General features: G+C 37.2%; 1 protein-coding gene across 1 annotated transcript; it reads left to right on the forward strand.

Moving 5' to 3' along the window:
* Window positions 1-5544: 5544 nt before the first annotated feature.
* On the forward strand, window positions 5545-49682 carry Fak (protein tyrosine kinase 2 Fak). The gene is made up of 25 exons (XM_088263871.1): window positions 5545-5830; window positions 14673-14806; window positions 15497-15681; window positions 17572-17736; window positions 19596-19675; window positions 21027-21186; window positions 21690-21834; window positions 23613-23806; window positions 24433-24514; window positions 26254-26361; window positions 27102-27182; window positions 29321-29512; window positions 31078-31210; window positions 31946-32078; window positions 35273-35414; window positions 37313-37384; window positions 38718-38850; window positions 39276-39403; window positions 39838-41744; window positions 43469-43603; window positions 44580-44736; window positions 45353-45426; window positions 46698-46903; window positions 47482-47592; window positions 48866-49682. The coding sequence occupies exons 1-25, from the start codon at window positions 5691-5693 to the stop codon at window positions 49536-49538; spliced, it is 5670 nt and encodes a 1889-aa protein (XP_088119997.1). The 5' UTR covers window positions 5545-5690; the 3' UTR covers window positions 49539-49682.
* Window positions 49683-51571: the final 1889 nt, after the last annotated feature.

Below are 51571 nucleotides of genomic sequence, written 5' to 3' on the forward strand. Positions count from 1 at the left end.
GCTCGCTCCTCGCCCAGTAGACCCGCGGTCTCCGTGCCAGCACGACGCGCGCTGATTGGCCCGCCGCGAGTGACGTCATCCGCCGTTCCCGCGCCCGTGATTTTCAAACGCGACGATCGAACGCGGTATTCTTTCTTGTCGACAATAACGGTTTGCGATGCGTTTATTCAAAATCAGCAATATCGACGATTTTCTAAGTGCGAACGTTATTGATTAACGATTATCGATTCCTTTTACTATTTTCTTATTCTTCTAACCCTCATCCGCACCCGATGGTGCATAGGGCACTGCACCGTATTGACGCTTGATCGTTACTTACAATGAAGCCAAGTTGATCACTCCTGCGCTTCAGGGACCAGTCCAGGGTCTCTCTTATTTTTTTTTTACTCTCGGTACTTTAGCCTTACGTTGATTTTTCTTTGAATTAATAATAATATTTAAGGTTTCTATTCGCGTCAGTAAACAGTATTTTTAAATGATTGTGAATTAATATAAGTGAAAAAAAGGTGGAAAAACAAAATGAAACTTTAGTGCAATTTTTTCGCCATCTCGTGAAAGCCATTTTTAAATTTTGCGGACTAAAAGCTGTTTTTTTTTTTAAATAAATCTACATTTTCTCAACAGAGACAAAGAACTTTTTGGGGAGGGAATACGCAAATCTATATATTAACGCGGCTCATGACCTATCATCGACTGAGTGATCATTAAGTGATCACTAACGTATCTGCACGGTTTTGTAAACTTGATAATATAAAACTTGGCCTTATAAATCAGTGCATAAAATTGACCACTGTATCTTAAGTTGCCTCTTTAAGCTCTGTAGTCGCAGATACGGTTGGTCTCGGTGGAGACTGGCCTCTTGTGAGCTCTCCCTCAACCTGTTGCTACATGCTCCTCGAACCTCTCCCCATTCTCTCTGGTTATTACTATCCACAAACAACGGAGTACCTTTGTGAAAAATGGCAAAACCATAATCAGTCTTTGTAGTTTGTTTACGTCATAATCGCACTGATGACACACCGATTACTTTATTTTGCTGCCGTCGCATAGCCTAACCTCTTCCGAGAACATAACTCCATATTCTTTGGTTGATAGGAAAAAAATGCATATCATGATATTCTTTTTTGCAGTAATGTAGGCGCTCTGCATTCTGGTCTATTCCTTTTTGTTAAGAGAAATATTTGTGTTTTTATTATTTACACAAATATAAAAATTTCAAACTATATCTGTGAGCCTAAGCGGCTCATTATTAGAAATGGGTATCAAATTGTGGTAGAGTGGGTTCGAACTGAGAAACTCTGACTTAAGAGTCCGCGAAGCTAACCACGGGACCACAACCCGACACAAACCCTTTGCAATTCAAAATTCCTCAGTTTGATTTTTGATCCACACACATTTTTATTGACAACCAACTAGTTTCGGCAAAAACCTGTTGCCCTCTTCAGGGTTTATTTAATGTCATAAATTAAACCCTGAAGAGGGCAACAGGTTGTTGCTGAAACTAGTTGGTTGTTAATAAAAATGCGAGTGGATAAAAAAAACCTTTTTATTTGCAAAATAATATATCACTATGATCCACAAAGATAATGCTTTCAATATTCAAAATATTCCTCAGTTCGTTTTCGCTGATACGGTTCTATTTGTTATGAATCAATTCAATGCACCATTCACTCTCCTTTCTTTATCGTTATCAATATTTCCATCCCTAGAAAACATACTCTCCAAAAGTACGAAATCATTCACCTGTTCCAAAATTTCCCCATTCACTACCATTTTACATCCAGATCTACATTAATCTCTTTCAAAAACCATGGTTTTGCTTTTGATTTCTTAACATTGATTTCAATGTATTTTAACAAATACCGGCCCGTGGGGCTTGCTCGCCTTAATAGTGGTTGTCAAACTTAAGTTTAACAAAGTTATTTTGATTCGATTCGAACGTATTTTGCAGTCCATGGGCTTTACTCGCCCGAATAATGATCGTTAAACTTAAGTTTAACAAAGTTATTTTGTAAGTTTTGAACTATTGATTCTTTCCTTATCATCCATTGTTTACTTTACGTAATACCACTTTTATTACACAAAATAAACAATGGATGATAAGGAGAGTGTTTTATTACCATACCACAAAGTTATCAATGCTTTTAATATAAAAAATATATATTGATTCTTTGATTTGAATGTATTTAGACAAATGCCAATCCATGGGTCTTGCTCGCCCGAATAGTGATTGTTAAACTTAAGTTTAACAAAGTTATTTTGTAAGTTTTGAATTATTGATTATTTCCTTATCATCCATTGTTTATTTTGTGTAATACCACTTTTATTACACAAAGTAAACAATGGATGATAAAGAGTGTTTTATTACCATACCACAAAGTTATCAATGCTTTTAATATAAACAAAATATATATTGATTCTTTGATTCGAATGTATTTTGACAAATACCAGTCTATGGGCTCTACTCGCCCGAATAATGATTGTTAAACTTAAGTGTAACAAAGTTATTTTGTTAGTTTTGAACTAATGATTCTTTGATTCGAATGTATTTTGACAAATGCCAGTCCATGGGCCTTGCTCGCCCGAAAAGTGATTGTCAAACTTAAGTTTAACCAAGTTATTTTGTAAGTTTTGAACTATTGGTTCTTTGATTCGAATGCATTTGCATAAATACTAGTCCATGGGTCTTGCTCGCCCGAATAGTGATAGTTAAACTTTACTTTGTTAAACAAAGTTATTTTGTAAGTCTGGAACTATTGATTCTTTGATTCGAACGTGTTTTGACAAATACCGGCGCAGGGCCTTGCTCGTCCGAATATTGCACATCGCGCGCTGTGCATGCAGTCGCTAAGCGTCGCACGTTGCGTAACGGGCGCGGTTCAACACCCCACTTCGGACGCGAAATAAACGCGTCAACAACATGTTTCATCTTAGCCAACCCGATACATTCCCAACACAACGTTTCTTTTTATCTAATATCTGACAGGCGCTGTAGCGTAGTTGTGTGAAATAGTATGAAATTATAGAATTTCTGTAATATTCTCAATATTATTAATTTTTAAAGCATTTACTTTGTGGTTAGTCATTTTTACTTATTTTTTTTAACAAAAATTTTAATAATATTAGTATATAACCACTCACCGAGATTTTTATGTCTACCGGTTTCGAGACGTACCCGTCTCTTCGTCAGGACAATCACTATTACAGCGTGCAAACAAAACCACCAAAAGTGAAGGGTGGTATTGTTTGCACGCTGTAATAGTGATTGTCCTGACGAAGAGACGGGTACGTCTCGAAACCGGTAGACATAAAAATCTCGGTGAGTGGTTATATACTTATATTATTAAAAAATTTGGAAATAATAAAACACTTATATTTACTATTATATAACGCAGAAATCCTTTAAGTAATTAATACGAAAAGCCTTAAACTACAACATTTTGAAACAATTTTTTTTACTTTTTTTATTTGTATACATTTATTTAAATCACAATTTATACATATTTAGAACTTTTTTGCAGAGACCCACCAAGCCACATTGTGTGTCTTGTCGGTGGAGTTCTTTTTTTTATTGTTTTTAACGATTTTAACCTAATATACACACAAAAAAGAGAAAAAATAAGAATATAAATAACAATAAACCCATAATTAACTATATGACAATGACTAAAGCATCCTCCATATTGTCTATGTTATCACTGATTAGAAATAAAAAATATTAAAATTAAATAAATAGATAAAAACAAGAAACAGCTCCTACCCCCTCTTCAACCTTCAACGTCCCAAGGACCCAACTCTAAAATTTAGAATTAGCCTCACATACGGTGTTTGAAAATGATGCGGAATGCATCGAAACACGTGTCACAGTAGATTTCAAGAAATAGTGATATTTACTAAGTAAATTTTTTAATTAAAAACAAATATTTACCTTTAAAAAAACATTAGCTTTAACTTTTTAAGGGTAGGACTGATTCCCTTGTCTTCATATATTTAACGATCGAGACAACACTTTGTCAGTACGCTGCAGTGCCCTACGCACCATGGGTGCATATAAGAGTTAGAAGAAGAAGAATGAAGTATCCTTGCCTTCATATATTTAACGATCAAGATAACACTTTGTCGATACGCTGCAGTACCCTACGCACCATGGGTGTAAATAAGAGTTAGAAGAAGAAGAATGAAGTATATCCCATGAGGAAAAACTTGAATCGGCGCTTAGTTTTTCCGCTTCAGAAGATCTTGTTCAGCGATCATTTTTTAGAATTATTGTGCTTCGGAAATAGACCACTCATGATTCACTGGGAATATCGGACTGGTCTCATATCGCATGACAACCCACTGCTATTCTGCTACCGTCACTCCGTCTCTCCGCAGGGGTAGGCAGAGAGCATGGAACGCCACATGCCCGTCCTAAACAGCCACAAGTCTACTCTCTAAACAATATAACCAATGTCTATTCAATATATCGCTCATTCCTTTCAAGAACGTCATAAATCGAAAAACTTGATTTTTCAGGAGAACGTTTTTAAAGTTTAAAAATATAATATGTACAATGTATTAAAAATAAATATCAAGCCACTTATTGAACTTTTTACTGTGCATCAGATCTTTTTAGGTTAAACCTGAAGGTTTTTTTCTCCATTCGAAAAATAACCAGTTTATTTTTAAAAAAATAATTAAAGAACACATTTTCTTCAAAATGCAAAAACAACACTTTCTGCCCTGTAGCGGGTAAATATTAAGTTAAAAATATGCCTCTTTTGCTGGGATATAGTACATTTTCTGGGCATTCCAAAAATATGCACAACTTAAAATTGACGATTTTTGATTTATGACGTTCTTGAAAGGAGTGAGCGATATGTTCCTCAGAGGTTGTCATAAGATCATCCAGTGTTTGAGTGCAATCGAATATTTTTGATCGTTTGCAAAAATCAGTTAGAAACGTCTGCCGATAGAAGTGAGATTAAAAATTGGAAGCGTCTGAAATACGTTTGAAATAATATTTTCTGAAAACAGTAATAGTTCATTCATAGTTCGATATTGAATCTTTTACTGACACCCTGTGCTCTTTCTAGTTTGAAACGTCTGCCGATAGTGTGATCGTTCCGAAATATAAGCGTCCATCGACTAACTGACGATCGTTACAATTTCGAGTCTTATTGTTCGATGTTTAAAAATTGAAACATTCCCCTGAAAACAGTGTGGCTACTCTAAGTTCGAAACGTCCGTCGATAGTAGTGTGGTTCGAAATTGAAAATTGAAACCTCCGCCGACAGAAGTGCGTTCATTTTGAATTTGGACCGTCCGCTGACAGCAGCTTGTTCGAAGTTTGAAACGGCCGTCGACAGTAGTTTGGCTGTTCCAAGTTTGAAACGTCCGTCGATAGCAGTATAATTCGAAATTTGAAAATTGAAACCTTCGCTGACCGTAGTGTGATTGTTCCAAGTTTGAAACGTCCGTCGATAGCAGTGGATCGAAATTTGAAAATTGAAACGTCCGCCGACAGTAGTTTGGCTGTTCGAAGCTTGAAACGTCCGCCGACAGTAGTTTGGCTGTTCGAAGTTTGAAACGTCCGCCGACAGTAGTTTGGCTGTTCGAAGCTTGGAACGTCCGCCGACAGCAGTGCGTTCGTTCGGACAGCAGGCGTCCGCAGATAGCAGGCCCGGCATGGTGGTCCTGCGGCCGGCGAGATGGTGATGCTGGCCTCGCCCGCAGGCCGGCAGCGGCGGCCGCGGCCGGCCAGCCTGCTGCTGTGCCCGCTGCGCGTGCGCGGGGAGCCGGCGCACCGGTGCAGCCACACGTGGCGCTTCCACCGCCCCAGATCCAGAAGGTCCTAACGCGCACTGAATCGTGCAAATATCACATAACCCTATTTCATAAAAAACTAAAACATCTCATAAAAATATGTATTTTTAATTTTGTACTGACATTTCTAAATGGAACTGCATTTTATATGATAAAATAACTATGTATTTATGTAGTTTTTTCCACTTTTATTTTAATTTGACCAGTGAACGGATTTCGTCGTTACCGACATCATCAGACTGCAGATGATACATCAGTCTGATGATGTCGGTAATGATGAAACCCAGTCACTGAGTAATTAAAATAAAAATGAAAAAAAAAACTATCAAGTTTTTTTAAAAATTATAATTATAATGATTTTGAATAATTTACATTGTATGCTTATCGTTTTTCTCATACTATAGAAATTGGAAGAAAACTCACAGGCCACGGGATAGTGTGTTTTTTTTTAATTACCTAACGTCCAAGTGACTCTGAAGTCTATCTACGGCTTATGCAATACCGTTTACCATGTCCCTACTCAGGCTTCAAGTTTATAAGTTTCATAGCCTATGCCTACTCGTGAGTGGATTTACTCTTTATGTTTAAAGTTACTATAATTTCATGTTATTCATGAGTGAAAATTCTAGGCGAAAACACTCGCTGTGATTTTCATCCTGGATAGTGTCGAGTTGTGGTACCGTGGGCATTGTCGCGGACTCTTAAGTCAGAGTTTCTCTGTTCGAACCCACTCTACCACAATTTGATACCTATTTCTAATAATGAGCCGCTCAGGCTAATAATATGAAATTAAAGTATTTTTGTAAATAACAAAAACACGATTGAATATTAAATAAATATTTTAATTAAATAAAAACATAAAACATAAAAATAAAATATTGAAACCGTGTTTTCCCGCGCATTTTGATTAAAACGCATTAGTGTTGCCACACCTCGAAATAATACTCGTACAAAAGGTAGGAACTACCGGTACGATCCCTGCCTAGCCAATGTGACCTAATGAACCGGTGTTTCTACATATCGCTCACTCCTTTCAAGAACGTCATAAATAAAAAAAAGATTTTTCAGGAGAACGTTTTTAAAGTTCAAACATAAAATACAATGTATTAAAAAATAAATATCAAGCCACTTATTTAACTTTTTACTGTGCAACAGATGTTTTTATGTAAAACCTGAATATTTTTTCTCCATTTGAAAAATATTTAGTATATTTAAAAAAATAATGAAACAATACCTTTTCTTCAAAATGCAAAAATAACACTTTCTGCCCTGTAGCGGGTAAATATTAAGTTAAAAATATGCCTCTTTTGCTGGGATATAGTAAATTTTCTGGGCATTACGAAAACATGCACATCTCAAAATTGACGATTTTTGATTTATGACGTTCTTGAAAGGAGTGAGCGATATGTATAATTTAGAAGTTACGACTCGTTAACATTGTGACGTATTGTATATAAACATAAGCTTAAACATTTGTACGAAATTCATAATAAACGAAGTCGGCCCAAAACGAAAAGGATGCATGTACATTTTTGAAAAGGAAATATAGGGTCCGCCATCTAAAGTTTTTTTTTTCAACTAGTGCTTATTTCGTGAATGGTAACACTTAGCTCATGTCTGATTTGACAAATAATTAGTTTTATCCTTCCGCTAAACGAATATGGTTGTGTATACGCTTGAACAACGCTGGGAAATATTGCGACATTCGACTTACAGAAGATGCCGATTTTGCCAAAAAAATCATCTTTTCGGATGAAGCTCATTTTGATCTTGGCGGGTATGTAAACAAGCAAAATTGTCGTATTTGGGGCACAGAAAACCCGCACGCATACATTGAAAAGCCGGTACACCCAAAACGAGTCACTGTTTGGTGCGGATTTTGGTCCAGAGGCATAATTGGGCCATTTTTCTTTGAAAATGAGCAAGGAGTGGCCGTTAGTCAATGGCGATCGTTATCGGGCCATGTTGAACGGATTTTTGTTCACAAAAATTGAAGAGGAGGATATTGGCAACATTTGGTTTCAACAGGACGGCGCTACGTGCCACACAGCCGAAGCTACACTCGATGTTTTGCGCCCCATTTTCAAAAAAAAAATGTTATTTGGCGGACCCTTTATAAGTACCTGAACTTTCAAAAAATAAATCCAGGTATCAATTTTTCATTTTTTCATTAATTGATTCGGCAGTCACATTGTGGTAAGAATCTATCCATTTTTAATTTAAGTTTTGCTTAGTAAATACCACTTATTTAGTACGGTATTTTTTTTTTTATAAAAAATAGAGAAATATTTGTTTTTTCTATTATTGACACAAATATTTCAATTTCATACTATTTCTGTGAGCCTAAGCGGCTCATTATTAGAAAAAGGTATCAAATTGTGGTAAAGTGGGTTCGAACCGAGAAACTCTGACCAAGATCAAGAGTCGGCGACAGTAACCACGGGACCACAACCCGACAACAAATTAAACTCTTTATTCCAAAAATGGTATCTAAATCGCCAACATTTTCACATTCGAAAATGCGAATTATCAAAAAATCTTTGTTTGATTTAAAAATTAATAAATAATTAAATTAAAACGGAGTTCTACAAATTAAACGCCAAATCAATAAATACTGATCATGTCACTGACGATTACTGACTGAATTTACCATATTGATCACAATACTGAATAAAATAATAATAATAATAATAAATCCCTTATCTGCACCCCAATGGTGCATAGGGCACTGCGTCATATAAACGCAGTGTTATCTTGATCATTAACCTCCTCCTTGATAAGCACTCCGCTTCAGGTACCAGTCCAGGGTAATATTGAATTAATATTAGAGTGAAAAAAATCACTTATATTTATTTTACCCACCCTGGGAATCGAACCCGGACCTCCAGAACGGTAACCGAGCGTGCTGACCATTACACTACGGAGGCGGATTAATACATAAATTAAAATGGAGTTCTATAAATTAAACGCTAAATCAATAAATATTGATCATATCACTGACGATTACTGACTATTAATTGACTGAATTTACCATATCGATCACAATACTGAATAAAATAGTGGTACAAAATATAGTCCTTTTTTATGATGAGTGTCGGGTTGTGGTCCCGTGGTTAGTGTCGCGGACTCTTACGTCAGAGTTTCTCGGTTCGCACCCACTCTACCACAATTTGATACCTATTTCTAATAATGAGCCGCTTAGGCTCTCCGAAAGAGTATGAAATTGAAATATTTGTGTAAATAATATAAACACATTTTTTTTATATATATAAAAAAAATACCGTAAAATACCTCCTTTAAAAAATAAAAATATTTTTTTAAATTGGAGTTGGGCGAATTGCGTCGTGGACTCGCGGTGGATTAATTAGCAGTACGGGCACTCCCATAATGGGAGACGTGTTCTTAATAATACATTATCCGGGTAATTATGATCATATTAATGTTTTTGCGTGATCGCCGCGAAACCGTTTCGACGATTGACTAATGCCTACTTTCCGAACGACACACCTTCCCGCTGATGTGGGCTTAATACCTTACAATTATAGTACCTACGTAAAGATGTTGACTCTTAAAAATCATCATTTTACACTTATGGCTTGTTTATTACTAGGTATAATAATATTATTTATTGATTAACTTTGTTGAATGACATGTTGATTTTTTTTAATTAAATACAGGGTGGGGCGCGGTCACTACCTTTTTGAAACTCTCGCTGCAAAATGACAGTTACTCCTAGAACGCGTTTTTATAGCGCGTTTGAAAGCACAGGATCTTATTTTTTTTAGGTTAGTTTAGTTGCAATCATGTTATGGACGAACGAGGAGCGCGCGTTTGCCGTGGAGGTCTACTTTTCCATTCAGAAAACAATTCAATATCGCGCCTGCAGGCCGTGTGCCTAATCCTAAATTGATTTTTACATCAGACATACATTACGATGTCGGTGGACACGTTCAGGGATACTGGCAATGTAAAGAAGAAACAAAATGGACCTTCCAGAACCATCAGGATGCCTGAAAACGTCGCCAGTCAAAAACGTCGTCGTCATATCCATTTCTTCGAGTTTTTTATACGCAAACTCGAAGAAAGGGATGTAGGGGATGTGTGGTTTCAGCTGGATGACACAACGGCCTTCCATTTTTTTGCGGGAACACCTTCCCGAACAGCGCATCTCTTTTAGGGGCGATCTTCAGTGGCCAGCGCGATCCCCAGATAATTTACTTTGTTTTATGTTTTGAATATTGAAAGCATTAACTTTGTGGATCATATTGATATATTATTTCGAGAAATAAAAATACTTTGTGTTCTGATCCACTCACATTTTTATTAACCAACTAGTTTCGGCGACAACCTGTTGCCCTCTTCAGGGTTTAATTAGGTTTAATTTAGTAATAAATTAAACCCTGAAGAGGGCAACAGGTTGTTGCCGAAACTAGTTGGTTAATAAAAATGTGAGTGGATCAAATCACAAAGTATTTTTTAATTTCTCGAAATAATATACTTTGTTTTAATTTACTTTGTTTATAAAAAAATGTATGTTTAATTTTTTTATTTATTATTTGTATTCATTTATTTAAATCACAATTTATACATATTTAGAACTTTTTTTTGCAGAAACCTTGTGTCTTGTCGGTGGAGTTCTTTTAAAATACATTTTTTATTGTTTTTAACGATTTTAACCTAATATAGACACAAAAAAGAGAAAAAATTAAGAATATAAACATTTTACAATTTTCATAAAATGAACTCTTGATCATTTACCCATTCCTTTATTTTGCCTTTGTTCTATATTTTATTTTGACCTCTAACATCCGTCGGCAACAAATTAAAAATGTTCGGAGCGATATATTGCAGTGTTGGACTCCCATATTTATTGTTAATTCTTGGGACTATTAAACCTTCGTTGTGTGTAAATCGTGTATCATGGTTGTGTACTAAAGGATTTCGATATTTTTGTCTAGTTTGTTGTTCAACGATGATACTCATCCATGAACTCCCTCTATAAACACAAGTATCTACTTTATTAGAGAGGTAGAAACGTTATATTTGAAACGTTTTGTATATTAACCAACTATTTAGTATGATTTAAATATGTATTTTGTAAAAAAACTCTTAAATGGATAAACGCAGATTTTTGTACTAGGATTCTTCTTCTTCTTCTTTTTAATGGCTTTTCACCCATCTTGGGTGTACAAGGATTCTGACACCAAAAAATATTTTTACAACATAAGTGAAAAAAATCAATTAAGCATTGCCAATACATAAATTAAAAACGATAAAATCTAAAACTAACTAACTAACTAACCATCATGCCGCTCTGCGCAGGGGTAGGCAAAGAGTATAGAACGCCACAACACTCTGTTTCTGCAAACATTCTTCGCCTCTCCCACGTTCATGCATCTCCTCATACATACCCGCTCATACATGATAAAATCTCAGTTGTCATAAATAATAACAATGTTAAAATTACATATTATTTTTGACATCTCATCAAAAATGAAGAAGAATATGGAAGTCTGGGCATTTACGGGGCTGACGACCGTCATAGGCTGGTTTAAGTGATCACTTTACACACGTGTAACATTCACCAATTCTACCCATCATTGACAACCACACTACTCAAATTCTTGGAAGTTCTGTATATATGAACCAATTTAGAAATCTTGTTCTTGAACCAATAGAACTTCACTAGAGACATCTATTGGTGAGATGTAAAGAAGCTTTTTATTAAGCAGAAACTCTTATATTAGTACAAGGACACACACAATATTTTCCATACAATCACAATCGACCCGCGTTTTTTTTTAATTTAAATACTCTTAAATAAAATTCAAATAAACAATCTTTAAAATCCTAAAAATAAACTCATGAATGCTAAATTGAGACATTATCCATTTAGTGGTGTGTTGAATGCAATTTCTATGCATCTCGGTGATTATTTCCTCGTTCAAACTGCATCCCTATAAGGCCGTAATTTTGTTTTGTGCAATCAGGAAGTGCAGCCGTAACAAAAGTGCACGAAGTCCCCTCACGACTCATAATGTATGCACAGTTGAACCGTTAAAAAAACCTATCAGTAATCATTAATTATCGACGTGTGTTGTGTTGCATTTAATATGTGTGTACCTACCTGCAGTGTGGCTCAAAACTCGTAGTCCGTGTCTGAAAGAATTTTAAAATAAATGTTTTGTTTACTGTAAGGAAATGTATATATATATTTAAAACCCTTATCCGCATCCCAATGATGCATAGGGCACTGTGTCATATAAACGCAGTGTTATCTTGATCGTTTACACATGAAGGAAAGGTGATCAGGCCTCCGCTTCAGGTACCAGTCCATGGTAGTATTGAATAAATACTACAGTGAATAAATCACTTATATTTATTTTACCCCCCTTGGGAATCGAACCCGGGACCTCCAAAACGGTAGCCGACCGTGCTGACCATTACACTACAGAGGCGGACGTATATATATATATATATATATATATATATATATATATATATATATATATATATATATATATATATATATATATATATATACATATATATATATATATATATATATATATATATATATATATATATATATATATATATATATATATAATATATATATATATATATATATATATATATATATATATATATATATATATATATATATATATATATATATATATATATATAACGTGGTAATATTTTCCTTCGTAAATTGGGTGTAAATAATATGTAAAGTGGGTGTATAATAATAAAATAAACAATGTGTTGATTTGTTATTAAAGTTTATTCTTAATTTATCTTTATAATATTTTTCTATCTATCTATCTGATTCGGACAGTTAGAATATTATATTTTTTCTATCTGATGTCTTTAGTTTTATTCAGCGCGACGCATGCGACATCTGGCGGTAGAACTGTTTTATGTAGGTACTATTTGTAAGTACTTAATAAAATGTATAGGTAGGTACCTAGGTATTTTATTAAATATATATATATATATATATATATATATATATATATATATATATATATATATATATATATATATATATATATATATATATATATATATATATATATATATATATATATAGATGTAGTAAATTAGGTATAAATGATAGTTTATATTAGTAGTAATATTAGCTAACTTAAGAAATAATATTAAAAAAATGCTTTTTTATTCTTGAATTATAAAACTATAATTATAAAATACCATGAATTAAAAACAAAATACTATAAAGTGTTTTGTTTTTAATTTTTAATAAACAATAAATAAATTCCGAAACAATAAATAAGATGACTAGAATTTATGCTTTTTTCCTTTCATTTCGCTGAAAATTTTTGAAAAAAACAAACAATGTTTGGAGATCACTGGTATATACTGTGTTTATTTTTTTTAAACCCTTATCCGCACCCAATGGTGCATAGGGCACTGCATCGTATTGTAATAATTAATAAATTTGTCTACTTATATGTAACTTCTGTTTGTGCCAATTTATTTTCAAATAATACTCATTTGATACTCGTGATACAACTGAATAATTGATGTATTATAAACATAAACATAATAGGTACACGGTGTTTTTGCCACACCGTGTATTATGTTTCGATTTTTTGCCAAAATGACTCGTAGTTTGTCTAGACAATTTTTATTGTCAATCAATCGAGTATTGTAATGAGGAATCCATAAATATTTTCAAATACTATTATCTGCATAATATTTCAGACATGCCATAATTTGATTTAATTTATATTAAATATATATATATATATATATATATATATATATATATATATATATATATATATATATATATATATATATATATATATATATATATATATATATATATATATATATATATATATATATATATATATATATATATATATATATATATATATATATATATATATATATATATATATATATATATATATATATATATATATATATATATATATATATATATATATATATATATATATATATATATATATATATATATATAACATTTTGAGTGTGTCCAAATACTGGATTATCTCCAACTATAGGAGTTATCTTTTATATAATTTTTTTGACACGTGTGTAAAGTGATCACTTAAACTGCCTATGACGGTCGCAAGTCCCGTAAATGCACATACCTCCATATTCTTCTTCGTCAATGTTGAGATGTCAAAAAAATAAGATAAGAAATGTGTATACCTATATAATACACTGTAGCGCGAGTGGTATGTTTGCCACAGCACGCCTACCGCACTGGGATGGCCTGTTAAGGCACCGAGTGGCAGGCTTCCGGGAGAGGCTGATGAAGAGCTCCAACCTCATCATAAAGCGGCTTGTGGAGCACAGATGGGGGCTGGACATGTGGCGGCACTGGAGCGCAGTGATGCGTTTGCCAGCGAGCTAATGTTCATCCACATCTCTCCAAATTTATTATTATTATTATAATTTTTTATTTTTCTTTCAGTCTCTTATTTGTTTATTATTTTTAATATCATTGTATATAAAAAAATTGTTGTAAAACATATATAGCTGACTAAGTATTGCACCCACCACTTAGTCAAGTTGGAATAAAGAGTTATTATTATTATCATTATTATTATTATTATTATTATTATTATTATTATTATTATTATTATTATTATTATTATTATTATTATTATTAGTATTATTATTATTATTATTATTATTATATATATATATATATATATATATATATATATATATATATATATATATATATATATATACATATGTATAATAGTTCTTTTATTTTAATCATTGATTTGTTCCCATATTTAAGGATTTGTAAGGACTTAAGAACGGAGAATGTAAAATAACAATGTTTTGTTTTGTTACAGCCATGAGCCGGCGGCGGGGTGCTTGGGGGGGCGGGCGGCGCTAGGCGGGGGCGCCATGGCCGCGCTGCAGGGACCCCCGCCCGGGGGCGGCAGTCCGCAGCACCGCCGGAAGGGCGGAGACCCCGCCTCACAAGGTACGCGTGCCTTGCGCATTTGTCCATCCCTTGCACTTGTTTTTCGGGCTTAATTTTGTAACAAGCTTGAGCCTAAAACACAGTTTGTTCTTAAGTTAGTAGCAAGCTTCAGTCTATGACACAGTTTTATCTTAATTTTGAATTGTAACAAGCTTCAATCTATGATACAATCTTACCTTAATTTGGTACTAATGACACAGTTTTACCTTAATTTAGTTAGTACCAAGTTTCACTCTATGTATAACACGGTTTCACCTTAATTTACAATAGTACCAAGCTTCAATCTATGACACAGTTATACTTTAATTTAGTTAATAGCAAACTTCAGTCTATAACACAGTTTTACCTTAATTTATAATAGTACCAAGCTTCAGTCTATGACACGGTTATGCCTTTGCTTAGTATCAAGCTTCAGCCTATGACATAATATTACCTTACTTTAGTACCAAGCTTCAGTCTATAACACGGTTATGCCTTAGTTTAGTACCAAGCTTCAGTCTATGACATAGTATTACCTTAATTTAGTACCAAGCTTCAGTCTATAACACGGTTATTCTTACTGAACTACACACCAAGGGTTTAAACAGAAAGCCTCTTTGTTCCTTATCAATTACTCAACATAAACTGACACCAAGCTCAATATTGCCAATACATTGGAAAACCCCTTTGATGCTTGTTCCTCCTGTCCAGGGGAGAAGCCCAGCACGCTGAAGGTGCACCTGCCCAACGGGGGCTTCAATGTGGTGAAGTTTGGCGAGGCGGGGGACGTGCGCGCCGTCATCGCGCTGGTGGCCTCGCGGCTCGCCCTCGGCCAGCGCCACTACGGGCGCTGCTACGCGCTGCGCGCCTGCCAGTGCCAGCCGTCCACCAAGCAGGTCAGTGGTACTGCCCCTTGAACTCACAAACTGAGGAAACCTCAACAAGATGCAAGTGCCTCATGCCTCATACAAGGTCTTGTGGTACATATCGTAGTCGTACAGGAGAAAGTGACCAACTAACAAAACGTAAAAAAAATGTTCAGGAGGGCCATTTAAGTCAATTTTGCTTAGCAAGAAAATAAATATTGAAAAGACTTGGCACGATCAGATCAATCAGAACCTAAAATCTGGCGGTGTCAAAAGTCTGCGCAATCGGAGGGCATGTATGACTAGATGTATGGATGTGAAGGAGGCGAGCAGTGTATGTCAGGACAGAAGAGTGTGGCGTTCCATCCTCTCTGCCTACCCCTGCGGAGAAACGGCGTGATGGTAGTAGTAGTAGTAGTAGAAAATAAGTATCAATGCAGTGAGTCATTTTTAACAAGTCAATATATTATACTTCTAAGTTTAAAATCCTTTGGGATTTTTTTCAGAGCATTATTAAGCTAGTAAGATGTCAAATAGTCAATAATCAGGTTTTTGTAAAAATTGCACTTGGTCACTTTCTCCTGTATGACTACGATATGTCTGAAGATAGATAGACAAAGTGCGGTTCTTGACTTTTTAATTTTTTATTATTAACAAAAATTGTATTGTTGGGTAATTTATCCAAAATAAAACAAGGTTTGTTGGATTGAATTCTACATTTATTTATGTATATGTTAATATGTCATGCGTTTCGTCTTCTTCTGGCCATTATCAAACAAAGTGTTAACATTATCAGTGTTTGATGATGTCCTAAGAAGACGAAACGCGTCACGTATTAACATATACATAAATAAATGTAGAATTCAAGCCAACAAACCTTTGTTTTATTTTGGATATATTACCCAACAATTCAATATGGAATTCTACCAACTGTCTGCAGTTACAATAAATGACATAAATTGTATACATATACTCAAATCACAATTTTAAACATATTTAAAACATTTTTTTTGCAGAGACCCACCAAGCCACCTTGTGTGTCTTGTCGGTGGAGTTCTTTTTTAATACATTTTTTATTATTTTTAACGATTTTAACCTAATAAACACATAAAAAAAAGGGAAAAAATAAGAACATATAAATTTTACAATTTTAATAAAATTAACTCTTGATCATTCATCCTTTCCTTTATTTTGCCTTTGTTCCATATTTTATTTTGACCTCTAACATCCGTCATTGAAATTATCAGGATAGTGAAATACTCCCATATATGGGATATGATACGAACCACGCACGTTGAAATGTTCTTTTAGTGGTTTTATGTACACTTGAAGAAAAAATATGTGAAATGCTCCGCGGGCCACAAGTAGACACCCAGACACGCAAGCCGCTGGTTGGCCGCCCTTGGACTAAAAGAATCCTTGCTAATCGCATCGATTAATAATCATTGACTCATCAAGCAAATAGACTGCGAAGATCAATTAGACCTCAGATTACTACTTCTTCTTCATCTTTCTAAAGATCCTGACATCTTTCTGTAATAATAATAGTTTTGGATGATTTATTTAGCGCCATTTTCGTAAAATACCACCTCAAGAGTTCTTATACAGATATGGGTTATGATATGAAAATGATAATAATAATAATAATAATAATAATAATCTTGGATGATTTATGTAGCGCCATTTTCGTAAAAAAATTACCTCAAGGGCGCTTATACAGATACGGATTATGATATAAAAATGATAGTGAGAGAAAATTAAAAAAATATATTAATGAAAAACGTCGTCAATCGGCTGAGTCTGAAGGCAGGAAAGTGGAGCCGCCGTATTGTTGCGCTTTCTTCTCGGTCTTCTTGGGCTGGAGCATGGCCGAGATGTTGGGCAGGACGCCTCACTGTGTAATTGATTGTATTCTTCCAGACGGTATGGATCCACCAGGACACCACGATGGCGGAAGTGCAGGAGAAGTGGCTGGCCAAGGCCGGGGAGGAGTGGCGGTTCGAGCTGAGGGTCCGCTACCCCCCGCCCAACCTGAAGGAGCTCAGCGAAAAGGACAAAGTCACCTTCTTTTATTATTACGATCAGGTACTTTCCACTTATTCACCCTATTTTTTATGAATTTTATTACATTTTTATAGATTTGGCGTTTAATTTGTAGAACTCCATTTTATTTTATATATTAAATTTTAAATCAAACACTCATTTTTGAGTCTACTAAGTTGTATTTTATTGTTGAAAAACATAAAAATCAATTTTGTGGCAATTTTTTCATCTAGTTGTGGCATTTTAAAACAAATGTTGTTACAACACTTTGAGTGTGTCCAAATACTTGTTCACAAAGTCTGGATTATCTCCAATTACAGGAGTTATTTTCACATTATTTTTTGACATCTCGTCAAAGATGAAGAAGAATGTCAATGTATTTGGACACACTCAAAATGTTGTAAATAAATTATCTAGTCAAATTATAAGCTTAAATAATAAAAATTAAAATGATATTTTCTGGCGTTTATCATGTGTGTGATTATAATCCAGGATACGGACCTCACATACTAATAAAAGAGTTTCTGCTCATAAAAAGCTTCTTTTCATCTCACCAATAGATGTCTCTAGTAAGTTGTAGTGATTGAAGAAAAATGTTTCAAAATTGGTTCATATATATAAAGAACTTCTAAGAATTTGAGTAGTGTGGTTGTCAATAATGGGTAGAATTGATGAATGTTACACGTGTGTAAAGTGATCACTTAAACCAGCTTATGATGGCCTACAGCCCCTTAATTGCCCAGACTTCCATATTCTTCTTCATCTTTGATGAGATGTCAAAAAATAACATAAAAATCAATTTTGTGGCAATTGTTTCGTCTAGTTATGGCATTTTCAAATGAATGTTGTTATATTTCATTCGTTACAATTGTCACAAAATTTATTTTTATTTGTTTTTTAACAATAAAATACAACTTAGTAGACTCAAAGAATCAGTGTTTGATTAAACATTCAATACATTAATTTTATTACCGCCTTCAATCCTCTATGACGCGTCGTTTACTTTCACCCAGGAAATATGGAGATGTCATAATAATATCTCAAATCATCGACAATCTTATCAGTAAAGGTCTCTTATCAATCATGATACAATTTAATAATACTAATATGAAAAACATATATTCTGTTTGTTCTATGTAAAAACACTTATTTTTGAAAAACTACTTGAAAATAACTTTTATAGCGCCATTTTCGTAAAATACTACCTCAAAGGTGCTTATTGACCGCAATGTCAATTTTCAATGTTGAACGCAATAGCAACACACGCAATACTAAACATTGCTCATGGCAGACAGCGTGTTTCTCGATATCTGCTGTCACTTATCGTTATTTCATTGTTTATTTTTTAAATGCATGTAATTCTATTGTTCCACGCGCACTGTGAAATTAAACATATTTCAAATGGGTGCCTTCCATTTTCTTCTTTTTCCTTTTTTACACAGCAATGCAAGGAAGGGTACAGCTAGTAAGATCAACAAATCAATTCTTTCTTCTGTGGTCTCAATCTTGTGGATTGCTTTGCAGCAACAAATGACACCTCCTTCGCCATTCCGGTCTATCACGCGCCGCCCTCTTCAGCTCCTCAATTTTTATATATGTATTAACATATGTATTGTATTAATTCTTCTTCTTCTTTCTGTGCCACTTGTAACGAAGATCGGCGATCATCATGGCTATCTTCAATTTGGATGCTGCAGCTTGGTACAGAGGTTTGGTGCTTCTGCCAAACCATTGTCGTAGGTTTTTCAGCCATGATGTCCTTCGGCATCTTTGAGTTCTTCGCCCCTCAATCTTTCCTTGTATGATTAGGTGGAGAAGACGATATTTTTCATTTCTCATGACGTGTCTGAAGTACATCAGCGCACTCTGCTTAATTGTATTAATATATTTTTAAATTTCAGGTACGAAATGATTACCTGAACGCTAGTCATCCGATGTTGGATCAGGAAGTAGCTGTCCAGCTGTGTTGTCTTGAGATTAGGTAAGAGATATGTAAAGTAACACCCCACTTAAAGCCATTCCTTATTTACGCTGTTTCGCCATAACGCTATTTTCAAAGCGTGGTTCAGTGTTCACTGAGGAACTGAAAAATGCAGTACTGGTGGATTTTCTAATATTTGTTCAGTCGTGTATATGGCATGTCGACTCCCAATCCAGTCGTGTGTAAGGTGTGTGCATTCCCGATAACTTTGTATGTGTACTACAATACTGTGTCAAACATTTTGAGTGTACCGTAGAACGGGGCTACTTGAACTTTGATGTGTTACTTGAGCCCAGTACAAAAAAATATTTAGATCGTGGTATCCATCGAAGTATCGTGACAACAAGTGTCACCTGTCAGGGAAACAATGAATCATCTTGATACATTCATTATTGTAGACTAAATACAGATTTAAATCTTTTGTTGTACTGGGCTCAAGTAACACATCAAAGTTCAAGTAGCCCCGTTCTACGGTATTCAAATACTTGTTCACGAATCTGGATTATCTTCACATAAGAGTTATTATTAGCGGATTAGGAGTCGAAATAATCGGCGGGTATGTGTGACGAGTTGCATGACCGTGGCATCATGGGTAAAATTGGCGAATGCTGCACATGTGAATGTGTGTAAAGTATTCACTCAACACACTTCCAATGGGAAAGGTATTTCTACCCGTTCGGTATACATACCCGCCGATTATTCCAACTGCTGACCTAACTGACCACTTTCAAGTATTTGAAATACTTGATGATGCCAAGTTTTCCTCGGTCTTCCTCTACTTTTATTTCCAAGTACATTCGCCTCATAACTTTAGTTTGCCGTTCTTTTTCACTGAGTCATTCCACATGCCCAAGCCATCTCAACGTACCCTTCTTAATTTTATTCATAATGCTTTTCTTAACCTTGCATTCTTTCCTCATATCACCATTCAAATATCTATCATGCATTGTTTTGCACCATATTCATCTAGGAAAACGCATGTAGTTAATACCTTCATGTTTTAATCCGCCTCCGTAGTGTAATGGTCAGCACGCTCGGCTACCGTACTGGAGGTCCCGGGTTCGATTCCCAGGAGGGGTCAAATAAATATAAGTGATTTTTTCACTCTTATATTTACTCAATATTACCTTCGACTGGTACCGGAAGCGGAAGGCCGATCACCTTTCCTTCATTTGTCGACGATCAAGATAACACTGCGTTTATATGATGCAGTGCCCTATGCACCATTGGGGTGCGGATAAGGGTTTGAATGAATGAATGAATGAATGTTTTAATCAGCATCCCTTGTTATAACAGTTGGCATATGCCCCTGCTACGCACGCACCACTAATGTGCTATGATTGTGTTTCAGATATTTTTTTAAAGACATGCCGCAGATAGCGCTGGACAAGAAATCTAACCTAGAATATCTGGAAAAGGAAGTGGGACTACATAAGTTTCTTCCCAAGTCCATTCTGGACGGAACCAAGCCCAAGGCTCTCAGGAAATCCATCCAGCAACACTTCAAGAAGGTAAAGTCTTGCTTGTCACCGATACCCGTTACACGGAGTACTTCCTCAAAGTACTTCCTGCTTCCATTGCCGACTTCCATCCCCCTTGGGTCCTCCCAAATCAGTCCTTAACCTGTCTGGCAGTATTGCCGTATATAGTCATCCAAAAAAAACTTTCCTCAAAAGAGTATGGGCGTACATAAACGTCCGCGCTTATAACTAAAGCCCAGTGCATCCGTTTTCAGGTCTATAATATAAACTAAATCTTAATAAACAATTATATATTCTATAAATAAGGAGAGAGGTTAGTTAGGGGGAAGAGGGTTAGTCAAAGGGGTAGAGTTTGAAAATAAAGGAAAAATGGATAGCACAGGTGAAGAATTTTGAAACAATATATTGTTTATCAAATTATTATATGAATTTTTTTTTTTCCTTTTACAATTTCGTCATGTCTTACAACAAAGTGAATGCTGAAACAAAATAAAATTGTAAAATGTATTATAATTTTTCTATTTTGACTTCAGGTTTCCGGACTAACAGAGGTGGAGTGCATGCTGCGATTCTTCGATCTGCTGCGACCACATTACAACTTCGACCAAGAGACTTTCACCGTAGCCCTGGGAACTGGATGGTCCATACCGGTGGAACTTGCCATAGGACCCAGTATTGGTATGCTCCAAATTTAACGCTAAAGGTGTACTCTCAAATATACAAGTCAGTAACCAAAGACTGCGAGAAGCCACGTGTATATTCCGCGCACTTTTTTTAGAATATGTATCGTAGAAAGTGACCAACTAACAAAAACTAAATTTACAACATTTTGAGTGTGTCCAAATACTTGTTCACAAAATCTGGATTATCTCCAATTACAGGAGTTATTTTCATATTATTTTTTGACATCTCATCAAAGATGAAGAAGAATATGGAAGTCTGGGCATTTACGGGGCTTACGACCGTCATAGGCTGGTTTAAGTGATCACTTTACACACGTGTAACATTCACCAATTCTACCCATTATTGACAACCACACTACTCAAATTCTTGGAAGTTCTATATAAGTGAAGCAATTTAGAAACCTTGTTCGTGAATCACTAAAACTTCACTAGAGACATCTATTGGTGATATGTAAAGAAGCTGTAAAAGCTGTAAGTAAAAAGTAAAATGTTCAGCAGGGCCATTTAAGTCACTTTTGCTTGGCTAGAAAATAAACATCAATGCAGTTAGTCATTTTTAACAAGTCTATATATTATACTTCCAAGTTTCAAATTGCTTTGGGATATTTTTCAGGGCAATATTAAGCTAGTAAGGTATCAAATAGTCAATAATCACATTTTTATAAAAAATGCACTCTCATGTATGACTACTATATTAGAATAAGATTTTTTTGTGTATAAAAAAAGAGATTGAAATGATGGGAATCGGAGCAATAATGACGAATATGTCCGTAAGTTGCTTGCTGTATGCGAATGACGCCGTTTGTGAGTGAGCAGCGCGGCGGATTTGCAGCCAATAGTGTCAAGAAAGTATGATGTATGTATGGAAAATGATCTGGCAATGAATAAAGGAAGTCAAAGGTCGTGGTGTTTGAAAGCGAGAAAGAAGGGATGGAAAAGTGGATGATGATATTGAGAGAAGAGTGAATGCAGGAAATAGAATAAATGGTGTTCTGAACAGAGTGATTGCAAATAAAAATATGTCCATGGAAGCCAAACAAAAAGTTCACAACGGAGTGCTGGTGTCGACACTGATGTATGGAAGCGAAATATGGAACTGGCAAAGGAAAGATAATAGTAGAGTGAACGCTATTGAAATGCACTCCCTCAGACGAATGTGTGGAAAATCATTGTATGACAGAATAAAAAATGAAGATATAAATGAGAAAGGAATGTAAGGCTGAATAAGGGATAGTTGAAAAGATTAGGAAGAGTTCTTTAAGGTGGTATGGACATATGGAGCGAATGGATAACGAGAGAATGACTAAGAAAATATATGTGATGAATGTGAGTGGGAAAACAGAACGAGGACGGCCGAAAAAGACTTGGCACGACTGATCAATTAGAACCTAAAATCTGGTGGTGTCAAAAGACTGCGTAATTGGAGGGCATGTATGACTAGAAGGAGGCGAGGAGTGTATGCTAGGATAGAAGGGTGTGGTGTTCCATCCTCTCTGCCTACCCCTGTGGAGAAACGACGTGATGGTAGTACATAACATTAGTTTTTTTATATATCGTGGGTGTACTGGCAAAAAAAAGGTCAACGTTTTGAATATTGAAAGCATTTACTTTGTGGATCATATTGATATGTTATTTGGAGAAATAAAAAAGGTTATCTTAAAATATGCAATTTTGACGATTGTATTATAATGTTTTCAATGTTCTATAAACTGGAATTTAATGTAAATTGCTGAAATATGAGAGTGTTGATTAATTAGTGAAATGTTTGTCCAGGCGTGTCGTACGTGTCTCACCGGGCGGGCTGCGCGCCCGAGTACACGCGCGTGGCGGCCTTCGAGGACGTGGAGGCCGTGCGCACGCTGCGCGGGGACTGCGAGGGCGCGCGCTCCGCCGCCTGCAAGGGCCTGCTGCAGCTGCGCGTGCGCGCCGCGCAGGACACACTCGCGCTCACCTGCCCCACCGTGCAGGTACGTCGCGCCCACTCCTTGCAACCGAGCGGGTATGTCTGCATAGCTACCCGAGGCAAGCGGACATGACAAGCAGTAATTCATATTTCGCTCACTCCTTTCAACAACGTTATATATAAAAAAATTGACAATTTTCAGTTGCGCATGTTTTCAGAATGCCCAGAAAATGTACTATGTCCCAGCAAAAGAGGCATATTTTTAACTTAATATTTACCCGCTACAGGGCAGAAAGTGTTGTTTTTGCATTTTGAAGAAAAGGTATTGTTTAATAATTTTTTTAAATAAACTAAATATTTTTCAAATGGAGAAAAAACATTCAGGTTTTAACTCAAAAGATCTGTTGCACAGTAGAAAGTTTAATAAGTAGCTTGATATTTATTTTTAATACATTGTATTATATTTTTAAACTTTAAAAACAATCTCTTCAAAAATCAAGTTTTTTGATATATGATGTTGTTGGAAGGAGTGAGCGATTTATCATGTATATACCGCAGATTTGTGCATGTTTATATGTTTATATGTTAAATTATATTTTTGCTGTGTATATTAAGAATTTTAAATACAAAGAACTTTCTTATTGTGTTTTATAAAAGTTGTCATTGGTTTTTTTTTTTTTACCCTTTCAGGTCGCGGAAAGTTTAGCCGACCTCATCGACGGCTACTGCCGACTGTTCTCCAATACCGGGACATCACTCTGGAATAGGACAAGTATGTCTCTAGCATATTTTATGCTCCATATTATCATTAGACTATACTAAAATACCGCCACAGTACTGGTCATTTTGAAATGAATTCACAACAAAAATTCAAATATTTTTCGGCAAACTTGTAACTCGTAATTTGCATTTTTTAACCGAATTCGGTTCCTCGAATTGTGAATTAGACGGCTTTTTGTATATATGAATAACAAACTATTATGTTTTATCATTGCAAGCTGGCATATTGAAGCACTACCAATGTCCGTGTAAAGGTATGTTCATATAATTATTTTGTGTCTTTTACGGGTGATCTATCAATTTTGTATATATTTTATAGTTGATCTATAAATTTCGTGTCTTATATGTACGATTGAAATATGATATATAAAAATTATTAACTCTCGTCTTAATGTTTTTTGAACCCTATCTTTTCATTATATCATCCTTTTAGCACATTAGTATTGTAATAATTTTATTATTCATAATGCAACTCGAAAAAATATATTCTCTTTACTTATCTACAAGCTGTATCCCCCCATTAATTTTTAAACTGCTGTACAAGCCACAAACCTTGACCTGCATCTCCTAAGTGAAGTCCCTGAATGGTGACGATTCAGATTTTTTTTTTCTTTATTTTAAATTCTTTTGCATTTCACATATCGTTCACACCTTTCAAGAACGCCATAAATCAAAAATTTTAAATTTTCAGTTGTACATGTTTTCGGAACGCCCAGAAAATGTACTTTATTCCAGCAAAAGAGGCATAATTTTAACTTAATATTTACCCGCTACAGGACAGAAAGTGTTGTTTTTGCATTTTGGTGAAAAGTTATTGTTAATTTTTTTTTTAAATATACCAAATATTTTTCAAATGGAGAAAAAACCTTCAGGTTTTACCTACAAAAATCTGTTGCACAGTAAAAAGTTCAATAAGTGGCTTGATATTTATTTTTGATATATTGTATTATATTTTTAAACTTTAAAAACATTCTCCTGAAAAATATATTTTTTTTATTTACGACGTTCTTGAAAGGAGTGAGCGATATAGTATACATACAATTAAAAAAATATGTATAGTATAAATACAAAAAGAAGATCCCACAAATGTATAGCCTGTGTGTGGACATACATTATATTTTAGGTTATAATAAAGGGCATTAGCAAGAATACAATAGATATCAACAGAAATAAAATAAGATTAAAAGTATTATATAAACTACAATTAAAATATTTGATTTCAACAGATAACAAAAAATCAAAAAGAAAAGAAAAAAGTTAGAAGTATGTACTACATATCGCTCACTCCTTTCAAGAACGTCATAAATCAAAAAACTTGATTTTTCAGGAGAACGTTTTTACAGTTTATAATACAATGTATTAAAAATAAATATCAAGCCACTTGTTGAACTTTTTACTGGGCATCAGATCTTTTTAGGTAAAACCTGAAGGTTTTTTCTCCATTTGAAAAATATTTAGTATATTTAAAAAAATAATTAAACAATACCTTTTCTTCAAAATGCAAAAACAACACTTTTTACCCCGTAGCGGGTAAATATATAAGTTAAAAATATGCCTCTTTTGTTGGGATGTAGTGCATTTTCTGGGCATTCCGAAAACATGCAAAACTGAAAATTGACGATTTTTTATTTATGACGTTCTTGAAAGGAGGCAGCGATATATACGTTTGAAAGAAGAAGGTACTTAGATTTGAAAATAATAATATTAATGTAATAATGGATGTGTTTCCAGAGACCAGTACGTCTTCCAATGGACCAGCTCCCGGCAACACCGGAACCATGCTCTCGGAGGACTATGCCGAGATAGTAGACGAAGACGGAGACTATTCAACTCCGGCTGGTACGATATAGTTTTTTTTCAATTATAAATTTACTACTGTCAACCACGCTATGTCAATCATAATCACAGTGTTTTATGTGCAATTTAATGGTGTACTTTCAAATATACAATTCAGTACAGGACCGGCTGCGTGAGAACACATCTCTCACTCCCTTCAACAACGTCATATATCAAAAAACTCGATTTTTCAGGAGATCGTTTTTATATACGATATACGATAGAAAAAATAATTAAATAAATATCTTACGTGTCCCAAAGCAACCATGCTGGCAATCACCAAGAAAAGGAGAGGAGTCTTCATGGTGAACTGTTGGAAGAACTCCGCAGTACTGATGATAATTCCACCAATTTCCATAGTTTATATACGATTTTTATGCATAAAATTAAAGGAATTTTCATACTCATAAAATACAATGAAAAAAATAAAAAGAACTCAAATCAAAGATATTTAAACATTAACACACATGCAAATATGTTCATACAAATACATTATATATATATATACATATATATATATATATATATATATATATATATATATATATATATATATATATATATATATATATATATATATATATATATATATATATATATATATATATATGCTATAATAAATTTTCCAAAATTATAACTCTCATTTTCTGCTTGATGATGTGATCAAATTATTGTTACGAAAGCGATCACAATATGCAGATTCCACACTATTTGAACTCACTCCATTTTACTTTTGTTTACAGCCCGAGATTACGAGCTAGTGAGAAACCAAATAGAATTGACAAGCATAATCGGAGAAGGGCAGTTTGGCGATGTACACAAAGGTAACTTTTCTATTTCAAATGCTTTGCACCGTCAGTTGGCAGTTATTTCCAGACATTAGGTCACTAGGACTAAGAAATACTCGGCGAACATAAATAATGTCTAAGAACAATGTCCGTCGATGGTTGCTTCTCGTTGGAAGGGACAAGGTAGAAAGTGAATCAATTAAAGTCCAGGTGTAATTATTTTATTGTAAAACCTTTACACTGTAAATTGTTATTATATCTATTGTATGTAATATTTAAAATCTAATAATTAAAAAAAAACAATAATAATAAAAATTATTGTATTAACATGTAAGTATATAAAAAAAAATGTATGTATCTATGAAATAAATAAGTAAAAATAAAATAACATTTTGAGTGTGTCCAAATACTTTTTCACAAAATCTGGATTATCTCCAATTACAGGAATTATTTTCATATTATTTTTTGACATCTCATCAAAGATGAAGAAGAATATGGAAGTCTGGGCATTTAATCCAGATTTTGTGAACAAGTATTTGGACACACTCAAAATGTTGTAAATAAATTATCTGATCAAATTATAAGCTTAATAATAAAAATGAAAATGGTATTTTTTGGCGTTTCTCATGTGTGTGATTAATAATCCAGGATTCGGATCTCACATACTAATATAAGAGTTTCTGCTTAATAAAAAGCTTCTTTACATCTCACCAATAGATGTCTCTAGTGAAGTTCTAGTGATTCATGAACAAGGTTTCTAAATTGGTTCATATATATATAGAACTTCCAAGAATTTGAGTAATGTGGTTGTCAATAATGGGTAGAATTGGTGAATGTTACACGTTTGTAAAGTGATCACTTAAACCAGCCTATGACGGTCGTAAGCCCCGTAAATGCCCAGACTTCCATATTCTTCTTCATCTTTGATGAGATGTCAAAAAATAATATAAAAATAAAATTAATCCAAAAATAAATTGTAAAAATAAACATTCACTAAGACCTCACTTTGCGTCGTAGATACGTTCCAAAATATCACAACGCAAATTGAAACAACGCAAAGTGAATTGCTATTTTCCATTGGAAATCATATAAACATCAAAGATCGGTTACTGTATTTTTTATTCAGTCCAGTAAATGTTAAAAAAATAAGAATATTTACATAATAAAACAAAATTAAAACTTTGAAACAACGCAAAGTGAAACGACGAAAAGCGAGGTCTGTGTGTATTCGTTAAGGTGATATGGACATGTGGAGCAAATAGATAGTGAGAGAATGAAGATGAAAGTATATTTGGCTTATGTGAATGAGAGAACAGAACGAGGACGGCCGAAAAAGACTTGGCACAACCAGATCAATCAGAACCTAAAATCTGGTGGGTTCAAAAGTCTACGTAATCGGACGACATTTATGACTAGATATATAGGCGTGAAGGAAGCTAGGAGTGTATGCCAAGACAAATGAATGTGGCATTCCATCCTCTCTGCCTACCCCTGCAGGGAAACTGCGTGATGATAATAGCAATACATATATTTGTATAATAGATATGTACGTAACTTGTTCGCCTCGTTCACCATCACGCCGTTTCAAGTTTTAAAATCACCTGCCTAGAATCACTTTTACATTTGATCTTCTATTTGCCAGAACTTCTCTTACACTCTCCCAGAACTCTTGTTTCTCATCCCCAGACGCTGAGCTCACTGGAGCATACCATAATCTTGAATGAGATCCACATAATGCTCACTCCTTTCAACGTCATATATCAAAAAACTTGATTTTTCAGGAGATTGTTTTTAAGTTTAAAGATATGTTACGATGTATTAAAAATAAATATTAAGACATTTATTGAACTTTTTACTGTGCAACAGATCTTTTTAGGTAAAACCTGAATGTTTTTTCTCCATTTGAAAAATATTTAGTATATTTAAAAAAAATATATTAAACAATACCTTTTCTTCAAAATGCAAAAACAACACTTTCTGCCTTGTAGCGGGTAAATATTAAGTTAAAAATATGCCCATTTTGCTGGAATAAAGTACATTTTCTGGGCATTCCGAAATCATGCACAACTGAAAATTGACCATTTTTGAAATATGACTTTGTTGAAAGGAGTGAGTGATAAGCCTGGCACTAATACATTTATGATGGATTAGATATACATTAATTTTCTTTTCAGGGATATGTCGCCTGAAGCAGGCCAACCACCCGTCCCTGCGCAAGTACCTGGCTCTGCAGCGCCAGCAGGCCCGGGAGGGCGGCGGAGCCGTCCCGCCCGCTGCGCCCGGCGACCCCGTCCTACCCGTGGCCGTCAAGACGTGCAAGATAGACGCCGACCTCGCCACTGCCGAGAAGTTCTTGGAGGAAGCTTGTGAGTTGAAGACCTGACCATAGACAATATTGTGAATGGATTAGACTTGACAGATACGCAAGTGCCTACTTATGTAAATAAACAAAAAAATATGTACTTGACAGCCATAAAAGCAATATTTTAGACTGGCAACATCAAGGCTGAGATCTCAGACATTCGAATTCAGAATGCGAACAGGTGCGCTAGTGAAATTGAAATATTTGTGTAAATAATAAAAGTACAAATATTTATCTTTTTATTTTTTATTTATTGGAAAACCAACAGAATATGTATATACAAAAATAACATAATTTAATAAAATATAAAAAAATTAAATTCCATTTACAGGTTTTCACTTAAGTAATCTAATAATAAATAACTGTCATATACATAAAAATTTTGTCCGCCTCCGTAGCGTAATGGTCAGCACACTCGGCTACCGTTCTGGAGGTCCCAGGTTCCCAAGGGGGGTAAAAAAAATATAAGTGATTTTTTCACTGTAATATTTATTCAATACTACCATGGACTGGTACCTGAAGCGGAGGGCTGATCACCTTTCCTTCATGTGTAAACGATTATGATAACACTGCGTTTATAAGACACAGTGCCCTATTCACCATTAGGGTGCGGATAAGAGTTTTATTATTATATTATACATAAAAGTATAACTATCTAATAAAAAACATTAAATGTTTTTATCAAATAAAAAAATAAAACATTATCAAATAGTCAAATAGACATCAACAATATTTGTCTTAAACGTATTAAAAGAAACATTATTGATGTTTATTTCATTAAGCATTACATTGCACATATCGCAGGCTCGATTTAAAAATAAGATTTAAAAGAAAAACAAAGAAAAGATTATTCAAACAGGGATTATGGAGTTAACATTTTTCGCCAGTATAAACACGGTATAAAGGTGAGATTTAATAATTGGAATGTCTCAGTGGATTGGCATCCCAATTTCCTTCATGTAAATGCCGGATATAGCTTTGTTATCTTTGTTATTCTTTTCTCCCCTTTTATTGGTTTTCACCCTACAAGCGTGTTTTAGCTAGTTATTTTTTATTTATACTTAACTAACTAACTAACTAACCATCACGCTGCTTCCCCGCAGGTGTAGGCAGAGAGAATAGAACGCCACACCACTCTGTCCTTGCAAACATTCCTCGCCTCTTCCACGTTCATGCATCTCCTCATACATACCCGCCGATTGCTACGACTCCTAACCTGACCACTTTCAAGTATTTGGCATACCTGATCGTGCCATGTTTTTCTCGGTCTTCCTCTGCTTCTTTTCCTGCTAACATTCGCCTCATAAATTTGTTTTACCGTTCTTTCCTCACTCATTCGTTTTACATGTCCAAACCATCTCAACACACATTTCTTAATTTTATCGATAATGCTTATCTCAGCTTTGCATTCCTTCCTTATTTCACTATTCGCACATCTATCATACATCGTTTTGTCGCACATTCTTCTGAGAATGCAGTCGAAATGCGATCATTTACACTTTGTACATTTATTTTGAAAATATTAGTTTTCTTGTTGATGACTGATGTTTTATATTTCCATTTCATCAGACATAATGCAGCAGTTCTCGCATCAGCACATCATCGGGCTGGTCGGAGTATGCAGCGGTCCCCCCATCTGGATAGTCATGGAGCTCGCTACCCTGGGAGAGATGAGGGCGTACCTGCAGCAGAATGCACATCGGTATGATGTTATTTGTATTTTTACTGCTTAAATCTGTGGTTTTAAACAAACAAACAAAAGTGTACGGAATATAAAATGACAATCGCTCCAAATGGTGTAAATAATAATAATAAATTATAAATTTGGAGTAGTTATATAGCGCCATTTTCGTAAAACACTACCTCAAGGGCGCTTCACTGTGTATGAATTGGGGAAAATATAATGGTGGAAAGGATTTAGCAAACAAATGTGTTTTTAGTTTTTTTCTAAATATCTCAACTTATTTGAAACGCATGGAACAGGTTTTATTTTCTCTTAATCTAAGTAACATTTTACGTAGTTGATTTTTTTCTCAAAACACCTTTTTTACATTGAAAAAATAAGTTTTTCTACAAAAGAATTATATGCTTTTGAACGGAAAAAATTTGTTGAAAGGTAAGGAGTTAAAAAAAAATTATAAAAATAATTTTTCTAAATGTATTCCTATATAAAACAAAAAAAAAATTCTAAATATATATGTACATTCTTTAAAAAAATTGGGCACGGAAAGATGTGTTATCTCGATGCTGGTCGGCCGGTGATGAAATCCTGTATTGCATTGTATACTCTTATGGATGTGCTGCTAATACAAAAGTTCTAGCCCCTTGTAAGGTGCAATGTTACATAGCTTTTCAGTAAAATAAGTATGACTCAGGCTCTCACTCAAATCAATCAATGAATCTTTCCCAAAATGCTAATATTGTAATCTTTTTTCAGATTGGAGCTGTCTTCTTTGCTTCTTTACACTCACCAGCTCTCTACGGCTCTGAGTTACTTGGAAAGCAAGAAATTTGTGCATCGGGACATCGCCGCCAGGAATGTACTAGTGAGCTCTCCAACGTGTGTAAAGGTACGGAAAATACTTCCTCTTATCTTTCACTCAAAATAACATTCTCTAATTGATTCCCCAGTCACTTTGTGGTAATATCTATCCATTTTTAATTCAAATTTTACTTCTATCCGTTCGGTCTTGGCAAATAATGTGGAATAATAGTGGTTATAATAGTGGTCACAATATATTTTAAGAAATATTTGTTTTTACTAAGTGAAATTTAAATGAAATAAAAACAATGTATGTATATCTTAATATCCTTTCCTTTTTCCATGTTCGCTCCCTAGGTGGAGCATATGGCCAACACGAGTCGTCTCCAAGTCACTCTGTCACGCGCCATCTCCTTGGCTTCCTCCCAGGTCAGTCCGGCGTCTCGAAGTTCCGCTGAGTATAGTCGGTGAATGGTCGTCAGCGGCCTTCCGGGGCGCCGGAATCCTCGGGGTTGGAAGAAGAGACATGAGGGGTTGATGCCCTCAGGTGGCATTCTAAGGACATGTCCCAACCATGTCCGCCTTCTTCTCTTCAGGACTTCCAGTATGAGGGGCTGTTGAGTTCTTCTCCTCACATCGTCATTCCTGACGAAGTCATACCACTTTATACCCAGTATTCGCCTCAGGCATCTATTTTCAAAACTTGCTAGTTTCTTGCTTTGAGCTTTGGTGAGGTGCCACGACTCACATCCGTACAGCAACACTGTGAGGATGCAGGCGTTAAAGAGACGACACTTGGTTTTTGTCGAGTAAAGCAGTGAGTCCCAGACATTGCGCATTTTATTGAATATAGCTCCTGCCATTCCGAGCCGTACATTCAGTTCCTTCTGGACACTACCATCCTCCACCATGAGTGTTCCAAGGTATCTGAAGGTGTCGACTCGAACGAGCGCTCGTCCCTCACAAGTAAGATGTTGATCTCGGTCCGGACAGGCTGAGTTGCACATGACATTGGTCTTTTTGGCGTTCACTCTTAGGCCTAACCGAGCGGAGTTTATTTGGAGGGAGTCAATTATATCTTGCAGGGCTCCGATCGATGTATCTATTAGAACTGCATCGTCCGCATATTCTAAATCGCATAATTTCTGAGCAGGACTCACTGCAATTCCTCGATCCGGTGGAATTGACATTCGTAGGATGAAGTCAAACATGATGATGAAGAGAAATGGGGCTAGTACACAGCCTTGCTTCCCCCCAGTAGAGACCTCAAATGGTTCACTGCACACATCATCTATTCTAACGCAGCATTCGCTGTTAGTGTGAAGCGCCCTGATAATGGCCACAATTTTGACAGGAACTCCATATGCTTCTATGATATTCCAAAGAGAAGACCTATGCGGGCTGTCGAAAGCTTTTTCGTAGTCTACAAAACAGCAGGCAAGGGCGCAGTTCCATTCGTTACTTTGCTGTAACAGGCATCGTAAGTTATGTATATGGTCAGCGCACGCCCTGCCTGGTAGAAAGCCCGCTTGGTTCTCTCTGAGGACTCGCATTATTGGTTTTTGGATTCTTGCCAAAATTATTTGTGCCAGAATTTTTTCCAGGAACGCTTAAAAGAGTAATGCCACGGTAGTTATCACACAACAGCGGATCACCCTTTTTGTGGAGGGCTATAACTTCCCCGTTTACCCAATCCTTCGGGCACCTTTCCTCTTCCCATACCTTTGAAAGTAGGTGATACAGGGGGTCGAGGAGAGCGTCCATGCCACTCTTGACGTATTCCGGATGTATTTCGTCGACACCAGGCGCCTTTCCGTTTTTCAGCTTTTTAATAGCTGATATAATTTCAGTATGCGTTGGAGTGCTTTGCGAAATATCGTGTGCTCGCGGAATGTTCAGTTGGGCAGAAACTGAGGGCACATGGAGGGGGTCTAAGGGGGGTGGACGATTTAGCACGCGGCAGAAGTGATCTCTCCATATGCTTTTCACGCAATCGGGCTCAGACTCGATTTGGCCGCTCGGGCCACGAACTGGGCCTGCGGTCGGGGGCCGCTTACCACAGATTTGGTGCGTAATCTTAAAAAGCTTAGAAGTATCACCTCTACGGGCTGCTTGTTCGGCTGCTGCTATTTGTGTGTCCAGGGAACGGCGTTTATCCCGCCTTGCGGATCTTTTGACAGCCAGGTGCTTCCATTTATATTGCGCTCGGAGACTTTCGAGCTTACCCTGGTCAGTTTCCGCATCTTTTAAGAGTTTTATGTTGGCCCTTTCTTCTATTAATTCCCACGTTTCATCCGACATCCATTTGGGTCGATTTGACGGCTTCATTCCGAGAACCCTTTGAGCTGACGTAACTATGGCTGTTTTGATGTTATGCCATGTGCTTTCGATAGGGTCATTATCATCGGAATGTTGCTGCTCGAGTCCCTCCCTGATGGCGATATCATAATTAAGCCAGGACATTGTCTCCTTCAGCTTATCAATGTTGACCTGACTCCTCTTCTTTGGCTTGGCAGTGCGATTTAATTTCAGCCTTATTTTGCCTGTGAGTAGCTCATGATCACTATAGATATCGGCGCCTCTGTATGTGCGGACGTCTAGGAGTTCTCTACGATGGGCTGCAGTGTAAAGAAAATGGTCAATCTGCGTTTTTGTATTGCCATCGGGAGAAGTCCAAGTATACTTGTGGATATTTTTGTGAGGAAAAATTGTACCACCTATTAAGAGCTCATTTAAGGTTGCGAGTTCGATGAGCCGCTCACCGTTATCATTAATGCAACCGAGGCCGTGGCTACCCATCACTGTTGGACCGAGTGCTACGTTGGTGCCGACTCTTGCGTTAAGGTCTCCGAATATATATATCTTAATATATAATATGTATAACAAAATATACCCTTATTAACTTTATACTGGCACTGCATCAAATTGACGCAATGTTTATTAGATTGTTTATTATATGAAGGCAAGATAAGCTGTCCTGAGCTTCAGGTACCAGTCCAAGGTAATATTAAATAAATATTGGTGTAAAAAAACACATATTTATTTTGATTTTCCCTATAAATTGAGCACAGGACCCCCAGTATGGGAGCCAAATGTGCTAACCACTACACTGCGAAGGTGGATCTAATATATAACTTTGGGAATTGTTAGTTTTTCTTACAGCTGATATTAAGGATACTTTCACCCTTTATATATTTGCCAATAAAAAATACAAACATGTGAAACTTTCCATTCCAATTCTACCGAGCATATTATTTTTATTCCCGCGTGATAACATTCCAGTTGGCCGATTTCGGACTATCGCGTTGGGTGGAAGACCAGTCCTATTACAAGGCGTCGCGAGGGAAACTGCCCATCAAGTGGATGGCTCCAGAGTCCATCAACTTCAGGAGATTCACCACCGCCTCTGATGTATGGATGTTTGGTGAGAAATTCTCTCGATTTAACCACTTAACAGACGAATTTTGTCGAGAAAGAAATTTGCCGGTGCAAGAAATCGTCACCAATAGTCGGATAGACGCTCGACTGCAAAACTAGCGTTGGGGGTTCGATTTCCGCCAATTGCAAAATGAATTCAAGAAATATTCGTTTTCAATTGGTCTGGGTGAATGTAATGTATTTTTAACATATACCTTTCCTTTCCTAACTATTCTACCTGCAGACAAGCTTTAAAAATAGAGGCTTCACAAGAAATGGAAACTAGACTGCCGAACACCGCTCGGGTTAGTCAATACAAACAAATACCGTAGAACGGGGCTACTTGAACTTTGAAGTGTTACTTGAGCCCAGTACAAAAAAAAATTTAATCTGTATTTGGTCTACAATAATGCACATATAAGTGTCACCTGTCAGGGAAACAATTAATCATGTCGATACGTTCATTATTGTAGACCAAATACTGTAGACTAAATATTTTTTTTTGCACTGGGCTCAAATAACACATCAAAGTTCAAGTCGCCCCGTTCTACGCTACATAAATATATTTGACTCAGGGAAATCAATACCAAGAAGTCGGAATAAGATTTTCCCGACCAGCACTCGGGCTCATCATTACAATGCAAACTCCTTGCCTGAGTGCACACTCAGGCTAAACTGGGAACTGATTAACCTATCAATTCGACATTTAGCATTAAGCTCACACACTTTAGTGGACTTTGAACACCTAAAAGTAGCATACAAGCTCCTTTTGCTGCAGTAGTAGAGTACATGGCACTTTTTTCTTATTGAGTCGTACGCATCTCGCCTGCCATCTCTCGTCGGGTTTTCCTCAATCGATGGCGCAGACGGCACTAATCGCACAGTGCTATAATTCATCGAGCCAGTCGTACATTCAGCGGTGTGAATATCTAGTATGCTTGTATCACTTTTCAATGTTAACACATTGTTTGCGGGAAACGCTTGAAAGTGTCTTTTACATACTGTTGGTAGAGAGCGGGAGACGCTTATAAGCGTTCTATTCACTTACTTTTGGTAGAGTGCGAGAGATGCCAAAAAACATTGTACAGATCAAAATCAGATTTTAGTTGAGTTAACGTTTTTTGCCAGTATTCACTCATTCATTCAAACCCATATCCGCACCCCAATGGTGCATAGGACACTGCATCATACATACGCAGTGTTATCTTGATCGTTAACACATGAAGGAAAGATGATCAGCCCTCCGCTTCAGGTACCAGTCCAGGGTAATATGGAATAAATATTAGAGTGAAAGAATCACTTATATTTATTTGACCCCCCTGGGAGTCGAAACCGGGACCTCCAAAACGGTAGCCGAGCGTGCTGACCTGACCGCCTTTTAGCCTGTATACCCACGATATACGCTGGCGCTATTTCTTCAATTTTATTATTTCTGGATACTTCAAACAGTGACGGTTTCTTTGGTATTTTGAGATGTCGCTCACTCCTTTCAAGAACGTCATAAATCAAAATACTTGATTTTTCAGGAGAACGATTTTAAAGTTTAAAAATATAACACAATGTATTAAAAATAAATATCAAGCCACTTATTGAACTTTTTACTGTGCAACAGATCTTTTTAGGTAAAACCTGAAGGTTTTTTCTACATTTGAAAAATATTTAATTTATTTATAAAAATAATTAAACAATACATTTTCTTCAAAATGCAAAAACAACATTTTCTGCCCTGTAGCGGGTAAATATTAAGTTAAAAATATGCCTCTTTTGCTGGGATATAGTACATTTTCTGGGCATTCTGAAAACATGCACAACTGAAAATTGACGATTTTTGATTTATGACGTTCTTGAAAGGAGTGAGCGATGTGTGAATATCTAATGGATTATTGAAATAAATTTCCAATTCAGGTGTGTGCATGTGGGAGATTCTCATGCTGGGAGTCAAGCCATTCAGCGGTGTGAAGAATAATGACGTCATAGGTAATTATTTTTTTAATCATCTTAAAAGTCAATATGTTTCAATAGAATTATGTTCAATTCTATTATATTCACAATTCGATAGCATGCTCGAAAAATCAAATGTTCAAGTATTAGACTAAATGGCGCATATAGAAATTGTTCACAAATCTGGATTATCTCTTCTTAAATAAATATAGCCTCCGTAGTGTAATGGTCAGCACGCTCGGCTACCGTTCTGGAGGTCCCGGGTTCGATTCCCAAGGGGGGTAAAAATAAATATAAGTGATTTTTTCACTGTAATATTTTTTCAATATTACCATGGACTGGTACCTGAAGCGGAGGGCTGATCACCTTTCCTTCATAAGTAAATTGATCATGATAACACTGCGTTTATAAGACACAGTGCCCTATGCACCATTGGGGTGCGGATAAGGGTTTTATTATTTATATAAATAAATATATAATAAAACCCTTATCCGCACCCCAATGGTGCATAGGGCACTGCGTCATATAAACGCAGTGTTATCTTGATGGTTTACACATGAAGGGAAGGTGATCAGCCCTCCGCTTCAGGTACCAGTCCAGGGTAATATTGAATAAATATTACAGTGCAAAAATCACTTGTATTTACTTGACCCCCCCTGGGAATCGAACCCAGGATTTCCAGAACGGTAGCCGAGCGTGCTGACCATTACACTATAGAGGCGGACAGATTATTTATCTCTTCTTAGGAGTCATTTTCAACATTTTTGACTTCTCAACAAAGGAGAATATGGATGTCTGGGCCTACGACCGTCATAGGATTGGTAAGTGACCACTTTACTTCACCATTTCGTATATGTGTGTAAAGTGATTACTTAACCAAGCATAGGACAGGTAATAAACCCTGTAAATGTTCAGACTTTTCTTCTACATCTATGTTGAGATGCCAAAATGTAATGGTAATATTCACCAATTCTACCCATGATTGACAACCACACTACTCGATTTTTGGAACATCTAGATATTTAATGTAACTGCAGACAGTTGGTAAAATACCATTTTTAATTTTTGGATAGTACATATATCCGAAATTAAACAAGGTTATTAGATTGAATTCTACTTTTATTTACATATATATGATAAATACGTGACGCGTCTTATTAAGACATTATCAAACAAACAAGTGTTAGATAATGTCTTTACAAGTCGAAACGTGTCACATATTTATCATATATATGTAAATAAAAGTAGAATTCAATCCCAAACCTTGTTTAATTTTAGATATATTAGCCAAAAACTTTTAGATATACTTTTTTACACATTGAACATGTTAAATGAGAATATTAAAATACCGAGTCCGTTTATTTTGCAGGTAAAATAGAGAATGGCGAAAGGCTGGCGCTCCCGGAGAGATGCCCCCCGCGACTCTACTCCCTCATGTCCCGCTGCTGGGCCTACGAACCCTCACACCGGCCCACTCCAACTGACCTGAAGGAGGCCCTATTGTGAGTACAAGCTTCACTTTCTCACACCATAAACCATATCCATGTCTTAGTTAAACCATATCCACTCCCTATGTGGGGCATAAGGAGTCGACAAACTGTCTCCAGGCTTTTCTGTCGGCTGCCAGCTACCTTGCGTCCTCCCAAGTTAGATCGGTTCCGAAGTTCAGAAGAAGACTAAAAATTCATGGATGCTACAGAAAGATAACGTGATTCAAAGGCAATGCCTAAGTTAACGTCTTATATGATAGAAGGACCTACAACCTGAGGACGAGGAGATCTGACCCCAATGGTCAGCAAAGACGATAACTTGGGATGGAGCTAGGAAGAAAATAAAAAATCCTCACTACTGCTACGCCATTAGAAGTATTGTCTGTTTTAAATTATAACGTATCTCTGGTATAAAATTATACTTTTTTTTTTTGCAGTGAAATTCTGGAAGAGGAAAAGTCATCGGCCTGGGATGCCATGAGGCGAGAGAATAGAAGAGTTGCCGCTGCTTCTTGGGGAGATCAGCCGCCGCCCAAACCCAGTCGACCCAACACCAACCTGACTGGTCAGTACCTGATTATCAACACTGATGATGCTAAATATAAAAATAAAACTCTTGTATAAGACTACTTTTGAGTTTATTAATGTAAACAGGACTAATTTCGAGAACTACAGATGTCCTCATCAACAGAATGGCTGTTTAGAGTGGCTACAGACAAAAAAAAAGCATGGAGTGGCACAGTACAATGTAGAAGAAGAGCTATTTTTGTTGACAAATTTAAAAAAAGTTAATGGAATTTAAAATTTTATATGACAAAAAGCATTTGAGTAAACGAAGTTTCACTATAGCCTCATGTATGTGGGAAGAATTGAAAAATCGTTGGCCTGTAATCCCTAGACCATAGTTGTAAGAAAGACTAAAAATCACAGGACATTTAAGTTTTTCTGTCAACTGCCCTTTGTGCGCTATAAAAATGTTAATATTATTTGTGTCAGCAGGAGTGGACTCCTCGTCCATGCAGAGTGTGGGCGCGACCCCGCAGACGTACATCGTGGCGCAGAACCCCATGGTGCTGGCGCACCTGCTCCGGGAGAACCAGGCGCGCCCGCTCGACCCGCAGGCCTACACCACGCCCGCCTCGGTATTCAATACCCTCGCCGTGCACTTCAAAGGGCAGCCCCCCGACCCCGCCTCCGCCCTCCCGGCCCCCGACGTGTCCCTGCAGACCGCGCCCCTGGCCGTCCGGGACCTGCAACAGCTGGACCCGGTGGCCTCGCCCCTCCCCGACCCCGACACCTCCGTCTCCTTCCCCTCCGACCCCAACAACTCCGTCGGCTCAACCAGCAGCGGCACCCTTAGCCGGGACACCATGGCCTACTCCATGGAGAAAGACGAAATCCTCAAAGTCGTCATCGGGCAAAAAGAAGACCCGGGAAACATGTCTCAGAATCTTACCCCTCAGATTCAAATGACCGCCTCGTTATCTTCGTGTAGCGATTTCTCCATCGGTAACTTCAGTCAGATCTCTTCCCTTCCGAGCGATTCCAGACGCAGCTCCGTTAATCTGGATCAAAGCGTTGCCAGTAATCACAGCGCCGGGGTCTACTCGACCAAATCCGGTTTGGCTGGGCAAAATTTGAACCAGTTAGGTAAGGGTCAAATTGCCGGACAGGGCATTTTGCAAAATTCCGCAACGGATGGTAGTTCCGATAGCCAGGATAAGTCGTCCACGGATTCTGTTTCTCAAAACTCTAATCAGAGCGTCAATCCTTCCAGCCCGAGACATTTCTCGAGCAGTTCCGATACGAACGCCAGCCGCGTTCGTTCCTTGGAACGCAACACCCACATTCACAACTTTGTTTTCAGTCAGACTAATTCTCCCGAACCGTACGGAAAGCGTATAGGCTCTCTAGAGCGCAATTCCAAGATAGTTCCCGGGTGCTGCGACAGCCTCGGCAGGAAGATGAGTCACGGAAATGTCCCGAAGAACGCGGGCCAGTCCCACACGGGAAGCCTGCAGCGCCAGTTCTCGGTGCCCGGGCAGGTGGCCGCCTTCCAATCCCATCCCGGACCCTACCTCTCCAACCCCAACCAGCAGATGCCTCCCCATCCCGCTTTACTAACACAGAGAGAGATGCAAAACCACGCGTGTCCTCCCGGCCACATTGGCAAATCGCAAATCAACGCCAACCAGTACATAGGGCAGAGCAACCTCAACGCCAGTCTGGCGGCTAGCGTCGCCAACACCCAGAAGAACAGGCAGCTGGCGGAGCCGCCGCTGATCGAAGAAATCTACGACTTCGGCGGCGAGAACGTGAGGAGCTGCGCCTCGATAGCGGCGAGCAAGGCCGGACTCAACCGCTCCAACCAGAGCGGATACTTCCACCAACCCAACGCCGCCAACCAGCAATACCAGCCGAGGAGCACTCCGCATCACGTCCAGTATAGGACGGCGGCCGTCGCCAACCAGCAGCAGGGATCTCCGAGGCTGAACCAGCCGTACATGGGAGTCCAAGGGCACCTGAGCCGGATAAACCACTCCGCGATTCCCCCGAACCTCAAGGGACCGCCTTGCTACCAGATGCCCCACCAGCAGCCGCAGACGCAGTTCTCGTACGTTCAAACGGTCGCCATGCAAATGTCCGCAAAGCAAGACGGGAACGTGCTGGACAGCGTCTCGGTGGGGATGAAGCAGCACACCGAAGTCTCGCACTCCCCGTCCAACATCAGCCTCGGAGCGCAGGTGCTGAACGTGGCCAAGCCGGTGCCCCCGAGTCTGGCCTACCAGCAGCGCTGTATGGAAGTAATGGGCGGACAGAGACTTGGACTCTCGTCGCGACAGGATTCCCAACTCGCCCCTGAAGATGAGAACGATCCTGCCGCGAAAAGCTTGACAAACGACGAGGTGAAATTGCATGACAAAGATTCCTGCGTTTTTAGGCGTGTTGTGCTATTTGCCGTAGTTTGATTTTTGTTTTCGTAGTTACATCGTTTATTTTTACATACATCGTGATTTATGTTCATCGATTATATTAGACTTTTTATTTACGCCTATGTTGTTTTTGTGGTCGAGGCATAAAAGATGGTAACAAATTGTTTAATATTTCAGTTCAGGTTACGTTTTGTTTTATTTTTTTTTGTATCTCTCTTGTTTTCATTTTTAACAATTTCCTTCCCTTCCCGTCACAATTTTATTTTTCTGCTCCTCATTTTTACTTTATTTATAAATTGTTTTGATCACGGTTTTTAATTTTACGCTCCCAATTTTATGACAATTGTAAAATGTTATATTTTTTGACATTTCTGGTCTTAAATACTTAACCTCAATCAATATAAAGACTTATTCCGTGCAATCATCCCTCATCTATTTTGTGTCAATTTCTATGAATTTTATACCATAGACTATTTACATATTCTTTGTTTCCAGTAGCCTTAAATGTCAATTTTAAAATTGGGGGCGTGATGTATTCATTTTGCCATCATAGATTTTTTGCCTTGTTGAACTCTTCTCTCTTGTTTGGTGCATAAAGCTTTGCATATGATTGATAAAGATTATTTTTATACCCAATTTGTCAACTCAAATGCAAGGCTCATAATCTATGCTGAGCAAAATAAATATGCAATAGGTTGTAGTTTTAAAAAAATGCATGCTCTTATTTTTCAGTTTATTTTTATTTTTTAATATGCGTACACTATTCATATTAATATTTTGACACGTCCAGCAAATAAAGTTGAATCTACTGAATCGCTGCCTTATGCAAGAGCAATATTTGGAATATGAAAATCGATACTCTAAATATAAAAATGTAACACTTATATATTGGTCTTATACAAGTGTTTTATTTTTATATTTAAATTTTCATGTTATTCCACCAAGTTAACGCCAGTTCAATAAATAACATTGACGATACCGTAGAATGGAGCTACTTAAACTTTGATGTGTTACTTGAGCCCAGTACAAAAAAAAAATTAGATCTGTATTTGATCTACAATAATGAACGTATCGACATGATTCATTGTTTCCCTGACAGGTGACACTTATTGTCACGATATGTTCATTATTTGTAGACCAAATACAGATCTAAATATTTTTTTTTGTACTGGGCTCAAGTAACACATCAAAGTTCAAGTAGCCCCGTTCTACGGTACTATAAAATCCCATTACTTTTTCACATAAAATATTTCGTAAAAAACTCAAAATAAAAGTAAAAGGAGCAAAAAAATACAAAATAATGATTTTGTATTTTTAGTTTTATTTTTTATTCTTATAGTTTTATTTTTAAAATTTATTAGAATAATTTTAATATTTTTTTTACAATTAATATTTTCAATTTCAATCAATTAGTTTCGATACATTTCTACAGATGTAACTTTTGATGAACATTTTTTATTTTTTTATTTTAGCTTTATGTAGAGTAAGTGTCATTTATGATTTTTTTTGTTGATAAATTGTTGAAACCTATGAACATCTTATTCACTAAAAAATGCATGAATGTGTAGGAGTCTTAGAATGTACGCAAAGACAGGGTATTCTGCCCTCTCTGCTACAGCTAATTTAGATAAAAATTGCCTTAAATGTTAGTACAAAAGAGGAGGAAATTTGTAACACTGTGTCCATGATGTTATCAGTACGAGGAGTCTGTGGATGAGGGCAGCCGGGAGTCTCCGGCGTCTCTGGAACGCCGCCTCATCGCGGAGCTCACCAAGCAGCAGCACCAGAGCCGCGAGGACCAGTCCTGGCTGCAGCAGGAGGAGATCAACCTGGTGAGATCTCGCTCTTCTGTATTCGCTGGTCGATACTTCGATCAATACCACAATCTAAATTTTTTTTTTGTACTGGGCTTAAGTAACACATCAAAGTTCAAGTAGCCCCGTTCTACGGTAATATAAATATAAATACAAAAAATATATATAAAATAAAATATAAATACAAAATAAGATCCCACAAAGGCTTGGCCTGTGTGTGGGTATACAATATAATTTAGGTCATAGTAAAGGGCACTGGCATGAATATAATAGATCAATACTTTTTTTTTTTTTAATTAAAAAGATGAAAAAGTAAAAAGTTAGCAAGCATGTACCACATGAGTGATACGTTACAAGTAAAAGGAGCTGAAATCTGTCTCTTGAATCTGTCTTTTTTTTAGCTTTTCTTTTTCTTGTCCAGTTATTCTCAGAGTCTGCTCCTGGGAGGTGGATGACCAGCTGTCGTTTAGGTGGCCCATCGTTTAGGTGGTCTTCCTGGGGGTCTGTTACCTCTTATGCTGCTGTCTGCTGCTATCCTCACCACTCGATCCGAACTTGCTCTTCCCACATGATTTCTCCAGCAATTTTCGAAAATTTGCAAGCACAAGAAATTATGAGGGTGTCAAGGTCATTTGGCAGAGTCCCTGGTCTGATTCCAAGTGTAATTCCAACTGTTTGCGGCATCGGCTTAGTGGTGGAGACTGACCGGAGCATTTCGTCGTACCGTAACACGTTACACGTTACAGTCAGTACACTGAGCTGAGCACTCCATCCATAGTTTCCGATGCTCGGTGATGCTCGCCGCGAGTGATGTTACGACGAAATGCTCCGGTCAATCTCCACCTTAATGCTAAATATAGAGACCCGGCTACAAGCAGTTAATATATAAAATAACTAATCTTAATACTCAATCTATACGTATAGCACATTCACATATAAACATACATATTTCTCTATTACTAATTTAAAACTGTATTGCATTACCCATCCGCAGAAGAAGCGGCTTTCCATGATCACATCGGGAGCCGGGGAAGTCGGTGTGGAGGAACAATTCCCCGGAGGAGTGGAGATGGCAGCCGGCTACTCGCAGCCGCTGGACGTCAAGCTGTCAGCTGAACAGCACACCATGAACACTAGTCAAATTAGCTCAGGTCAGCTACGTCACTCTTCCACAGTCGAATTAGCTCAGGACAGCTATGTCACACACTCTCTTATTCAAATTGGCTTGTGACTTTTCCATAGTCAAATTATCTCAATACAGCTATGGCATTATTCCACAGTCAAATTAGCTCAGGACAGCTATGTCACTCTTTCTCACATTCAAATTGGCTTATGACTCTTCCACAGTCAAATTAGTTCAGGACAGCTATGTCAGACTTTCTCACATTCAAATTGGCTTGTGACTCTTCCACAGTCAAATTAGCTCAGGACAGCTATGTTACACTTTCTCACATTCAAATTGGCTTGTGACTCTTCCACAGTCAAATTAGCTCAGGACAGCTATGTCACACTTTCTCACATTCAAATTGGCTTGTGACTCTTCCACAGTCAAATTAGCTCAATACAGCTATGTCACACTTTCTCACATTCAAAGCTTGTGACTCTTCCACAGTTAAATTAGCTCAGGACAGCTATGTCACACACTCTCTTATTCCAATTAACTCAGGATAGCTATGTTACTAATCCACAGTCAAATTAGCCCAGGTTGAGTGTTTACTTTGAGTTTAAACGTACCGCTGTTGAATAATCTTCTGAATTGTTTTCCAGGTCACAGTTCCATAGAAATGAGTCCAAACAACACCCTCCGAACTAGCAAGGAAGGCACGAGCACTCCCAGTACGGTAAGTCATTTCTTGTAATCAATCTGTCAAGTGTTATGGTCTCCCGGGAAGTCTGGGCTTGTTGTCTGCATTCAACTTGAAGCTAGCGTTCAAGGAGAATTCTGCCACTCACAAAATTTTGAGTGTTCAAATACTTCTCAAATCTGGGTTTTGTCCACTAGGAATTATTATTACATATTTGACGTTTAAACACAGATGAAGAGGAATATGGAAGTCTGGTTATTTACAGGGCTTATGACCTGTCGTAGGCTGGTTAAGTGATCACTTTACACATGTGTAAAACGCTTTCTCAAACCAACCATGGATGGCTCCTGTGAACTCAATCATAAAGTGAACATGAGATTGATGATATATGTATGAGTTACAAAAATTTTACTAGTGTGGTTGTTAATCATGGGAAGAATGGTGAATGTTACACATGTCGCTCACTCCTTTCAAAAACCTCATATATGTATCAAAAATTGTCAATTTTCAGTTGTGCATGTTTTCGGAATGCCCAGAAAATGTACTATATCCCAACAAAAGAGGCATATTTTTAACTTAATATTTACCCGCTACAGGGCAGAAAGTGTTGTTTTGGCATTTTGAAGGAAAGGTATTGTTTAATTTTTTTTTTTAAATGTACTAAATGTTTTTCAAATGGAGAAAAAACCTTCAGGTTTTACCTAAAAAGATCTGTTGCACAGTAAAAAGTTCAATAAGTGGCTTGATATTTATTTTTAATACATTTTATTATATTTTTAAACGTTCTCCTGAAAAATCAAGTTTTTTAATTTATGACGTTCTTGTAAAGTGTGAGCGATATGTGTAAAACGCTTTTTCAAACCAACCATGGATGGCTCCTGTGAACTCAATCATAAAGTGACATGAGATTGATGATATATGTATGAGTTACAAAAATTTTACTAGTGTGGTTGTCAATCATGGGAAGAATGGTGAATGTTACACATGTGTAAAGTGATCACTTGACCGGCCTATGACAAGTAGGATAGTACAGGGACAGGGTAGGTGAATGAGAAAAATGCATCACAAACACCCAGACTAATTGAAAATAAATTGCAATTGGCAGGAATCAAACCCTGCGACGCCAATTTCGTAGTCAAGTGTCTACTCGACCTTTATTCTGCTAGTTCTTTTATTTAGCCTGTCTCCTACATGCTTTTGTCAGCTTTCCCTCAACCGTCCCTATTATGTACTACGTACTACCTACCTCTTGACTCTCAATCTTCCTAGTGCCTATACTTACACCAACTGTTTGTGTGTTCTCGCAGAGCGGCAACTCGTGGGAGCGTCACTCGGACCCGATGTACGCGGCCACGACGGAGGTGGTGCGCGCCGTGCTGCGGCTGTCGGGCGCGGGCAAGGGGGGCGGGGGGGACGCGCTGCTGGCCGCCGTGCGCGACGTGGGCGCGCGCCTGCGCACGCTCTGCTCCCTCGTCGACGCGCTCGTCGAGGCCTTCCCGCACCACGCCAGGAGGTACAGACGTCCCCGCATCATGAATTTAGCAATCGCTGTGAAAATTGCTCAAGGCTTTTTGTTCACAGATCTGGGTTTTCCACTAGATTATCCCTACTGTTCCCATAACAGATTCAAACAAAACCATATTGAATTGGTTAGAAGAAACAAAAATCCACTAAATGATCTATAAACCTTGTATGTACATAATAAGCAAGGTAAATAATAAATGCAATTCCCATCTAAACAAAAAAAAACTGGGTTTTGTCCACTTACTTATTCCTTACTTATAACCCTTATCCGCACCCAGTGGTGCATAGGGCACTGCATCGAATTGACGCAGTGTTATCTTGATGATTACTTACATGAAGGCAAGGTGATCACTCTTGCGCTTCAGGAACCAGTCCAGGGTAATATTAAATAAATATTACAGTGTAAAATCTCTAATATTTATTTTCTATCGAACCCGGGACATCCAGCACGGTAGCTTAACACGCTGACCATTACACCACGGAGGCGGACAAAACCACTGTCCACTTAGGGGGATGTATTTTCGTCATCTCGGACACTCCGCTAAATGAGTGTTTTGGACGTTTCAGAGAGGTGGAGATGGCTCACCAGGTCCTGTCCAAGGACATGGCAGCGCTGGTCGAGGCCATGCGGCTCGCCATCCACTACAGCACCACCACGCTCCAACTGGACTACACCAAGTTAGTAATCTTTCCACTACTTGCTCCCAGGCTGATTCCGCACTTTGAGGTCCAGACATTAGTTTGAAAATGCCATTACAAGACGAAACAATTGTCATACCGTAGAACGGGGCTACTTGAACTTTGATGTGTTACTTGAGCCCAGTACAAAAAATATTTAGATCTGTATTTGGTCTACAATAATAAACATATCGACATGATTCATTGTTTCCCTGACAGGTGACACTTATTGTCACAATATGTTCATTATTGTAGACCAAATACAGATTTGAATCATTGTTTTTGTACTAGGCTCAAGTGACACATCAAAGTTCAAGTAGTTCCCCCGTTCTACAGTACATTGTATTTTTATGTGTTTTTAATATAAAATACAATTTAGTAGACACTTAACGTGATTTTAATATTTAATTGAAATGTAGTTTGATTTTTAATATAAATTTAAAATGGAGTTCTACAAATTAAGCACTAAATCTATAAATACTTTGAGGTCCACTCATGCATTAGTGGGTGTTTTTGTCACCAGTATCAGGTGGCTGCTCATGTATTAACGCATTGTTTACGGTATTCACATATTTGGGCGTTTTAGTAACCTTGTTAGTTGCCGTGGTGTGCACATTTTTGTGTGTCTTGGTGATATGTTAGGGTACAATAATAGCTCGATGCATAGCCATGGTTTTCTCTAGAATGCTTGATACAAACCTATTGTTGATGTTCCGAATTAGGATGTGATATTGCTGTCATGAACAAACAAAATGATCAAACCAATGTGAACACCTAAATGATAGTAATTATTAACACATTGTTTATGGCATGCACATACTTACGCATTTCAGTGACCTTATATTGTCGCAGTATGCACTTTTTAGTGCATTTCATTTACCTTAAACCTCTTGTTGGAAAACCCTATATAAAAAAACATCTAACATCTAATTTCTTCTCATGTACCAGTCCAGAAAAATATAAAATAAATATTTGATTACTGTCCTCCGGCACAGTAGCCAAATTCACTAATTACTACAAAATCAATTCACTACCACCATGGAATACTATCATTCATCTCAATCAATTTATGTTGTGACAACACTATAAATTGATTGAAGCTGAATGATAGAAATCAACACAAATAAACAATTACAGGAGAATTTGTCATCCTATGTACATTTTGTGTGGATATTTCTGATGATATTACTACATATTTACTTTTTGTCTATACCATATCAATTGTTTTAGAAGATTACAACTCGTATATTAATAATCTTACTGTCCTTTTTAGAAGCATGCTGTCTGCCGGGCACATTCTGGCCATGGACGCCAAGAACCTTCTGGACGTGGTGGACTGTATTCGCAAGCGCCACGCGCACATCGACTGGCGCTCCATCCTGGCGCAGTGCGTGGAGCCCGAGCCCGCCCAACCCTGCGCCCTGCACCAGCCCAACTCCCAGCCGGAGGTGACCGTTCAAACCGCCACCATCACCAACCAAATAGCCATATCGCAGCCTCAGCAACTCGATAGTGACGACGTGTTCGTAAGCAAATCGAGACCGGATTTTCGCGTCAACCAGCCTGTCACGATCCACCAGACGATCGCCGTGACGACCGTTCCGGCGTCGCAACCGTCCAGCTTGCCCGTCACGTCCAATCGCGTCTCTGCGCTGATTCAGAACTACAATTTATACGGCGACACCGGCCAGCCGGCTCATCTCTACGGCAACCCGGACGCGAGCTACTCCTCTCTCGGTTCGAGGTCGGTCGAAGGACCTAGGAGCCGCCAGGGGTCAGTGGACGGCGTCGGGAGCACCCCGCCCAGCAAGTCGGGGTCGCCCAAGAAGACTCCCCTCGCTCAGGTCGCGGGCGACGGCGAACAGCCGATTTACTCGCTGAGCAAGAAGATGTCGCAGCTGCAGTCAGGAAACAGCGTCGCCGTAACGCAGAGCAACGACAATTGAGAACTGTGCTTGTGTTTTGTCAGAACTGTATTTTAACACATTGTTGTCGGGCGGTTTTTTCATCGACCCCGACCCTAATTAGAATACTAATTAAGGTCGTATACTAATCACAAGTAACCGCAAACTCAATTCCGATTTGTACAATGCCTTTTAGCGTCTCACTCTACCAAAAGTAAGCTAATAGAACGCTTATACATCTACGTCTCCCGCTCTCTACCAACAGTATTGTTAAAGATGCATTTAACCGTTTCCCGCAAACAATGTGTTAACTGACATTAGAAAAACCATCCATATTACGATAATAATTCCTCTAATTTTTTTTAAACTATTGAAAATGAAAACAGCAAGTTACGGTATTGGGAACAAACAGCACTCTCAAAATGTCACATTTTTACTTAGTGCTTCAAGATCATATATCTAAATCTATAGAAACATACTTCTTCTATATTGTGATGATTTCTGTGGATTTCACCATAGACAAGCCTTCATATTAGAAATGTAGCATAGAGATTGCTGTTCCCTCGTTACCAATTCCCTCGGCCGTTTCCATTCGAAATGAAGCTCAATTCAGAAAGTAATATTATTTTGCGGAAGATTTATTTTGCTACTTTTTTACTATTTTTTATACCCGTCTTACAGATGCATATACGCTAACACGGTCGTGTTACCGCTTGACAATATTTTTCTACGTGAAGTGTGGAGCGCCTTGATCGCGCGGTTTACCTCAAAAAACGTGACTCGCTTTAATTGTGGTTATGTATTTAATGTCTTCTAAATCGGTAGTCGTTTTTACTAAATTGAAGGCAATCTTCGGATAATTAGGCACCCAACGGCTCAAGTACTTCAGCCCTTTGATAACTCATGTACAATTTAGAATATTTAGGTAAGCTGCTTGATGTTTGTACGCTCGCTATCGACGACTAGCCCTAGCCGATGAATCGAAGGAAGGTAGCGCCACATATAGGGTTTTATCACATTTTTTTAGTAGCATTTATTAAAATTGAAAAACATTTAAAATTAAGAGAGATTTTTTTTTCAATCCCTCATCTGCACCCGATGGTGTAAAGGGTCTTGCTAATGCAATATAATTATAGACGCAGTGTTATGTCAATCGTTTACACATGAAGGAAAGGTGATCAGCCCTCCGCTTCAGGTATCAGTCCAGGGAAATATTGAATAAATATTAGAGTGAAAAATCATGCATAAAATAAAATTGACAAGTTCTAGGGTGAAGACGTTTGGCACGTCTAAACTCTAGTTAATATAAATTGCCTTCGAAATGTAATGAAATCGGGTGGTAAGATTTGCAACCTACGTACTATATCCCTCGCATATCCAAGTTCTTACACGAACCGGAAATTAGCAAGGATGAAATTTTTGCGCCGATTGTAAACGGCTTATTTATCAAAATATTGTTTTTTTTCATAAATATTCAGCGAATAACGCAATTGAAATTTTAACGAAATTATTGATTTTTCGGATTTTTATACATACCAAGAGAAACTATAAAAATCCCTTTACATGTAGTGTATTTTGTTTCTGTGCCGGATCCCGGAATGTGGCGGGAGCTGCCGGGAGAGAGCGCGTCGTATCCGATATTCCTCCCGAGTGATAATGCCCTGTCGTTACAAATGTGAGGCATAGAAAAATGCTTTTATTACCGCTATTTTTAAAATATATCTACCTTAAAATCAACTTATACGCCATGTTTGTATGTATGTGCTATTTTTTGTACTTATATTTAAGAAATGGTTACACTAATTCCATTTTATCTTTGTGGATATGTGCCCTAAATGTGATATTCAAATTATATTGTAAACTTACAATTTTATAATGGGTAAGTTGAGATTTTGACTACATATCGCTGGCCAAAGGGCCACAACGCAAAAAAAAACTCTTTATTACAAAAATGGAATCTAAATCGTCAACATTTTCATATTTGAAAGACACTGATGATTCTAGCCTTCGGACATTTCTAACGCTTTTAAGCGTGTTAATTTTTTTTTTTGCATCTTGGCTCTTTGGCATTTAAC

This window comes from Brachycentrus maculatus, unplaced genomic scaffold (genome assembly GCF_059751285.1).
Source record: "Brachycentrus maculatus isolate JH-2025_06_01 unplaced genomic scaffold, ASM5975128v1 h1tg000206l, whole genome shotgun sequence".
NCBI lineage: Eukaryota > Metazoa > Arthropoda > Insecta > Trichoptera > Brachycentridae > Brachycentrus > Brachycentrus maculatus.

What these genes read in the sequence shown, in the direction of transcription:
- Fak (XM_088263871.1), top strand. Translation starts at nt 5,691, where the DNA reads ATGGTGATGCTGGCCTCGCCCGCAGGCCGGCAGCGGCGGCCGCGGCCG. An exon ending in ATCACTCTGGAATAGGACAA is followed by an intron (nt 24,515 to 26,253) that starts GTATGTCTCTAG and finishes ATGTGTTTCCAG; the next exon opens with AGACCAGTACGTCTTCCAAT. An exon ending in CTCTGATGTATGGATGTTTG is followed by an intron (nt 35,415 to 37,312) that starts GTGAGAAATTCT and finishes TTTCCAATTCAG; the next exon opens with GTGTGTGCATGTGGGAGATT.